The sequence below is a fragment of the Phragmites australis genome, chromosome 14, assembly GCF_958298935.1.
Source record: "Phragmites australis chromosome 14, lpPhrAust1.1, whole genome shotgun sequence".
NCBI classification, from domain to species: Eukaryota; Viridiplantae; Streptophyta; class Magnoliopsida; order Poales; family Poaceae; genus Phragmites; species Phragmites australis.
The window spans coordinates 9,251,053-9,323,141 of record NC_084934.1 but is presented as its reverse complement, the minus strand read 5'-3'; the positions used below and the strand labels follow the sequence as shown (position 1 = coordinate 9,323,141).

The window sequence follows — 72,089 nt, the reverse complement described above, 5'->3', positions numbered from 1 at the left end:
GCCACTCGCCGGAGCGTACTGGCCACCGGAGCCTGATTTTCGGCCAAGTCCGGCGGCCCCCCGCTGTGCCCGCCGCCGTGCTGGGCTGCCAGCTCCTCTGGTCCATCGCGGTCTGGTGGACCAAGGGCCTTCCCTCCGATCCACGACCCGTGGACCCGGTTCACATGTTATTCCAGCAGCAAACAATTCTTTTTATTTATGACATCAGCAGGTGCAATAAATAAGGTTTTTAGTATAAAAATTAATCATTTTATTCTCAGAATTAAACTAAAATTTTGCAGAAACACCCCTGGAACTTCAAATAATCGTAACTTTTTGTTCGTAGCTTCGATTTAGGCGATTTTCGCCCTCAAGCGATCATAGCGTCGCGTAGAATCTGTTTATAGGGTTTTCATCTAGTTTTAGGAATGTTTGGTGTACTGTTCTTATGTTAGATTGTGTGTTCATGTAGACGGTTCAGCCCAGGAGTTCGGCAACTTTCAAGAGGAAGATTTTTGAAGGTCCTGTGCAACACTTTGACGAAGACAAGTGTCTTGACCATATTGCAGAACCTAGTTTTTACATAAAGCGAGTCTTTGACAAATATGCATGCTGTTTTACAAATGGGTAGTATAGCAAATTCTAATGTTAGAAATAGGTACTTTATCCATACCAGATCATCATGTTTATGCTTAACCATGCTTTAGATGAACATGTAGCGTGTAGGATGATGAATCTTGAGTTATGAACTAAAAATTGATATAGGAAGAATATCATGGAAATTAATGTTGTTAAGGGAGTTAACAACAGAGATAATTGGGGTTTTGGGCAAGAAAGGGGCTACTTTTCCCGACATGGTTGGTTGTTTGGTTGTTTGGTAGTATACCCTTATGGGGTTATTGGAGGTCTTGTCCAGACCATTTTAAGGACCGGTTCATGGAGCGAACACCCATGGCGAACAAGGCAACCACGAGACCAATATGGTACGGCTTGGCCTAGTAACTAGATGTTCTCCCAGGGTTGTATGAACCAATCGGATGTGTAGATAAGGAAGGGTTACTTCCCGATTCTACCCGGCACAAGAGGGGGCTTCTGGGGTGGAGGGTTACTCCACTTATGTACGGCAGTGAAACCTCAGTGGGCAAGTGCATAACTGGGAGACTCTCTGGAAAAGCCTCGTAGTGATCTCTTGGCGCACACCCCGGAAGTTTGTAAGGTACCATCAGGTACTGGCAACAGAGAAGATCACGACTCATGGGTAAAGTGCACAAACTCTGGAGAGTGTCAAACTGAATATTCAGCCGTGCTCACGGTTATGAGCAGCCTGGATCCTCGCATGATTAGTCGGGTGGGTATTTTCTTGGTTTGGGAATTGGGTTGAATTCCCGGAGGTTAAAGAAAATCTTTGGTACATCTTTTCTCGGTTAAAATAAAAAAAATTTGTTTTCCATAGTTCAGGGCTAAAAATCGGCTTTTATGCAAATGAAACCCTAGATTAGGAAACCTTGTTTCAAGCCACCATATTAAATTTATTTCTCCCCCACTTGTTGAGTATTGGAAATACTCACGCTTGCTGTTTCAGAAAGTGAAACCTTTGAAGAATTTCCTAAGGATGACTTCCCCGAGGATGATGCCGAGTTCTAGGCTTGTGGAACTCTCGGTCGACTGCCTGTTGGCTTGGAGCTGCGCCATTCCTTTTTCCGCTGTGGTGTTCTTTTCTTTAGACCTGTGTGTGGTCATTTTGTAATAATTTAGCGATGTAATAAGAAACATTGTGTCTGTTACACTAATGAAGTCGCTATATGTATGAATAACTGATCCTAGCATACATATAGTTTACATCTGGTTTTGGTCTTAAAACCGGGTGTGACAAATGAACAAGGTATTGATGGAAGAGTTAGATAAGTTTTTCGTAGTCTTCATTGACAACATACTCATCTACTCTCATAGTGCTAAAGAGCACGAACAACACCTAAGAATAGTCTTGGAAAGATTAAGAGCCTATGAGCTTTATACCAAATTTAACAAGAGTGAATTTTGGCTAAAGAAAGTTGCTTTCCTTGGACACGTCATAACAAAAGGAGTAGCAGTGGAACCTGCTAAAGTTAAAGCAGTCGCGAATTGGAAACCGCCAACTAACATAATACAAATCAGAAGTTTCCTTGGATTGGCAGGATACTACCGGAGGTTCATAGAAGGATTCTCAAAAATAGCAAAACCTACGACTGAACTGACCCAAAAGGAAAAACCCTTTCAATGGAACAAGGCTTGTGAGAAGAGCTTTCAAGAGCTAAAGGATAGATTAATCACAGCCCCAGTGCTAACCTTGCCAAATACTCACAAGGATTTCACGGTATTCTGTGATGCCTCTAGGCAAGGATTAGGATGTGTCCTAATGCAAGACGGTAAGGTAGTTTCCTACGCATCCAGACAGTTGAAAAAGCACGAGAAGAACTACCCAACCTATGATTTGGAACTAGTAGCCGTAGTGCATGCCCTTAAGCTCTGGATGGGCAGGACTTGACCTAACCCCTCTGACTTAGTTCAGTACCCACCCGGAGGTTGGTAGTGGCAACAGGGACCAGGAGAAGACTTGGGTGGTACGTAGCTCAAGGTCCGGCTGGTGATATTGTTAAGGCTATGCCAAAGCCTTGGGATTGCTAAGTCGTCCTTCCCGTGAATCTTCTAAGGCCCCTGATATCTTAGTGCCCTATAGGTGGATATTGTGACTACATTGTGAGATCGTTGTGTCTCGTTATGACAGCTACACCAGTTGCTAAGGTGGGAGCCTGTGCATATCTTGTGGGTAAAGTGTACAACTTCTGCAGAGTGTTCAACATATCTGGATAGCCGTGTCCTCGGTCAAGGACATGCTATGATTTGGTCAAAATGATTAGCTTTTCAGCGTGAGTACCTCCTTGATGTGTGAATGGGCAATGTGCCCGTGTTTTCGAAAAGAAGGGTTTTGGCTTTGTGCCCTAAGCTTTATGGACTGTGTGTCCACCGTCAGAAGACTTGTGGGAACTGGCGGGATGGAAGTATCTCCCCTGCAAAACCTAAAAGACTCTACAAATTTATCCTTGATCTATACTTATGCATCTAAAATATCCCTCTTGAGGTAGGACTTGCTGAGTACCATATGTACTCACACTTGCTAATTATGGACCCAGATGATCCAGATGCCGACTTCGTTGAAAGGGAAGATGAAGAAAGAGAAGATGGTTTCATCTGCATTCAAGCTGCCTATAGGGCATGGGTCGCTTTTGCGTCGTTTCCGTTGTACTGTGAGGGTTTATTATTTATACCTATGGGTCTTTATTGTAATGAACTCTGTGTTGTACCCTATTATCGTACTTAATCGTTGTATGTCTGTAATGTCTATTTTTATTGAAATTCGTACGTACTAACTACTGATCCAGAGACTAGTATAAACTACATGAGGTGACTCGAAGGAGTGGTCCGACAGATGTGGAAGTGGACCCTCGTACAGTATGGTCAATTTGTGTGATGGTTCAACCAGATAGTATCATCAGTTGACATGGCCCTTTTAAGTTGGTTAGGTGTCAGGGTTAAGGAGTAAAGCACCTGTGAATCGCTGATGCAGCTATTGACTACCAACAAAACTGTTCTGCGGTGATGCATACGTATCAGAGTTCCATTTTTATTGCTTTGCTTCTGATTAAGTGGCTTTTCAGCTTGGATTGAAACAGAGATGGCTAACATATTGTCAATGATCAAAGCATTAATGGTAGCAGGCATCTTTTTGTCCCATGTTTTTTTTATTTGTTTAATTTAAGTTTAGAATGGATAATCAGTAGGGTGAGTTACAACAACACACACCAAGGTTACAAATATATAAAAAATGCTCATATCAGAGTTAGCATCTGGGTTTGGTCAAATCTAGTCAAAACTGCAGACTTCTGGGGAAAAAAATGGGCAGAATTTTGTGAGAATATATTGTTTTGCAATGGTTGTCTCTAAGGAGTGTATGAACTATATTTATGACAGCAAGCAAGACATGTGTCAACTACATCTGCATCATTACATGGGCATTTAACAACAGACAGTTTATTTGCTTCCTGGAGCAAATGAGATGCCCCTCAGTGTTTGCCGCCCATGCAGTGAAATCAGATCAAAAAGGGAACTGTTGGCAATTGTACTAAATGATCCGTGTTTTCGGATTGAATTATCGGTTCCTAACCAATAGCAGCGTGTTCTCATTCGGATTGGATTATCGGTTCTGTTTTTTATTTTTATTTCGTTTTCGATAAAAAATATAAAAGTGAAAATGGTTAATAGTTTTTCTTACCGTTCCTATTCTTTTTTTCATCCCTATGCCCCGCCTTGTCTCAAGTATGCTGACTACTGTATAGACAGGCAGCAGGCAGCACAGGGGAGCTCTTGCCAGTTACAGAAACGTGCACAGACAACATCGCAGTGAGACTTGGACACAGGAAAATTCTAACAAATCAGAAGATTGCAAAACACAGGAAAACACTGAAATAGTTTTTCCTTTATGCAACGGAAACATAGGAATTTGAAGAGAGACACACAAAAAATTCCATGAGGGTTGACCACACGTTAGAATTTCTCTGAAATTCCTATAAAATAAGCCATTCACCGTTTTTTTTCACAGGAATGTTAAAGGTCTATTCCTGGATTCTGAAGTGCTCAAAGAAATTTTTTCCATAGCGTTGAATTTGTTCTAAAGAGACTAAGTTGTTTAGAGCTTGGATACACTGAAACCATACCGCAGCATTGCTGTAGCTCTTTAACTCTTCGTTGTTATTTGTTTTACCAGAATAGGATATGTTAACAAATAGAAAACTAGGTTTATCTATGAAAAATGAATTTTGCAGTAGTTGATATACATTTTTTTTTTTACCGAGGGCTCTGCCGTACATTTTCATATAACAAACTGATTAGCTGGGTATTCAGTTAAGCGCTACAGAACTCAGTACAACAATTGGCACGCTAACACTTAGCCTCGCCAAGCTTAAGTCAACATCCTAGTAAGATACATTAGTTCCACCCATATTATTATCAACTCAATCTCCTATCAATATATATTAACATTTGCTGCAGCAAACTTCTAGCTTTTGAAATGGAGGCTCAGGTTTTCTAGAGCAAATTCCTAAAATGTTGCGACATTCCAAAAACAAAACTTGTCTAATTTCAGATGCACCATGAAAAGGACAGTAGCATATGAATCATAAGAATCATGTATACATTTAAAAATCTGTTAACTCCACATAGCACTTGATTCAATTAAGATTGTGTGACTTTCCTTTCTGCACGGCAGATACTAGTATTTGACAATAGTCATTTCAAGTTCATTAAAAAAAACCCCAATATGTATCCTGTTTTTCAAAAATCAAAGCTAATTTGTCAAACTAATCTGATTACCATATACCCCAAATTAACCTTTTCTTTTATGATGTCTCAAATTAATCCGATAATAACTTGTCCATCAACTCCAAGCAGTTAAAGACAAATGCTTCATTGTTGATGTCATTGTAAAGTTTATTTATGCCCAACAAAGTGCCCAGATCGGATCAGGACTAATACCCAGACCAACAACATAGTGAAATGTTACATGGGGTATTGAGCTAGTTTGGAAGGTCATATCAATAGAGATATTTTAGGAGGGTGGGATTAAGAGAAGCAGGCAAGTTGGATTTAGGATAGGTTAGCAGAATTGAGTTCGGTTGGGAGAAGATAGATTTGGTAAGAGATTGTAATAGGATTGGATTATAATGAAGTCTATTTAGGAGTCGTTTAGGTTTTGACTGAAGCTCTATATAAAGAGCAATTACAGCCTTTAAGGGAATTATGTAATAAAAATTAATCCAATCTCTTCTAATATTCTAATCTTCATAATCTAATATCTCATCCTTGGGACCTTGGCAACGGACTCCGCTTGGTTACTGGGCGGATGTTTAACCCGTTATGATACGTAACATAAAGGTTGGACTAAATGGCAAGTAAATATGCCAAGACATGGACCATCACACTCACAGGTCACAACAGAGGGAAGGCAAGCATCACATAGGCTCGTAGGCGTCTTAACTCCGAACTCTGGAGCACCACCACTTCGCTACACAACCCAATACACTTTGTCTTTTACCATCCACAGCACAGAAATTGGCAGGGCAGCATGGTACCCAGCCCCTCCCCATGTTCCCATCCAATTCATACGAACCAACCAACGCAAAAGAAGCAGCAGGCCAACGGACCAATAAAGAAAGGATGGGCATTCAAGAGGGCCCCTGGGCAGCAGTTGGGGTAGCTTTTAAAGGCAGCAGCTGGAGCTGGCCATAGATAGATGTAGACAAAGCAAGAAAGCAGCACGACTGCGGGAGACTACATATCTGTTCCCAGTCGTATCACCATCCACCCCACCAGTAGGTGCACCAGTCCCAAAATGACATCAAAAGCCAACGCAAAGCACGCAGAGATGACCAAGAGGCCAAGCCAACCCCCCACTTTGGAAGCGGCAGCCGTGCATGGCAACAGTACACCGCACCACTTCACATGGCACACAATAGGAAGCTGCGGCAGAGTAACAGTGGCCACACAGTCTATCTCTGCTGTGAGCAATGAAGGTCAGGCAAAGGAATAGTTGCTGGATAGCGAGGAAAAGGCATTGGCTGATAGTCCCCGTACCTGATTGGCTCCACTATACTGCTGTGAGTGGGCCCTCCCCAACTTAGTGCTCGCTGTTCAAGAGAACTCTGTGGTAGAAGGAGGGCTGAAAGCTCAGCCAGAGTTATCATAAATTATTTATTATAGAGTTTTGGAGGTACACGCTCATGATCCGTGGATCCGCCCTCAAAATAAGGATAAAAGAATCATAAGCGTGGTGGTTCCGATGATAATTACCAGGTGGGGAGAGAGAGAGAAAGATCGTGTGGGTGTGGGTGTGGATGTGTGGTGGAGCCTCCATCTCTCTCTACCCCAACCAATGGCAACTGTTGCCGACCAGTCTGGTCCAGACGCGCGTCGTCTGCAGTTGAGCAGGGGGGGGGGGGGTGGCGTGTCAGGCGGTTGGGGGGAACTGGAGCTGGTGGCCGATGGAGAAGGGACGGGGCCGGGACGACGGCACGCGGACGTTGGTGGCAGTAGAGAATCCTGATGATGCTGCAGTAGAGAATCCTGATGATGCTGCAGTAGGGAGTAACGGCGCAGGGGAGCCCTGCATTTGCCGTGCCCACGAGGGGAACGACTGGGGATACAACTCCGGTCGCTTCTCCATTGGTACTTCCTGCAGTTGCCATACGACAAGAGGCATCAGTCTTGAGTCTTGACTCTTGACCACAGTAGTGATTCAAGCCTGACCACATCCAGCTAGACATCTCTTGTTTCTAAAGATTTTCATGATTTTAATCAATGGCCGTAAGTTAAAATTACATGCAAACATGCAACCCTCTGGGATAAAAAGGACTTGCGCAATACCATAAAGAAGAAAGAGAGTAATGTATGACACAGCAGGTAATAGGCAGTGCAGGTTTGAACAGATATAGGTGGAGAGCATTCATGTAATTGATGGCATCTTCAGAACTAAAGCTGCAGAATGCAACAAGAAGGGAATACTAAGATATGTCAAACGCTGTGTCATCATCGACTGTAAAGTTTGACAGCTATAGCTCGGAGAAAGTTGCAAGAGTGACAAGAGTCATTTGATTGAACTATTCGCAGTTCACAAGGTAAACAGTCTGTGCAACTACTTATATATACTATTTACATGTACAAATACATAGCATCTTTATCTCAAAGAAATATGTACATCGTATGACAAAATCTAAATATCACAGGAAAGAGTAAACATATCAGGTCATGGTGCAAAATCAAAGGTCAGGTGTGAAATATATTGGTTAAGCAAAGTTCGACATAACTTTCGCAGCATTGAAATGTGTGCTTGAAACATCGTCTATTCTGAATTCAATGGTAATTATAATCATACTTGTGACAGGATCCAAAATAGGGATGTTAGAAGTACCGTGAGGTTCACAAAGAAGCCCGGACAGGTAGATGCATACAAATGTTGTGGATGCTGTGGTGGAATCGATGTGCTCTGGGGATGTACATGCCATTGTGGACTTATTGGCTACAGCAGCAAATAAAAAAGACCCAGTAAGTTCCATACAAGATTTATATCCTTAATACCTAAGCTCACACTATTAGAATCAAAGCAACTGAGCTTTATGGCTTTGGAATTATATGTGTTATGCATATAAACATACCAAATTGCCTAGCAGACCTCTTCAAGTTGTAGGTTTCTTACTTCTGTGATTTTAATTGACATGACAAAACAGAGAAAGTACATATTCTTTGGTTTGGAATTTTGGTTAAGAATAAAAGAGGTTTACAGTAACCGTATTTTTGCAAGTGACATAACAAGGTTGCCAAATGACCAAATGTGCATACACCAATTCCCATGTAACTATCTTACAAGTTCTGTTATAAGCTGCTCATTTAACTGGTATTAAGAATTGAGCCAGACAGTGCAAAGAATTGTATAACTGCTGCATATGCCTGACATTGTAATATATTTACCTGAGAAACAACAGAATTTGAAGCTTCAGGAGAATCACAACTTAATCCGAACCCAGTCAGGATGCCATCACTTTTCGAGTCATGTATGTTAGGTTGTGAGATCCTCAAATTTAAATCAAGGATGTCCTCATCAACCTCTGCAAGAAAAAATTGATCCCACAATAAGATTTGTAGTGGGCTCTTCCAGTGGACACAGTTAAATATAACAGTAAAATAGTACCATCTTTCTCAATTTCAGGTGGAACATCTCCATCATAAGACGTAGGATCAAAATTAGTAACAGAATCCCTTCCATTGAGGCGAATGGTTGCCCTGTCATATGCTCTACAGAATCGACAAACGGATAGTGAGTGTTTAAGTTTATGACACACGTGACTATACAAAAAACCGAGAAGTGCAGAGTACTACTAACTGAACCTTGCAGCTTCGACTTCACTGTCAAACAACCCAAGGTAGATGTACCTGCACATGACCTCTCAGTAAATTTACAGACTGATACTTGATAATACAACATCTTAGGAGAGGTCATTTATGCTGTCAATTAGCCAAACTGCACATGGATTAAGTTTTCAGTCAGTGCATTACTCGATCACCAAATAAATGTAAAATGCTTTTAGTGGCAGAATAACCAAGAACAGAGAAATGAAGCCTGTTGCCAATCACTTCAGAGTTAGGATACAAAAGAAAGTATAAACATACTCGTTCCAATACTTTACTGTCCCATTCAGAGTCACCATGTTTTTTCTTCCTACAGCAGCTACAAGCATGGAGTGCCTAAGGTTCCATCTCCATAGTAACTGACACATTCAAACAGTTCATCTTGACACATTTTTTGTTCATGTCATGAAAAAGAAACGCCTGAGCTAATATAGAAATCATTTGTAGTTGCTATAACCAGAGCAAATCAAGATTTCAGGATTGCTTACTTCTTTCCAAGAAGCTGACCCATCCGAGCTTCCCAACGGCCGCACTTGTGCAGTGTCACACCACGGTACTTTGAGCTCCCCCTTGCAAACCCAGTGCTTTGACGTCGGAGTATGTGAACAAACTCCTCCTTGGTCCAATTCCTCATCTGATAGCGCACAAACTAGTTCATCAGTAACCATCAATCGCGTGCGCACGCAAAAAGAAGGTAAGCACTCAAAACCCAAGCAACCAAACATCACACATCTAGTCCAGCATACCTGCTTCAAGTCCTCCTCATAGTCCTTCAAATGGAAGTTGATGTCTGCATCGAGGCCCCTGAACTTGATCGCAGCTCGATCATAGGCCCTGCACGATCCAATTCAACAATCTCAGCACATTCACAAGCCAAATTACAACTAGTAGTCAAATATGAATTCATCAGTGCTCAGTTCAAACCTTGCAGCAGCGTGCGCTGTATCGAATCCACCTGAAGGGGGAAAAAGCATCAGCAAAGCACAATCAAGCTAAGCACACCAAAAGTTAACACTAACATCAGTACAGCAACTTGATCTAGGAAACTAGAATTTGAGCTCACCCAGGTAGACTTGCTTCCCGCAGTCCCTGCCCAATTGGACGATACAAACGAGAGGTTACTAAGTGCAAGCACAAATGGAAACAAGCACGGATTAAGAGCTCGCAGATTAATCGTGAGAGAGACGAGACGCTCACCAGATGTGCGACTCCCAGCGGCCGGTCCTCCTGTAGAAGGTCACGCCCCTGTACTGCGAGCTGCGCGACCTCGGCCCCCGCCGGCTCTTCTTTCCGGCGGCTGCGGGAGCTACCGCCGCGTCCGCGGGAGTGGCCACCACAGCCCCCTGCGCCGCCGCCGTCGCCGCACCGATATCCGCCGTGCAGCGCGTCCATGGGCCAACCACCTCCAGCGGCGGCGGCGACCCGTCCAACGCCGCCGGGGAGGCAGCGGCAGCGGCAGCGGCAGCATCCGGGTACGGCGACGGCGAGGGGAAGAGCTGCCGCGTCACGGCGGGCGGCGAGCACCCCTCCTCGTCGGGGCTCCCGCCGAGCAGGTCGAACCGGAAGAAGCCCCCGCCCCCGCCTCCACCGCCGGAGCTCCAGGTGACCGAGGCCGACCCGCCCGGCGACTCCGCATTGAGATCCAGCACCATCCCCAGCTCGAGCCCGACCCGCGAGCTGCCCCAACTCCACAGCCCTCCCTCCTCCGGGTCCTCCTCCTCTAGCAGTAGCAGTAGCGGCGGCGGCGTCCGAGCGTGGCGGCCGGACGGGAGGCGGGTGCGGGGGCGGTGGCCATGGGGAAGGAGTGGGAAAAGGGGACGGCGCGATGGGACGTGAGTGGGGCGAACGGTTTGCGGTGAAGCCAGTTTTGTGCAAAGCCTTTTAAGCAGCTCGAGACCCACGCCCCTGACTCTCCAAGGGAGTTTTTTTAATAATATCATTTTATTACAAAATTATAAAAATAGCTAAATTCAAAAAATTGTAAAAATAACTACCTTTAGGCACGCGAAATACCGACAAGATACCTATCGGTACTCTGAATGCTAACAGCTTAAGTGGCGCTGGGCTTGAGGACCTGTTGGCATGCGAAATACCGACAGGTCGCGGACCTGGCTAAACGGGGTGCCACGTAGGCTTTGCATGGAGCGTAGTTGTCTGTCGGTATTCTGAATGGCGACAAGTGACACATTATGGTCTGTCGACACTTGGAATGCTGAAAGGTCACGCGTTATGGCCTGTCAGTACGTGGAATACCGACAGGTGCCGGGCCTGTTGGCATTCCACGTGCTGACAGGCCTTTATATATTCCACGATCGACGATTTCTGTCCCACGCACGACCGTACACAGCGGATGGCGACGACAGTGACAGCAAGTGTCGACGACGAGCAGGCGACGCGGGGAGGTGGCGAGAAGCGCAAGGCGGTGTGCAGCGGGCAGCGACGTGTGGCGGCGGCGGCGGGTAGCGGTAGCCAACTGGCGGGTGGCTTCAGGCGACGAGCAGAGCGGCGCCAGTTGTTTTTTCTTTTTTTGAAATAGTTAGAATTAGTTAGAAATTTATGAGTAGTTAGAAAGTAGAATTAGTTAGAAATTATAGTTGTATGATATTTAGAATAGAAATAGAATAATTTTTTGATAGCAATACATTTAGGATAGTATAGTGTGAACTGAAAAAGTATGTTAGCTATGATATTTGATGGTTATGTAGAATATAAGTGATGAGGTTGAATAGATTTTGTGGTTATAGCTGTTGTATGTTGATTACAATTATTTAATCTAACATAGTATAGTATGGTCGTTGAATTAGGTATGTCGATTATAGTGGGGTTCAGGGTTTTTACAGCCTTGGATATGTTATGCATTGTGACAGTTGGGTGGATCTAAGTAACTTCCAGTATGTGGACACAAAATTACATACTCCGGGAGAGATTTGGCGGTCACAAGTGTTAGGTTGGTTGTATAATCTACTGCAACTTAGTCTGGCACATCAGCGATTGACGATGAAGGTTCTAATTCCTAGACATTGAGAAATTAGCTGGCAGTAGGAGCTCTTGGAGGTTACATGTTCGAAGCAATGACAACAATTTGTGTCACTGAGGTTGAGACGGGGTTTTTCCCACTACATCCTTGTAGAAGCGAGCGATGTTGGGTCCATAGAAGCTGGACCTAGCACCATAGAAGTTGTTGGTGAAAACGTTATCCATGAGGAGGTGCAAGAGAGTGTGGTTCCGGAGGTACCCCTGTAGACTAGTATACCGGTTGAGCTAAAGACTGTAAGAGAAGAACATAACGATGGGGAAGAAAATGAGGCCGCGATGTGTGTTGATCAGGGAGAGCGGAATGAGGCACTAGTGGACCAGATGAAGGTGTAGATAACGATGAGTTTTGTACATTTGTGGACTCAGATGCAGGTATCCCAAAAGAATAGACGAATTTTTCTTTGGAGAAGTTGATGGTGAACGATGGGCACGAGTCGACATGGGAGTATGATTCCATCGTGGTGACCAAAGGCCAGATGTTTCATTATAAGGTCCATCTGCAGTATGCAGTGAAGAGATGGTGTTTCACGGAGGCGGGGGACTTCAAGGTGGTAATATCTAATCCTCGGACATATGACGTAAATTGTTTAGTTGAAAGTTGCACTTGGCGAGTTCATAGATTCTTGTCGAGGTGTGACGCAGTATGGTTAGTGTCTATTACTAAGCAACATACTTGCAACTTAAGTCGACCTCTACATACGCATAAGAACATGAGCGATGATTATGCTGCAAATGTGATGTACCTAAAGATTGTGAAGAAGACTAGTATTTCTCTGTTTAGAGTTATGCATGCTATCAACACCAGATTTAGGTATGAGATTTCGTATGACATGATATATAGAGCGAAATAGAAGGTGTTAGAGAAAAAGTTTGGCACATATAAGGACTCATACCACAACCTACCTTCACTGCTAGAGGTTATTCAGGGCAGGAACCACACCTGCATTGCTACTCATGATTTTGTCAATCAGGATGGAGATCGAGTCCTTCAGTGGGCGTTCTGGTTGTTCGACTGGATGATCGATGTATTCTGACATTATCGGTCGGTGATATGCATGGACGAGATATTCCTCACATGCAAATACAGGGGGCAGATACTCATAGTTATCGGGGTTGATGGTGATAACCAGGTTGTGCCTTTGGCTTTTGGATTCGCCGAACGTGAGTTTACGAATAGTTGGCTATGGTTCTTGCAATGGGTTAAGAGAGGTGTTGTTGGTAATAGGCCTAACATATTTGCACTCCATGATTGTCACGCATGCTTGTTGAACACTATCAACACATTGTAGAGTGATGCGGATGGGGTATTACCATGGCCAAATTTGCATAGCCGTTAGTGCATGAAGCATCTCGGAGCAAACTTCTATGAACAATTCAGGAGCAAGAGGTTGTTGGATCTATTTAAGAGGTTGTGCAAATAGAATCAAAGAAGGAAGTTGATTAAGGTGATATGCCCTAGAGGCAATCACAGAGATGATTGTATCACACGTCTATATTCATATACTTCTGAATAATGTGATATTCCAAGAATGACTATCGTTTATTTTGATTGGCAAGTATGTGACTTATTCATGAAATTCTTTGTTTGTATCGTGATGTTATTCTTAGTTGATCTCTAGTCACATATCATTGTGGTGATACATAAGACTAGCATATGTATTGATTGATGATTATATTTTATAGATCATAAGTATAGAGATACCAGATCAATAATGTGGATATTTGTGTTAGAGAACGTACTATTGGATAGATCCACCTTTGAGATACTGCTGGGATTGTTATTATAATGTGTCATCAGTTATTATCTCAAATGGTGTACCTGCAGGATCCTTAGACGTGAGGTCATCATTGATTCCTAGAATGTGTAATGACATACTTTTTAGCTACCAAACGCTATTCTGTATCTGGGTAATCATAAAGGTAATTTTTGGGTTTGTCATGAAATATGTCGTGGAGTATGAGTGATCAAGATGGAATTTGCCCCTTCTTGATAATAGGAGAGATATCTCTGGGCCCCTTGAGTTAGTTGGATTAACAAAGTGCATAGCCATGCTAATATGATTAAAGAGTTAATCATAATGAATTCACTATTTGATCGAGTGAATGGTCGAGATATCACAAGGGTGGTACGTATCTCGCCTTGAACTTGACTGGTATCGTGAAACGAATGGATAGGTGCATGTATATATCAAGGTTCAATCGATATAATCTTTTGTGTATACTCGAGAGTCAACATATTCTACTAGAGACCGCTATTGATTTTGGTTTGAAAAGGGTTTCTGAGTCGTAGCTGTTTGTACATGAACCTAACGGGTCACATACTTAATGGGTTGGAACAAAACATACGAATTGGATTTGTATATGGGCTTGATTGGATTGTGATCCATGAGGTGTTAGAGTCCTAAAGGGCTTCCAACGTAGGAGCCCATTAGCGAGCTCTATATAAGGAGAGGCATGGAGTGGGAAGTGGTGAGGTTGAGCCACTCAAAAACCCTAGCCGCAGCTTTCCACATGACCTCCCAAAACCCTAGCTGCGCGCGAGGTGCTAGCACATCGGCTCTCAGCATTTCTGATCGGTATGTGTGGATATTCGTATATGGGTTTGCTATTGTGGCGCTAATCTTCCCAGCAAGTGGATTGTGACATGTTCGAGACTGGTCACCGACCGTGACGCACTAGTCGATAGATCTGCTCATCTGGTCGTGGAGCACAACACGACCACTCGAATCTGGTCAGATAGCATGACACGACCACTTAGAACTGGTCGGGGCCGCGATAGACCTAATGGGGAGCTAGTCAAGGAACTGGTCGAGGAGCATGACCACCTGCTCAGAGTTGGTCGAGCATAACCACCTACGTGGGGTTGGTCGCAGATCTGATCGAGAAGTTGTTCAAGGAGTTTGACGCGCACGACGTTAGATCAGCCTACTCTAACTCTTCTTCCATTGCACTACATGTCGAGTGATAACAATCTATGATCTCCTACTAGCATGGTTTCCTGGATGATTGCGGTACGAATTTTTTGTTTTAGGCTAGCGTATGATGCGCGTTTGCCCAATCTTCCGAACGTAATATGATAAGTCGATTGGTGGAGTTTTGATGTTGATGATCCAAATACTCCGAACGGAATAGATTGAGAACTCTCGCAACCACTACACCACTACTCCGTGGTTATCAACCGTAGCAAGGCGCGGTTGACCTCGCCAATAAGGTTTTTCCTGCAAGTGAATCGAGAACACAAGCAAGAACAGGTAGATGCAATCTGAATATTGCTAATTACCAATGAAGTACTCAAGTTGGGGTAACACAAATCGAACAAGCGGTGAAATTGTATAAAACAAAATAATCTAAGTAAAACCCAAGCCGAAACTACGACGGCTACTGTGTATATATAGGGAGGATGTGAGGAGGTCGACCTAGGGTTGTGGAACCATGGAAAGAGGCGTGCACAAGCTGGACTCTGACCCCGACATGATTACAAGACTCAATTAGATCCAAAATGGTGGCACAACACCTTATTTCTTTGACTCTGACTAAACTATAAGAAATATTTGGTCGAGCTCTTATCCATTGGAAATGGCTCGTCGTAAGCTTTCCAGAATGTCCAAGATTGCCTAAAACGGACTTCGTATGAGATAGTTATGCCTGTTTTACAGACGTGTTGTCCTGCGACTCGACCACGACTTTGACCACGACCACAACTTCGACCACGACCATGACTAGAGCTCAGCCTCAAATCCGAGGAGACTTGGCATTCGAGAGGTGATGTCTGAGTAAGGTTGTGGTGCTTCTCTAACGTTCCTAAGCAATAAAACATCACAAAAATTTAGTAGGAATCCATCCAAGGAAGCATGAACAGTGAGAAACGAGTTCACCTGGCGGTCTAATTATTGTGCACATGCTCTTGTAATTGGACCTTATATGATTTGAGGATTATTAACGGTATTGATCATATCCAAAGGATCCATAGACTCGTCATCCTTCCCCTCTTGAATTGGAGTCGTCCTCGGCTCAAGCTCTTCTTTTTCTCCCAAACAGGGTTTCAGATCTGAAATGTTAAATGTGGGACTAACCCTAAAATCTACAGGTAGGTCCAATTTGTATGCATTGTCATTGATTTTCTCAATTATCTTAAATGGTCCATCAGCTCTAGACATCAACTTTGATTTTCTGAATTCTGGATACCTATCATTCCTCAAATGCAACCAAACTAAATCACCGGATTTAAATTTTATTTCCTTCCTATCTTTACTTCCAGCAATCCTATACTTTTCAGTCATACTCTCTATATTCTTTTTAATGGTTTCATGCAACTTAAGAATAAATTCAGAATGTTTCTTAGCATCTAAATTATGTCTTTCAAAAGTAGGCAAATGTAGTAAATCAATAGGAGCACGCGGATTAAATCCATACACTACCAGGAACTGACTTACCTTGGTGATGGAGTGTACCGACCTATTGTAAGCAAATTCTATATGTGGTAAACACTCTTCCCACATCCTCAAATTCTTCTTTAGATTTGTTCGTAACATAGTCAATAATGTACGGTTGACAACCTTTGTTTGACCATCGGTCTGGGAATGACATGCAGTAGAAAACAGTAGCTTCGTCCCCAATTTATTCCAAATTGATCTCCAAAAGTGACTCAAAAATTTTGTGTCACAATCCGAGATGATAGTATTAGGCACTCCATGTAGTCGAATGATTTCATTGAAAAATAAATTAGCTATGTTTGTAACATCATCGCTCTTATGACAAGGTATAAAATGTGCCATTTTAGAAAATATATTTACAACTACAAATATGATATCCCTTCCACTCTTTTTCCTAGGCAATCCTAAAACAAAATCCATAAAAATATCCTCCCAAGATGCATTAGGAACAGGAAGAGGCATGTAAATATTACATAGATTTAAGCGAGACTTAGCTTTATTGCAAGTGGTGCAATGTGACAGGTAGCGCTTGACGTCACGTCTTATATTTGGCCAAAAGAAATGAGCGGCTAGCACATCTTCAATCTTTTTTGCTCCAAAATGTGCCATCAATCCTCCTCCATGCGCCTCCTACAACAACAAAAGACAAACGAAGTTAGCTGAAATGTATAGCTTGTTAGCACGATAAAGCAATCTGTCATTCATCATATGTTTATTCCATGTTTGCCCTTTTTTTCCAATGTTCAAGAACTTAAAAATCCAAATCAGCAGCATATAATTCTTTAATGGTCTCTAAACCAAAAATCTTATGATCCAGTTGAGATAACATGGTATAACGCCTAGAAAGTGCATCAGCTATCATATTATCCTTTCCTTTCTTATGTTTTATGACATATGGAAATGACTCAATAAATTCTACTCATTTAGCAAGTCATTTATTCAGTTTAGCTTGACTCCTAATATGTTTCAACGATTCATGATCAGATTATATAACAAATTATTTTGGCCAAAGATAATGTTACCAAGTTTCAAGCACGAACTAAAGCATACAATTCCTTATTATAGGCAGCATAATTCAGACTTGACCCATTTAATTTTTCGCTGAAATAAGCAACATGTTTACCTTCTTGAATTAGCACACCTCTAATTCTAATCTCACTAGCATCACATTCTAGTTTAAAGGTCTTACCAAAATCAGGAAGTTAGAGCAATGGAGCATGGGTGAGCTTCTCTTTTAACAACTTGAATGTTTGTTCTTGTGCAGATCCCATTTGAAAACTACTCATTTCTTTGGTAACTCATTTAATGGAGCGGCAATTATGCTAAAATGCCGCACAAATCGCCGATAGAAACCTGCACGATCAGGTAAGCCTCTCACTTGTGTAACAGTCTTAGGAGTTGGTCAGCTCTTTATGGCTTCAATTTTTGCTTCATCTACCTCTATTCCCTATGGAATAACAACATAGCTAAGAAAAGAGTCGATCCATGCAAAATGTGCACTTTTCGAGGTTACCAAACAAACATGCATATCTCAAAACATTAAAAACAACATATAAATGATCAAAGTGTTGTTCTTATGTCTTGCTGTAAATCAAGATATTATCAAAATATACCACCACTAACCTTTCAATGAAAGCATGTAAAACTTCGTTCATCACTCGCATGAAAATACTAGGTGCATTAGTTAACCCAAAAGACATTACTAACCACTCATACAAGCCAAACTTAGTTCTATAAGCGGGTTTCCATTCATCTCCAAGTTCCATCTTAATTTGGTGGTATCCACTTCGCAAGTCAATTTTAGTTAAAATTATAGAACCACTCAACTCATCAAGCATATCATTTAATCTAGGGATAGAGTGACGACATCTTATAATAATATTATTGATGACTCTATAATCAACATACATACGCCAACTACCATCTTTCTTAGGAACCAAAAGAACAGGAGCAACACAAGGACTAAGACTTTCTCGTATGTACCTACGATCAAATAAATCTTGGACTTGTCGCTGAATTTCCTTACTTCCGGATTGGTCCTATATGCAGAACAGTTTGGCAATGTTGCTCCCGAAATCAAATCAATTTGATGCTTAATCCCCCGAATAGGTGGTAATCCCGGGGTACCTCAGCTGGAAATACATCCACAAACTCCTACAAAAGATTAGCAGAAGCCGGAGGCAAAGAGCTAGATATATTCTCGAGTGAAACTAAGGCCTCTTTGCATATCAAAGCATAGCATGGCAACTAATTATCACAAATTTCAGCAAGGTCAGATTTAGCAGCAAGCATAACACACTCTTTCAGTCTAATTCCATCAAATTTAGAAGTTATTGTTGCTTTCTCCTTTTTGGGTAGAAAAACCTTTTCTGCTACTGGCTAATTTTCAGATTCATTCTCAAGCTCTTTTCTCTTATTTTCAGCTATCTCTTGTTCACATTTTACAATTTCAGCAAGGGTTAAGGTAGAAAAGTTATTTTCTTTCTTTTATGCATAAGAGTGTACTTATTACTTCTACCACGATGTGTTACATTAGTATCAAACTCACATGGTCGTCCTAGCAAAAGAGAGAATGCTTGCATGTGAACTACATTGAAATCGGCACAATCATGGTATGAACTAATAAAAAAATGTACCCTAGCTGTTTGCATTATCTTCACCTTACTACTGTTGTTGAACCATTGAATATGATAAGAGTGAGGATGGTTTCTTGTCGGCAAGACAAGCTTCTTGATCATATATAAATTTACCAAGTTGTTGCAGCTTGCTCCATCAATAATGACTCGAACACGATAATCCTTGACTATGAGGAACATCTGAAACAAATTGTGGTGTTATAACTATTCCACTTGCACCATCTGAGTGCTTAACACTCGCTGCACAATGAGGGTCCAATAATCCTCCGTGGCAGTGGCATCGAACACTTCCTCATAATCGATATCCGTCTCACGTCCATCCTTGTCACTTGCATGGTTAGCGGCAAGAGCATATTCATCCTCAACATCACTAGCACTTACATATCCATTGTCTTTTGTTACAATGTACGCTCGCTGAATTAGGCAATCCTTCATGCCTCAAAATTTTATCATCTGCGACAGACTCTTCTTGCTCATGGACTGCGCCATGAGAATCCACAAGCCCATGGTGTGGTGGCTGATTAACCACTCGATCAAAGCGTGTATTGAGCATGGCAATACTATCATTAAGTCGTTGCAATGTAGTGTTTGTCTTTACAAGCTTCTTATCAATGTCGTCAAGCTTGTCGATGATCATCCAACAACATTATGAGTTCTTCCCTCAAAACATACTTTTTTGCATCCGATGTTTTACCTGCCATGATTACTAACAAAAGATATTATCCCTATTAACTACTAGGTGGTGGAAAGTGAAGTGGAGTCACACGCTCTCAAGCGTCTTACCACACTCTTGCAAGTGTTCTTACCAAACACAGCAGTTAGCACAATCGGTGGCTGGTTCGTGATACCTTATCGTGTGTGACTGAGGTAGTTGCAAGGGGAGAAATTGTTTTGATCGGGAGAAGGTGTAGCTTGGACAAGTAATATTTAGTAGCAAAGAATAACAATAATTGAAATCAGATTAGCAAAGCTGAATAAAAGTCTATAGTACTTATCACAGTTGCTGGCCCGAACACATTCCTAGAACTAGCTTAAGCAAGCCGAAAACTATAAGAGACACAAGCACAATGGAATAAAATGTGCAATGCAAACCTGATATATTTTTTCTTTTTAATTCTCGCTCTTTTTTTGCACTCTTTGCTTCTCTTTTTTTGGCACTCTTTGCTTCTTGCTTTCTTTACTTTTTTTTGCGAATTGACACAAACTCAAAACTCTTCTACTGTCTTTTCTAAGACTAGTGAGATACATGGGTCAGAAACCTTTTTTGGAGAGTAGGGGTATAAGGGTAATAAAAAGATTCTCTCTCTCTGAACTTTGGCTACCTCTATTTCGTCTATGGTGATCGGATTTGAGAAGGTGGACGACTCCAACTAGGTGGTAGGATCCAAGAAGGTGGGCAAATCCGACTAGGTGGTCTCGGTGACTAGGTGGTTAGACCCGAGTGGGTGGTCAGAGTATCTGGTCGGGACCCCAAGTGGGTGTTCGAAGTGATTGGTCGAGACCCTAAGTGGGTGGTTAGAGTGACTGGTCGGGACCCCAAGTGGGTGGTCAGATCGACTGGTCGGGACCCCAAGTGGGTGGTCGGAGTGACTGGTCAGGACCCCAAGTGGGTGGTCGGATCGACTGGTGGGACCCCTAGCAGGGACACAAAACTCGGCTATAGCAGACTAGGGCAAGCCGAGTAACTCAACGACTAAATTAGCAAAGACTCGACGCAAGAAACTAGAACACGATGACTCGGCCAACAATAAACATACTGACGATGGACTCAAACTCAACAACGCGAAAACTGAAAACAAAATTGCGAATGGTACAAAGTGGTTTGGACAGCGGAAAACTAAGATCTAAATCTTTTTTTGTGGGGCAATTTTCTGGACTCTAGGTAGTTGAACTCGACGAAACAAAAGGGATAACTGAGATTACATAACGGGCAACTGAGGCTCTGATACCACTTGATGCATGTTTGCCTGATCTTCCGACGGTAATATGATAAGTCGATTGATGGTGTTTCGACGTTGATGATCCAAAGGCTCCGACCAGAACAGATCGAGAACCCTCGCAACCAACCACTACTCCATGGTTATCAACCGTGCCAAGACGCAGTTGACCTCGCCTAGAAGACTTTTCCTGCAAGTGAATCAAGAACACAAGCAAGAACAGATAGATGCAATCTGAATATTGCTAATTACCTATGAAGTGCTCAAGTTGGAGTTCAACAAACTAATAAATGGCGAAACTGTCTAAAACAGAATAATTTAAGGCAAACCCAAGCCTAAACTATGACAGCTATTATGTATATATAGGGGGAATGTGAGTAGGTCGATCTAGGATTGTGCAACCATGGAAAGAGGTGTGCACAACCTGGACTCCGACCCCGACACGATTACAAGACCCAACAGGGTCCGAAACAGTGACGCAACACCTTATTTCTTTGACTCTGACTAAACTATAAGGAATATTTGGTCTAGCTCTTATCCATTGAAAGGGCTTGTAATAAGCTTTCCAGAATGTCTAATATCGCCTAAAATGGACTTCGTATGAGAGAGTTATGCCCATTTTTGTGATGTATTATCCTGAGACTCGACCACAACCACGACTAGAGCTCAACCTTGAGTCCAAGTAGACTTGACCTTCGAGGGGTGATATCTGGGTAAGGTTGTGGTGCTTCTCCCACATTCCTAAGTAATAAAACACCACAAGAATTTAGTAGTAATCCATCCAAGGAAGTATGAACACTACAGAATGAGTTCACCTGGTGATTTAATTGTCACGCACTTGCTCTTGTAATTGGATCTTGTATGATAAGAGGAACATTAATAGTACTGATTGTATCTGAAGGAGCCATGTGCTCATCAGAGTCATAGTCGTTTGTACATGAATCTAACAGGTCACACACTTAATGGGTTGGAACAAAACATACGAATTAGATTGTGATCCATGAGATGTTAGAGTCCTAAAGGGCTTCAAACGTAGGAGCCCATTAATGAGCTCTATATAAGGAGAGGCGTAGGGTTAGGCGTGGTGAGGTTGAGGCACTCGAAAACCCTAGCCGCAGCTTTTCACATGATCTCCCAAAACACTATCCGCGCCCGAGGTGCTAGCACATCGGCGCTCGGGGTTTCTGTCCGATACGTGTGGATACCTTAGAGGCGCTACTGCTATTGTGGCACTGATCTTCTCAATGAGTTGCTCATGATGTGTTCAGGACTGGTCACCGGCCGTGATGCACTGGTCGATAGACCTGCTTGTCTGGTCGCGGAGCACAACGTGAACACTCGAACCTGGTCGGATAGCACGACACGACCACTCAGAACTGGTCGAGGCCACAATAGACCTAATCGAGAGCTGGTCGAGGAGCATGACTACCTACTCAAACTTGATCAAGCGTGACCACCTGTGCGGGGCTAGTTGCGGATCTGATCGAGAAGATGTCCAAGGAGTTTGATGCACATGACTTTGGATCAGCCTACTCCAACTCTTCTTCCGCTGCACTGCGCGTCGAGTGGTAACGATCTTTGTTCTCCTACTTGCGGTAGAAATTTTTTGTTTTAGGCTAGCGTAGCCTACCCGTTCCCTAACAGTTGATGCACTATGGGAAGAGCTGGATAAACTAAGTGGTAAGCACATGGATGAAGTTTTGAAGAAGCCAGTTGTACCGAGAGAGGAGGAGCCCGAGGGCCTTGAGTCTTTACCATTTGAGCCGCAAAGTGTGACCAGGAGAAGGAAGGGTGGAAGGAGGGTTTAAGTGTTTCTCTGACTAGATCAGACACGAACCACTGAAGAAATGGGCACTCATTGCATATACTGATAATTCATGTTATGGAATTATGACACCTAACCTCGCTGAGGTTTACAATGAGTAATGAAGGGGAATAGGTCACTGTCATTAGTAGAAATTATGGAGGGAGTCACTTGTGGAACGCAGCGGTATCTCCGAGAGCGTTATAGTAAGACCGTGCTACATATGGGCAACCCGCAAATGGTGTACATGGAGACGATAATATCTTACATGGAAGAGAAGACTGGGAAGAGCCCATCACACAAAGTTCATATTATTGATAACCATCATCACGTCTTTGAGGTGATGTTGCATGACAAGGGCAGACTGGTTATCAGAAGGCAGGAAATTATAATGGAATGCAGGTTGTGGCTAGCAGACAATAAGTGCAAGTGCAATTGCAAAAAGCTATCACTGATGTATTTGCCTTGCTCTCATATGCTAGCTTGTTGCACGAAGGGCAACACTGAGTTGGAGTATTTCTTGTCACTATACTACCGTAAGGAAGCCATATAAAGTACTTGATTCAGTGAGTTGCTTGGGTGGCAGGCGGTGTAGGACTTCACAAAGCTGCCTGAAAATGGTGCGTATTGGATTCCAAATCCAAATAGCAAGGTCAATACAAAGGGGCGACGCAAGACTCGACGTATCTAGAATAATATGGGCGATGTTGAGGGAGCACGTGCCCGCAAGGAGTGCCTGATATGCGGAGGCCCACATTCGAGGGGCAGTGCGAGCAGTATCTGGTGGACACTTTGGCATCAGGCGAGAAGGTTAGGCATGTCTCGGTACGCCAGCCGAAGAAGATGAAAAATCATTCAAACGAGACTATTATTTGAAGCAAGGCGTGACTGTTTTCATGTTGTATTACTAATTGGACTGTGCTCTATATTTGTAATATTCATCTGTCTATGTGTTGAGGCCTTGTAATATTAGCATATTATTGTATTACATAATATTCAGACAACGTGAGTATGTGTTGCAATATATAGATCTTGTTGTATTATGTACTATTTAGAGTTACTAGACAACCTGAGTATGTGATGTTATGTTTGGACCCTATAATATTTGGACCATATTGTATTACGTTTTATTTGGTGTACCTGATAACCTTTGTATTTGGTGCAATATTTGGATCACGTTGTAATATTTGGACTCTTTGAGTTATGTTATATTCGGACTGCCTTACTCTTTGTTGTAATATTGCCAACTTTTGTACGTACTCAAAATTCATTGCACATAATACGTTGTACTATATGATGTTTTCAAACAACCTGCTACGTTTCTCCTCATATTGTATTTCTTTTATATATTATTCTTTGTGTTTTGTTGAGAGGAAAATAAACCAGCCTGAGGATAATGGTTGAAGATTACTATCCAGGTCCCTCCGGAGCCTTGATCTCCGGACCTTATGCTAAAGGCTCGACCTCCAAAGTCATCAGATCCCTTCACAGTACCTCTTTGTACCTGCGGAGCCTTCCCTTGGCTTAACCAGATCGGCCTCCCGAAGGCTCAGCCTCCCAAAAACCCAGCCTATCGAAGCCTCGGTCCCCCGAAGCCTCGGCCTCCTGAAGCCCCGGCCTTCCGGAGTCCTGCTTCCCAAAGCTTTCACCTCCCGGATCCATGCCTCCCGAGGCCCCCGACTCGGGCTGCTTGGTCCGCCTTCCCGAAGGCTACAAGGTGAGTTAGCAGGCCTTAGGAAAGATCTACCGGATGGGGAGCTTTGCCTGCAAGAAAGTGACCGGTATTAAAAGCCTAGGCTGATGGACGCCGCTCTGACACTCCAGTGTAATGGAGGCTATCCTGACACCCCTGACAGTGCGGTGCCAGGCCATAATTGGTGACCAGCTCGCCGCACTCCAAGGGGTAGGCACCACGATAGTTACCACAATGAATATTTATCTCCCCAATAGGGTAGAAAGTAGTTATCCAGGATAAGGTCCAGTAATTCAGTCAGATCCTAGATATTTGTACATTATGATAACTTGTACGCCAAGCTATGCATGGCCCTATAAATAGGGGGCCATGGTCATCTGGTTAGAGGGGACAGGCAAGACAGCGAAAAAGACATAGAGGTGAAAACACACCAAGTCATGCTGTGATACTCCTTTCAGAGCGATCTATTTTCTTTACCATCAATACATTCGTGGTATTCCTTCCTCTTAAACTTCGTCTCCAAGCTTGAGTTTCCTCCTTAGAAGAAACTCTTGCCATACTTGCTGAGGCAAGACGAACTCTTGCTCCAACATGTTTTATTTCTCTTGAGTTCAATTTTTATTTTGCATATTCTGCGTTGCATTACTATGCGCGTATTGTATTTATTATGTTATGCAATACAATCTTTTTTGCTTTTAGGTATGGAGGTCATCGACATTGTGATCAATGCGACGCATCGAACACACTTGGATGGCACTGAGCTGTACCTGAGCTTGCGCTTACATCATACCAATTCTAGAGGCTTGACCAGTATTGGATCCCGAGGTAGTAACTTTGTGCATTATATGTTTGATGTTGTAAATCACTCGATTTTTTACTCGTGTCCTTTATTTTATGTAGGTTGAGGGCATCGGGTCTCCTTCCTTTGGTGCATCTCCTCAACCTAACTAGAGACCGACCCCCCTGGTTTCCCCTTGACAGGGCACTGCTCATAGCACTAGTCGACCGCTGGTGGCTGGAGATGCATACTTTTCACCTGCCTGTAGGTGGGATGACTGTCACACTGTAGGATGTCTCCATGCTACTGGGATTGTCCATGGCAGGGACTGCTATGTTCGGGCCAGACTTGCACGCCGGGTGGAGGGATGAGCTCCTCGCTAGGATCCATGGAGTCATCCCTAAGGGTCAGCAGCCTAAGCAGGTGGGCTTCGACTCACCCCATGATCCATCAAAGGCCTGGGTCCAGTAGTTTTGGGCGGACTGCCTAACGCCAGAGCCAGAGGACTGGAGAGTGCGATGGCACCTGGAGGCGTACCTGATGTGGCTATTCGGGTGGGTCCTCTTCAGTAGCACGCATGCGGACACCGTCGACAATCAGTTCGTCTTCTTCATGCAGTAGATTGCGGATGCCCCCCTGGAGCAGGTCCCTTATTATAGTTGGGGCTCTACGGTCCTATCATAGATGTACCGGGCGTTGTGCGAGGCCTGCAGTAGGAAGAGTGACTCCAGATTGATCGCAGGTTGTCCTTTGTTGCTGACCCTGTGGTCGTACGAGCAATTCAACATAGGGCACGTACGACGAACTTTCTACTTCCTCGATGAGTTCAGCCTGAATGTTGCAGTGGACAGCTATGTGATGGGTTCGCTTTGGTGCAACCCCGACATAAGAAATTCAAGTTAACACTTCTTTCAGTACTATTCTTTCATGATACTTATATGCCTCACACTTATCTTTTTCATGCAGCCGAGGTGGGCGACAGCGACGACACGCTCTTCGTACCCTCAGTTTGTTGCCGCATTTGACCAGCCGCAGTTCGGGTATCACCATCACTTCCCCCTGCCGTTACGACCGATGGACAACACTCACTTGTAAGTATTTGTTGTTACAGGTTCTTTACTATTTATATTTTCAGTTCTGTAATCGTAACTTCGTCTTGCAAGATGACGAGGAAGGGTCAGGGCATCGCGTACGATGCAACTTGGAGGGGTAAGTTGCAGGAGTAGGTGGAAGAGTGGGCGGACGGGGCTGCATACGTCCACGTCCCATGCTGGCCTTACAACCATAGGACAGAGGACTTGTACTTGCGCTGGTTCCGTGAGGTGAAGCAGGTTAGGTGCATCCCAGTGCCTTCGGAGCCACCGCAACATGAGCCGAAGGTCACCGACACGTGAGGATGTTTCATTGTACTGACTTTAATTCTTATTATTAAATGTGTTCTCTTGGGTATTGCAGGCGAAGACGTGTAGGGACGTCGACATAGAGCTACTAGACTTTGTGGACCTCTAGAAGTCGGTCTCATAGCGGGTTGACCCGAGCGAGCTAATGGCTAGTCTACATCAGTTGCCATAGCGGTCCTTGACGGGTTTCGACGTGCTTCATGCTAGTGAGTACTAGATGTCGTCGAGCCTACCACACAGACGAGGTCACCATCACATGCTTAGGCTACGCTCCCACGCTTCCACACAGGACCAGCCTCGTCATCTTGGCCACCACTGGTGTGGTACATGCCGACTTCTTGTTTCTACTCGGGTGCTTCAATTCCAGGTTTGTCATTATCAATATTATCACTCGGGATTGTATCTTCCAATTCAACTATAATGTGATGCACAAAATTTGATATAGTTGTACCATGCAACAGTTCCAGCCTCCTTCGACGCAGCATTCGGCTCGTTGCACACCGTGACAGATGACGGCTTATCGTTGCCGGCCGATGAGGATGACCCGTCGTAGATAGTAGGGGCACCTCTACCAATGGAGGCAATGCAACCCAACTCTGCCACCTCTACAGACGTTGCATGCCCGAGGCACCCTTCGCCTGACCCCTTGATGTACTCCACCAACCACGTATGTCACAGAGCAGCATGCCGATGGAGGCAGGCGGGCATGCCCAGCAAGCGTGCTTGTGGCCATTGCGATGCCTCTTGACTGTGTCGTTATACAGTACTTGTACATATGTTATTTCTATTGTGTGATTGCCATATCATATAGGATGTTTATGTCAGTACTGTGTGGTTTTATTACCCGTGTTCTCCTTCCTTCCTAAAGCGTAGCATCGTGCAATCTTATCCGCTTTTGAACGTATCTGCGTGCCGTCCTATCATGCAATAAATCGTTGACTTGCAACTTTCAAAATCAAAACCATGTGCATTATGAACCCCACTACAATTACATGTGCAAACAAAATTCAACGTTACATGACACGGTACAAAATCCAACGTTACAAACAACATGGTACATTGAAATAGTACATAAGGCTAAGACAGTACATCAGGATACATTGCTTCTAGTCATACTGACTAAGAAATGAACACATCCATATTACTCCCAGTTGTTCCTCCAACCTGCAATGCGAGGCGGGATATAGCGCCTTGACATTGCTAGATCTCTTTTGACGCAATTGTTCCTACAGTTCCTCTATAATGACATGGAGGTGATAGATGTATTCTTGAATGTGTGGTTCTACCTGCAGGTCAATCCAGTACTGGAACCTACAATCACGTCTAGAAAGAAGTGTCTAAACCTTTGTCTTGACTCAGGCTTTAGACATAAAGTGACTACATGAAAGAGCTTCAATCAAAAATTAAATGACAACACCTCTATCCCGACTTAGGCTTTAGACATGAACCACATGACTCAACTTTAAATATGAAATGACAACTCAGGGGTCCATATGTTGGAACGTGGTAGTAATAAGCAGTAGTAATAAATGCATGCCATTGTAACTTATTGTAGATTGTTTATGAGTAGGGTACGAGTCGGTATATACTGTCTTATATTATGTTGCCATAGACAGGCAATGAATGCTTACGATTACCCATTTTCCCCTCCGGCCCAATCCCTCTCCCTCTCTCACTCTTTCGGCCTTAGCCTAGCCAGCCGGCCCTTTCCTCCCGCTCTCCTTCCACCTGGGCCTCGGTCCGGCCCAGCGCCACGCGCCCACCAGCCCGTCGCGCCGAAGATGCCAGCACAGAACCCGCCTTCGCCGCCGCCGTCGTCTCCGACCTGGAGTCCGCCTCGTCGCGCCGTCGTTCGAGTCTGGATGGACCGCGAGTCGCCGTCTTTCCCTTTTCCGCGTGAGACCTCACCTATTTAACTAGGATCCCTCTCCCCGATCTCATCTCGTCCCAAACCCGCCGAGTCCCGAGCCAATCTTGCCAAGTTCGAGCCCTATCGCCGCCATTGTCACCGCCCTCGGTTGGGCACGCCGCTGAGCTGCCCTAGCAACGTTGAGCTTCACCCGAGCAGCCTAAAAGAATCGCCGCCATCCATTGAAGCTCTTCGCGATGTCGCCTTGGTTCCCGCGCCGACGGAGACCCCTTCCCGACGAGATCCGGGGTCCTCCACCGCTCCTTCCGTCGTCGAGCCCTTCCAGTTCCGCCCTACTCAAGGTAAGCCCTAAAACGGACCCGCCATGTTCCCCTCTTCAAAATTCGCCACTCGCCGTCGTCGTCGGTAGGTCAGAGCGCCGTACGATGTGTTCTTCAGTCATCCGCCGCCGTGAGCCCCTCGGTCACCGTCGTCTCCCTTCTTCCCTAGCCAGCCAGTCATCTAGAGTCGTCCGATCTGAAACCTATGGGCCGGATTAGATCTAAACACACCCTTTCAGCCCCCAATCTCATACCGCCACCTGTCCACTTTAATCTAGTCAGCGTTTGTGCCACACCAGCTGCCACCTCGCCTTGCCAAATCAGCTGATCTGCTTATGTCTCAACTCAGTCACAATGCCACATCGGCAAGTCTGCCCAGTCATCGCCCAATCAGCTGCCATGCATTAAATCTGGATTTTTCAATATAAAAATAAATCTGATAATTCCTGGAAATTGGTAATTTTGCAAGAAAGCCCCTGAACTTCTCTGTTTTTAGCAAAAAAGCACATATCTTTTTACATATTAGTCCCTGGACTTTCTGTTTTATTCAAAATAAGTCCTTTTTCTTTTTCAGATAAAACCATAGAATAGTTTTAGCCCCAACTTTTTCGTCGTAGCTCCATTATAAGCGATTCTTGCGTCGATTCGTTTTTCAATGCTCTTCTAGATAGGTTTTATCTTGTCGTTCTTTTGTCTTATGATCTGTTCTTAGTGTATCTTGTTTGTATGTTTGCCGGTATTTGTGCGATTAATCGACAATGCCCCGAATCAATTTGAGGAACAATAAGACCAAGAGCAAGAATACACTAAGCAGCAGCAAGAAGATGGCAAGTGTCCTTGATCATATTGAACCTATGTTTTTAAATGTTTTGTTTTACAAAATTGCATGCAGTGTCAATATGATGTGTGGTCACCTATGTTAGGGTTTTTCCTAGATATTCCCTTATCATTCCTTGGAACCTAGATGTTTTATGGTTAGGTGTCTTATGGGTACGATTGCTTAGCCATGCTTTTGGGATGTTGGGAAGTGTCATATACATGTTAGTGGATATATGCAATGGTGACGATGAACTTGTTTTAGCAACATGGAACCCTAGGACATTGGCAAAGAGTAGGTTTGATTATGGTGGTTTATGTGGTGGTCTTGTGGATACGTTCCAAGAAATTTGTTGGTTTGATAATGTTGGTGGGCTTGTGGATACGTTCCAAGCAGAGATGTTAGGTTTTGTTGGTTATTTCCATGTTGGATAGTCTTTTCCCAAGTATCACATATAAGGACAGGTTCGTGGAGCGACAACCAAGACCTACTGTACAAACTACAAGGCCGATATGGGTAAGGCTTAGCATATTGATTAGACACCTGGCTGGCATTCGTTGGAGTACCAGGACCTAATCAATGGACAATGCTTCGTAGTGATCTCCTAGCGGCACACCACTGGCGTGTGTTAAGTGTGTCATAAACACGGCAACATGGAAATCACAACTTGTGGGTAAAGTTAGACAACCTCTACCGAGTGTAAAATCTGATATATCAGCCGTGCTCAAAGTTATAAGAGACTTGGATCCTCACATGATTAGACGGTTGTGGTTATGGTTCTGGTACAGGGAGAACTAGATGGTTGTGGTTTTGGTTGTAGTACAGGGAGTACTAGACGGTTATGGTGTGCAAGGTGGGGAGCCTTGTATGCTGGGTATTGGACTGTATGGGTTACATTCACTTAATAATTATTTAATACTTTTTGAGTCCAAATATGTTTTCATTACTCGCATTTACGTAAATATACCATGTGTTAGCCCATTCTTGATATAAGCCTGTATATCATTATTTTCCCACACTTGTTGAGTACTCCATGTGCTCACCCTTGCTATTTCCTACAAAACATATGCTGCTCAGTTGAAGATTTTGGAGATTTCCAAGACGATGACCCGGTGTTCTAGGAGAGTATCTTCCGGTCGGTGCCTATGGAGTGCTTGGTCACCGAAACTTTGATCCCGCTGCCGTCGTTTAGCTTTTAAAATTGTTTAGGTGAAGTCTTTTTGTGAGAAGTGAACGATTGTAAGTTAAAGTATTACTTTTGTTACTTCACCTATGACGTCCTTATGTGTGTTGAACTTCCTGGACACACATAAGCCGCACTTGGTTTTGTCCGTTAAAACCGGGTGTGACAATATATAAGAATATTATCGATGAAAACCACAACAAACTTATCGAGTTCTTCCATGAAGACCGTGTTCATCAAATACATAAAGAGGGTTACCAAGTGTGATAGTCTTCTAAGCATAATCAATGATCTCCTTATTCTTGATAAGCTAATTCATTACCAAAATAATATCTATCCCATTGGCATCAATTACCAGCAGATTTGTCAAAAAGGATATCTCATTGATAATAATCGATGCCTTGGACACATATTGATCGGTAAGAATGTTGGCTCCAGGTGCCTCTATAAGATAGGGTGCACGGTAAGTGCTAGTCTTTAGCTCGTGACGATGAGTATAACTCCTCATTATGAAAGAGTGAGAAGCTTCAAAATCAAAAAGAAAACAACAGGAACAATGGAAGAATTAGAATTCACACGCAACGTACCCATCAATACGTTGACACCCTCGTGAGCTTCTTCAGCGGTAGTGTAGTTGACACGACCACGCTTGGGAACTTACGCAGTCTGGGAGGCTTGTTGAGGGGGTTGTACTGGTAGTGGGGGGCTTTGGAGCAGTCACCACAACTCTTGGCTTCGGGAAATGGCAATCCTGTGCAAAGTGCCCAACATGCTCATAGTTATAGCATGGGCCTCTGGGGCCAACTATCACGCGCCCTTGAGATCCTATGGGTCTAGGGGGTTGTCCTTGTGAAGAGTAGGACGGACATCGCACTACCCATATTGGTCGTAGAGCAGCTAAAGTAGACATGTGAGATAGAGGAGGTTGACTCTCCGTAAGTGGACATTGAGAGCTCTCGCCCATGAAAGGCGACAAGACCCTCTTGCGCTTCTTCTCCTCCTTGTGATTCTTCACCTTGAACTCAACTATGAGGGAGGTGCACACAACCTTGTTAAAGTTGGCGATACGAAGGTCTTGCATCTTGGAGGAGAGGCCATTCACAAAACTATATTGCTTCTTCATGTCATTGTTAACCTCTTCCGGCGCATATTGTGCAAGGTGGTTGAACACCTGCACGTACTCCATAACAAATCTACCTCTTTGCTGGAGGTCCAGGAATTCCCGCCTCTTAATTTCCATTATTCCCTTGGGGATGATAGTCGCAAAAGGCTCCGCGAAACTCAGTCAAAGACAGTTGGACCACCAGCATGCATGGCCAGATAGTTGGACCACCACGCACCAGCAACACCCTGAAGCTAATGGGCGCCAAATTGAACCTTCTCATGGTCCTTCCACCTGAGAAGTCTAAGCTTCTGCTTAATGGTCTGAAGCTAATAATCTGCCTCGAGAGGATCCTCAGCACACGTGAAGGTGAACGGTTGAGTCCGAAGGAAGTCAGCGAAGTCATCGCGGCGTCCGGCGCCATCTCCTCCATGAGGGGCCGTATTGCGCACGAGAGCTTCGAGGAGAGCTGTCTGAGCTTGATGGTTTGCTCCATTTGCATTAAGACATCCATCATGCTCGGTGGTGGAGGCGGTACTGGATTGTTCTCATTACTGGATTGTTCTCATTAGAACTCTCTGGAAGATCTCTAAGATTTTAGCGAGTTCTCATCCAGTTAGAAACAACAAAATGAAAAAGAGGCGAAATGTTAAACTTTGACTTGATAGAAACGACATCGATCGGACCCGAGCAAGTGATGCACACTAGAGCATCATATAATAGGGAGAATGCAAGATCAAAGGCATAGTAGAACGATAGCAAACAGGTAGCCCAGCTCATAGTTCTCAAAGCGTTTTGCACAAGTGTCAGAAGTCAGACCGCGAGAGGGTAGTTAGATCGCTGCCACCGATGGTCAGACCGCTACCTGACGAGTCCACCACCGACCTCTTCCCACTCTACGCAGACGCTTGGTCCACGACGGTCTGGTCGCGAGGTCTCTAGTCGAACCTAGCCTGGTCGGGGCAGGCCTGGCCTGTTCAGGTCTGGTTGCGGGGCGCCAGGTCTTGGTGGGTCTGGTCGGGGCACTGTGAGTTGGCCTCCTGCTGATCGGCACCGCTCGCAGAGCTGCTGCCCGCAATTGCCCCTGGACCCCGAGTAGACCGGTTGCCTCCTTGACCTAACGGGTTGGTGTCGCGACCTGGTCAGTGGGTGTTTGGGGCGGCGATAGGTGACGATGAGGGCTGGCAGCCCTCACATTCAATCTCCCAGAAGGCCTCCTTGACCTCGTCGACTATCGGCTGCAAGACATCTACCTCGGGGAGACGCTGGAAATAACTCGAGCCATGAGACCATGACCAAGGAAAAGGCACGAGCAGGAAATTTTGAAACAAATGCTAAACATACCAGCCTCACCCGAGCCCTCTCTGATAAGGGGTGCTCACACAGGGGGGCACACGGAGGGCCACCCTTCCTAGAGGCCGCCGTCATCAACGACCTGACCTGCAAGTCGATGACCTCATCGGGAAGATCTGATCAAAGGGAATAAGACACCGCACGACCAACACATAGTGATAGCATGACCACTGTGATGTTACCTGCGGTGCTCTCTCGGGTGTCATCATCACTCCCGGTGTCCAGATATGTCGGGTGTGCTCTCCGCCGCAGGGGACACAGCCGGCGCTTGATGAAGTCACGGACGATATCCGACCTCGACAGGCCGGCTCTCGCAAGCGTCTTGACCCAGCTGGCAAGGAACAACAGTTCAGCGGGCGGCTTGGGGGAGCTCCCCCAACTTTTTGCAAGACATGCCAGCGCATCTAGCACACGGAGGTTGTCCAAGGAGTCGTCAGTCGTGAGGTAGAACCACTCGTCCCTCTAGCCCGACCACGATGATTTGAGGTTCATCTCTAGATAGGAGCTGGCGACACCATCACGGAAACAAAAGCCGCAGCTCCCAGTGGCCAACCCAGGTTGCACCCTGTTCGTGTAGAAAAACCGGAAGAGATCAAGGCACAGCTCGATCCCAATGAAGTTTTCACACATGTGAGCAAAGATGCTCAACATGATGATAGAGTTGCGGTTGAGGTGGATGTGGTAGATGTCGTAGAATGAGATGACGGTGGTGAAGAACTCACGAAAGGAGGGGACGAGACTTGCCAAGAAGAACGAGGCGAAGATTATGATCTCTCCCTGGCAAGGAGCAAGGACCTCCCCCCAGGGTGATATCCCGAACATAGGCAATGTGGAAGCAGGCAATTCTCGTACATCTGCTTCAACGTGCTGCTCAATGGTGGTTTTCGCAGGAAAGACGGGATGAGGATGGGCGAGATGGGCTTTCGCACAGGGGCTTTGATTGCAAAGGGGTTTCCAGAGGTTCGGCCTTTCGATTTATAAGATTGACTCGGTCCTATTGCCTCAAATTTTGAGAGCTATTTGGGGAATCAAAATTCTCTCGAAATCCGAAGGCCATCGAGGTTTCTCTCCCCCATGATCTCTCTCTCGACGGTTAACCTCCCCTCGGGATCTCGATGGTTAACCTCCCCTTGAGATGCGGTTTCCTAAGCTAGATACGGTGGTGGACCATGTCACCGACCACTCCCTAGGTAAAGCTCTTGTTCACACAGGGCCCAAGTGGTACGACTGGGCCCGACCACAACATTACGAAAAATAGCTTAGATCATCACATCCGCGAGGGAGCTTGGGGGCTATTGTCGATGTAAAGAATATAGGGGTCCCAACCGGGATGGCAAAAAAGGGTCAGTTTTGGGCAGTATCCACTTTCATTCTTTGGCCTATGACCCCCGCGCGACCAGTCGACGCTAGCGCGACGACAACCAGGGCCTTCGTAGGATTCCCCGTGACCAGTCCTTACTGGTCGCGGGGCAGGTAATCGTCTAGGCTAGTCAAATCTCATTTAGTGCCACAACTCACGCCGTTTTCCTTCCCCATGTAGTTCACTCCGGCTGAGGCGGCATGGTTGCCACAGAGTTACCGTATCCCGTCCCGCAAACATTAATTATTGCAGGATGAGCTCGCAGACGTGATAGGGGGTGCAGCAGGACAGGGCTCGCAGACGAGACAGGGCAGGCGTGGGAAGCCTGCGATAGGACAGGGCAGGCCGAGTGCTTCGGGCGCGACAAATGGGTGTGCGACCGATGGACGGGACGGGAGCCGCAGGGACCCAGGGCAGGCACAACACATGTGTACTTGTAATGATTAATTATATCGTTTCTCTAGGCAAGCATGAGTCTTTTTGTTGGGCCCACCTGTAAGACTTCTACCCTCCTGGAATATAAAGGGGGATATCATCTGTAAAGGGGAGGATGGAGAAGAATACGTAGGATGTAGGGCTATTACCCTACGAGGGGTTTGAACCTGGATAACTCCGGTATTCTTAAGCACCAAACACACACATTCTATAAGCATAGCCGAAATGCCGACCACGCACCCACTGTGCAACATACCCGAAATAATGGTTAGCTTTTGTTGTGGCTCCACTTTCTCCATCGCCACTATCTTCCTTAACCTATGAAAGAGCTTCTAACCTTTGTTAACCTTGGCATTCTTAGACATCTTGGTTTCTTACTTGTTCTCCACTAGGCTTGCTATCTCGTACTTGCTTTGGTCATTAAATTTTTTTTCCTTTATCAACAATCTTTAAAAAGGGCTACAAATACTTGTTGACCTCAAGGAAAAAAATGTTAGAGTACATGGGAGAGAGCATCATAAACCATGATCCAACAAAATCATACCAATTGAAGTGATTCAATTAAAATATATAGTACCAATTGAAATGAAAGCACAACATCACAATTCATAAAACTCACATAATATGATCTAAACTCTACCTACATATATGCATACATATGATAAGATAAAAAATATGCATAAATAGATAATATGTCAAAAGATGAAGTTTAAGCCATATTATGTATGGTGATAACTTAAATGAACAAATAAATAGACAATAATACCAATTGATAAATAAGCATTGCATACCTCTAGAAACATATAGATTTCTTCATGAGACTACAAAAGATATCACTTACAACACATTTACAACACATGTTAGTCTCAAAATCACAACCCATAGGATATACTCCCTTAAATGCGTGAATACAAGTGTTGAATACTTTGTAAGAGATATACACTTATTATTGATAACAATGAGAAATATATCTTGTAGATTGGATTCATGTGTGTATATATATACATATATATATAATATTAATGGAAGAAATATATCATGTAAAGAACATACAACTAATAAATCATGTAAGTTGCTCATAGATTAGAGAGAAACACAAACAACCTACCATAAGAAAAAACATACACTAGATATTGCAATAAATTGAAATATACATATGCAATCCTAAACACGCCAAAGGTATATATCAATTGAAAAGATTTTACATCTAGCATCATTACCTCTTTTACCTTTAGATGGGGATTTGGGTATATCATGATTATTATCTTCATCAATGCGTCCAAACTTGTACACTTAGCTTCTTTGCTTGAATATTCACTCTATTTTGTGAGTCAAGTCTTCAAGTTCACTCGTGGACTTCAGGACTTCTTTGGAACCCAAACCGATTGGGATCTTTCATGTTGATGGTGACTTTCTTAGCACCAAAATAGATTGGTTCCACCCTTGGTCTTTTCTCCCAACTTTGTGTGTAACCACTTTACCATTGTCCTTCTTGAGCTTATAGTGATTGATTTTGTTATTATAGTTGGACTTGTTGTAGAGGTTCAAGGTCTTATTGTACAGATTTATGATCTTCTTCTCCTTTGTCTCCTTCTTTACTTGGTTGCATTGGAATGACTTATGATATTTTTAATGGCACTTAAAGCATGTCACAGTTGACCCAACCGCGACCTCTTCACCTTAATTTCACAGTTATCTTGAGAAGGTTGGATATGTCTTTTGCCCTTTAATCTTGCTAAATCCTTTTTGAGTTTCTTTACTTCTTACTTGAGCTCATCATTTTCTTGTGAAATGACTTTGTTATATGGTTCTACAACAACATTCTCAATACATGTCTTATTGCAAATGAATGAGCTAGATAAATCAATTAAATCATCACAGGAGGTGGAAGCATCTATCTTAAGATTGAAATTAAAGAGAGAGGTATATTACTTTAAAGGGATCTTATGTTGAGATTTAATGCACTTAAGTTTTGCCCTAAGTTTTTCATGCTTTGATTACTTCAAAGGGACCTTATATTCAGATTCAATGCACTTAAGTTTACCTTAAGCTCTTCATGCTCCTTATTTAGTAATTCGAATTTGCTCAATAATTATTTATAATTTCACACAAAGGTAGCATTAATACCATTAAGAGCAATGAGTTGTTTTTTTAAATTGTTTCTTTAAGGCCCTTTGTTGCTCATTGATCAATTGAAAAAGTTCTTCTTAAGAGAATAAATTGTCAATGAACTCATCAACACTAACATCATTTTCTATACCTTTAGCTATAAGATACTTGTGTGATGACTTGCGTGATGATGACCTTGAAGAAAAGCTTCTCTTAGAGGAGTGGATTGTGAAGCTCTTATCACTTAAATTTGAATCTTCATTTTCACTCACCTATCTTTCTATGCTTGCAAATGCTTTGCATCTTCCCCTTGTTTCCCTCTTGTTCTTGATCTCCTTCTACTTCTTGATATGATCAATTGTGTTGACTAAGTCTTTCATGGAGATTCAATGATCAATCTTGACATTAATCTCTTGATGTTCTTCTCCACTTATGAGATGAGCTTGACGACCTTAAGATCAATCTCTTCATCACTTGAGATGTTTTGCTCATCTCTTTCATCGCTCTTTTTATTTTCATCACCATCTTCTCCGCTTGAGCTTTGACTTTTATTCTTGTCTCCTCATCTTTACCTTCATATGTGAGCATGATGCTTGTTTGCTTGTGAGAGTAAGGCTCTTGACATCAGACGAGGAAGAAGCTTCCACCCCCATGTTCATGGTTATCTCATAGGCGGTGATCTATGTGTATTCGTCACAGAAATTAGTGCCGTCAAAGTGTGGAGAGCTATGTGTATTCGTCCCAACCCTAGACGTCACAACTCTAGACAATTAAACTTTATCAAGAGCACAAGGGTTTAATACCAACTGTAGGAATCGGTGACGTCCTAAGAGGGGGTAAATTAGGACACTTAAAAATCTAAATGGCTCCAAATACTTCATAAGATAAATCTATATCAATTTCTATCTAAATATGCTCTAGGTTTATCTAGTGTGTCTACTCCACCGCACAAAAAAGATTGCAATCTATCTATGAATGAAAAATGCAAGTATGTAAATACGGAAACGTAAATAAGGTAGAAAGAACACACTCGGCAAAAGGGATTTTTATCCCGTGGTATCAATGATAAAAACATCACCTCTAATCCATGTTGAAGCTCCACCAGGGATACGTTTTTGGTCGCCAAGACTCTTCCGGTCATGGCTCTTGAGCCACCAAGTCACAAAGGCAAGACTCACACCAAGCCTCTCTTCCAGTCACTTGTCACCGTCTTTAATTCAGAGCTTGAGCCCCCAAGGTAAGGATCTCCGCGTCCCTGTACAAGCTTCTTACCGCCACTCCACATCAAGTCGGAGGGTCAACAAGATTGAGCCACCAATGGCCCAAGGTGTAGGCAAGTCACCAAGACATTAAGGTGCCAGCGTACCACTTGGTACAGTGTAGGATCACTGTTTGATCCCCTCTCTATGCAGCAATCACCTAGCAACAACTCTCTTTAGGCTTATTAGCACTAATCACTCTCTAATTATGTGCTTAATTGCCTTAGATGATCCATTTAAGCACTTTGGTGGCTTAGATGTCTTTACTATTGTATATGAGCTTCCTTTAGACTCCAGCACCTTCAAATGACCTAGTGAAAAAGTATTTATAGCCTTAACCCCTCGGAGTAGCCGTTACCCCAACAGCTAGTCCGTGAGGTTGAGACTATACTTTACTGTATACACTGGATGATCCGGTGTAAACAGTATTGTACTCACCAGACCATCTAGCATGTACATTCTTCAAAAATTAGCTGTTGGATCCCCACTTAAACCTTCTGTAAACACCAGATGTTCCAACGTGTTCACCAACTCTATCGCCGGACCATCCGGCATGTACACTGCTTCTACCAACCGAGCCACTTTCTTCTCTGCACAAAATACTCTGGTGTATATCATCAATGCGTTGGAACATCCAGCATGTTGAACTTTACTCTTCAACACTTGCAACCTTCTCTGCAAGAAATACTCTGGCGTATTCAATTCTATATCGCCGGACCATTCGACGTGCTTCAGCTTTTCTCTCCATTGTCAAAAACTCCGGTGTGTAAAGGCTTCATGTGTCAGATCTTTCAACGTGTATAATTTCCATGAGCTAAAATACTCCGGTGTGTACAATCTCCTCTAAGCCTGATCTTATGGCGTGCACACTTTCACTGGGACTTCTCCAATTTGATCAATCTTTGTTTCAACTTCGGTGGCTTCTTCATGTATTGTATACATGAAACCTACTAAAGAATATATTTGACAAACATGTTAGTCCTATTAACTATATTGTCATTAATAACCAAAATCACATACATACCCTAAATATGGTTCTACAATCTCCTCAAGGGCATTTTCGCTACACTCACGACCTGTGTCTTTTTCCCCTTAGCCTTGTTGACCTCATTCTTGACCAGCTTTTGATAGATGCGGTTTTGATGGAAGATGTGGTCGTCTGTGGCCATCGGCTTGGTAGAAGTCACATCAGGGCTTACCAAAGCGTTCGCTAATGCCCAGCTAATTTCCCTTACTCTGGGATGAGCTGGGACACTTATCGGGATGCATGTTGGGAAGGTTTGCCAAAACTTTGTTAGTTTTGTTTTCTTACCCTTATATCCCATAGAGTTCTGCTTACTCTTGCCCTTCACTGAGTCATCATCTAGTCCAAGTTCAAGGAGCTTGATGCCCTAGTCCCTTTCCTTGATGAATAGGAGAGCCTCCTCGACATTAACTGCCTTCTCGACAATCTTCATGAGTTATTTGACTGTCTCAGGCTCTTTCCTGGCCACATCCTCAATGCACCTTTGGCTCCTAGCCCCTTAAGTAAATGCCTAGATGATGTCATTATCGATTATCTTTAGGAGTGTATTTCGGGTGTTGTTGACGCGTCAAACGAATTCACGCAAGGTTTCCTTCTCTATTTGCATAACATGAAAAAGGTCGTTCTTCTTGCTGGGGCAAACATATGTGCCTTGGAAGTTAGCTCGGATCAAATCATAAAGCTACTCCCACGAGTAGATCATCCCTGGTAGTATATTGGTCAGCCAGATCTTGGTCGACCCCTCAAGGGATGTGGAGAGGTAGTTGGTCGTGACTTTTTCATCCCCACCAGTTTCTTGGATGGCAGTAGTGTAGATTTGAAGGAATTCATCAGGATTGATGATCCCGTTGTACTTCTCAATCGACCCGGATCAGAACTGAGCTAACCGATAAACCGTCTGTAGATCTAGAGAGAAAGTCTGGCACCCATTGATGGCACCCTGGTTGATCCGAGTAGCCACAGGAGCTCTGTCCACTGGAGTCAGAGATGACCCGTGGCTCCTACTCGAATGACGCCAAGATGACTTCCAGTTCAGTCACTGAGGAGAAGTCGATTGTTCGGTCCTCAAGTGTCTTCACTCCTCAATGACTTCACACAGATAGTTGATGGGGTGGTTCCTGATCAACAAGGTCTTGTGGCAGCGAGGAGCTCGATTATCTTCCTGATAAGCTTGCAAATAGCGGCGATTAGCGGCGATATGACGTTATAGCGTCAAAATAGTGGATGGCACCAAAATAATGCAAGAATATCGCAATTCATGCTTTTGCCAATTTATCGCTGATTACAACGATATATTGTTTTGGCGTCAAGACAGATATACCACCCATATATGTCAAGTTGTGTTTGAGTCAAGTTTTGGCCTAATAGAACCGAACCTAATTGGCAGATATACAAAGGTGAAGTGCAGCTAGCCAACCTAAAACCCTAGCCATCAAAAACGCCAATCTGCTTTTGCGAGGATGGAGATGAAGATATTGAGATGTTTGATATTTGTGCGACATAGATTGTAACTTAGATACTTAATTAATGAGTGCTTGTTATCTACCTTGTTTGTGAAACTTTGAATTAATACATTGTTATCTTGGTGAAGTTGAGCTTAAATGACCAACATACCATATTTGTCTACTTTTATCTATAATGTTCTGTTTGCTACTATATGTCTCATACTTTATCAATGTGCTTTGTGTGTTGATTAGTAAATCTGACTATGCAAAATTATGGTAAAATAGGTAAATACACATAATATGTTTTAACCTTTAGCGGCGACATATCACACTATAACGCTAAACGCTAAGTGCCTTGCTTCCTGACTTGTCTTGATCCAAGGATTACACCTCTCCAAATGTGATTCATCACGTGAAGGATCAGCAAGAGACTTTCCTCAGTTACAGCAGTTTGCGGCCACTACTTGATGAGAGTTCTCGGTTTGAGCCTAAGCTTCCTTGGATATATCGTGCATCAAGTTGAGCCAGCCCTTGCATTCAAGGGTAGCCAGATCTGTAGTGGGGGTTGTCAGAGGGTTTCCTGTAGAAGTAGGAGCATCTGAGATGTTGCAGATCTGAAATGTTGGGTTCCTTGCTGATGATTGAGATACGTGAGATCCGGGACCCCATTGGGATTTTGGATTGGAGTGGTTGTTATCAGTAGGGGCTTATTATTGTTCCTTGCAACCGGATCACAAATTTGTAGGGCCATCGTCATGATTGGATGTACCTGCTCCCTCGTCTCCGATGGTGAAGACTTCTTGAGGGTAATCTCCGATAGAGGAGTCCAGATCCATCATGGACTTGTCGTCGGAGGATGCCTCCAGATAGATTCTTCAATAATCTTTGTTGTCAAAAGCTACGGGGAAAGATCTCGACTTGCGGCGAACGTCGCTTGCATGATCGTCTTGGTCTCCGAGTGAGTCCAGCTCGATGCCGTAACCTTTGGTACATTGATCCATAAAATGACTTACCTCATCGTTAGAATCATCGCCAGTAAGGTCGTTGCCTAGATCTACTCGATCGACCATCGAGTCCTTGTCAACCGAGAGAGTAAAGTTATCGTAGAACTCCTACTCCAAAAAGCCAGCTCCTGATGTAGACTTAGGTGGAATCGAGGATATATTGCATGATGAGGTTCAGCGTCTTTGGTCATAATCCAACAGACGATGCTAGCTATAGGCGATTTGTGAACTACTAATCTTATGAATACGTGAATGAAGTAGAGGATACTCCCCGTAGTTGAACTGTACGCGTTCTGACCTCCCAAAGGATAATAACCATATGTCTTGTATTGATCTTTGAGATAGATTACAAAAGAGGGGTTTTGGCTAGCCTAGATGGGATCTAAATCTAATCGAGGGCTCTTTGTGCAGTCTTGACGAGATGTTGATGTATATTGTTAGTACAGAAAGTTCAAGGCTCGTGGTGCGCTTAAGGGTTCTGTAGGCTTGTGTCTCTCTTGAGTTGCTTGTCTTCCACAGGGTTCCCTGATTTTGTATATATACGGGGTTGTCGTGTAGCCTCCGGACTCCTTTTCGAGTAGGATTATATTATCCTTAGAGACAAAAATTTCATGTTTATGAGATATCCTGTAACTGCGGATAATTTCCATAGGTTTAACGACTCCTTTCCTAGGCACGAACGTATACTCCAAGAATACAGAAAACACTAAAGTATCTATATACGTATAAGATATTCGTATATAATAGTTTTATACTACATATCACCATGGGCCATTTTGCAATATATTTTAGCTATTCTAGACCTTTGTCAAGATTTCAAATTTTTTAAAAGACCTAAACACATACCGGCTCATATTAATACTCCATCTGATCATAAATACATGTTATTTTAGATAAGACATGATCTACAATGCATAACTTTATGAACTATTTACTGTTGAAATATATTTGCAAAATCCATGAATTTTTTATATTATGAGATTGTTTCTAGACAAATCTATAGATATAATTTTAGGGTTTCTAAACTAAATATTTTGAACATTAGTTTTAGTCAAAGTTTTAAAATTTTGATGAAACATTTTTTTCAAAACAGCATGTATTTATGACCGGAGCGAGTAAGATTTGAAATTTGTTAAGGGAAGTCCTGATTTATGCTAATTAGTTTATCAAATCGTCTGATTAATTTAATGATTGGACTGCATGAACCACGTGAGGCGGGTAATTTGAGTGCATTTCCCCACCCGCTGGGCAAACAAACAGTGACAGTTCAAAAAGTTTGAACGTGTAACACGATCACAGCACATGACTTACATGTATTTCGGTGCTAGTGCACATTAGACTGATTCCGCTGATAACCCGCTGGTCAAACAAACAGTGACAGTTCAAAAAGTCTGAACGTGTAACACGTGCACAGCACATGACTTACATGTATTTTGGTGCTAGTACACATTAGACTGATTCTGCTGATACAATTTTTTTTTAAATGAACGAGAATAAGAGCTGCCAATTATATTAATAAAATAAAAAGACTAATAAGCTGTCATACTTGTTTTTAATGATCAAAATTAAATACGACTTATATGTGTCTAGGATGTTCAACACATATAAGGATATCACAGTGAAGTCGCAAAGACAATACTTTTATTAAATAAAAGTTAACTTTTATAGCAATTGACATATAGTGTTTTCTATGAAGATATCCGCAGTGAAACAGAAACACTGGTACCCAACAACATCACAGGCAACCGACCGAGAGACACACATAGAACATCACAACCTTGTCTTGATAGTCTTCAACATCTTCACTCACTGAGAAACACCACATATATTGCATTGTATAGGAAAAAATAGCAAGTATGAGCACAAGACGCGCTCAACAAGTATACGCGAGAATAATGATATGCAGGCTTATAACAATGACAGACTAACACAAAGGTTTATTTGCATAAATACGAGTAGAGAAAACAAATAAACTTGAAAAGTTAAATGAATATAACCCAATTATTCCAACTATTATACTTCACCTAAACTTTGAGCAACTGTTAAATGAATGTAACCCAACTAACCCAACTGTTATACTTCATCCAAAGCAAACCATCTAGCAAACCATAACCATCAACATAACCATAACCACGATCAAACCAAACCCATTAATCATGTGAGGATCCAAATCTCCCATAACCGCGATCACCACTATTATAACAGTTTTTACACTCTATAGAGGTTGTCCAGCTTTCCTCACGAGTTAGTAAATTCTATATTGTCGTGTTCGCGAAACACTTAACACACGTCATTTGTGTGCCACCAAAAAATCACTACATGGCATTTTCCACTAACCAAAGCTTAATCCAGTATTTATCTGCCCACTAAATTTCACCGCTAGGGTTTACGTGAGTCTAACTCATACTCAAAAGCCCCTTTTGTGCTGACACAACACACACTATATAGACTCTAACTAGTATGTCATGCCTTACCCATATCAGTCTCATGGTTGGTACATTGTTTCTTGGGTTGTCGCTCCACAAATCGGTCCTTGCATAGGTTACTTGAGCAAACACTAAACCAACATCATAACCATGATCATCATCCCAAAGAAAACCCACTTTGATCAAGGGTAAGGTGCCATACTTCTATACCATTAATCAATATCACTGCATATGTCCATTAGTTAAGTATAAGGTATTTCCCAATATTCCCGATAGCACGGCTAAGCAATTCTACCCAAGAACGATACATAATCATAAACCACTTAGGTTTCAAGAGATGATAAGAGAAAAATTAGGGAAAACCCTAATATAGATGACTACCCATCATTTACAGATATTGCATGCAATTTGTAATACAAAACGTTTAAAAATATAGGTTCAAGATGATCAAGAAATATATTTGCTTTTTACCCAATGTTACTCAGCGTTGATGAAATCTTGATCTTGAAATCCCTCAAACAGATCCGAAGTGTTGTCAATTAATCACGAAATCTATCAACAAAGAAAAGCAACATCGAATAAACATCAAATAAACTCCAAATTGCAACAATAAGAGAAACAGAATGATGGATTGAGATTTCTGATTGAACTAGACAAGGAGAATAGAATTAACTGGACTTCTTTCAAAGAAAGATGAAGAGATAGGAACTAGGGCTTCACATGAAATGATAAAAAGACTAACTGAAGCATTAACATGTATGTCCTACAAATTAATATATTATTTTAATATCATAAATCTATGTTTGTGATACAATGATATATAGATCTAGCTATGACATATATGCTATTGTAACAACCATAAATTTACCAATTAAAATAATATCTTCATGTTGTAGGGATCTAGATGTTAATAAGGAAGTATAACTGTAGATATGTGAGATCTCATATCTAAAACTAGCATAGTTGGGTATATCATGAATTTAGAAAAAATTAAGCATAAGAATCACTCAAATCGAAACTAAAATGAAGTTGTGCTAAAAACAAGTTTTAGATTTAATCTGAAAAAGAAAAATACCTATTTTGAATAAAACAGAAAAGGTAGGGGCCTTTTTTAAAAATAGAGGGATCTTTTGTAAATATGAAAATGTTTAGGGACTAAACTGTAAAAAGTTAGGGCTTTTTAGTAAATACAGAGAAGTGCAGGAGCTAAAGTGCAAAATTACCTAATTCCTGGAATTATCAGATTTATTTTTGTATTGAAAAACCTTGAATTACTGCATATGCGGTAATTGGGCTAACACGTCAACAAAGAGGTGACGTGGCGGCTGAGGTGGCTTGCTGACTAGGCAAACCTGCTGACGGGGATTGTGGAGGCGACATGTGGTGGCTTGTGATTGGCTACTGAAGATGTAGGTTGTGTTCTAATCTAGGCACTTGGTTTTGCATCGGACGATCGGGAACAAATGGCACAGGCTAGGCGACCAGAGAGAGGCAGAGGGAGCTCGGGTACGACGGCGGTCTCGCTGGAGGATGGTCGGAACCTCGTCACTGAGCTTGGAGCACAACGGCGAGTGGCAGAATAGATGAAGAACCTCACAGGGATCTCGATTAAGGCCTTACCGAGGGCGATGAGGCACCGAAAGGGGGTTGTCGATGGTGGAGGCGGTGAAGCAGCTTGGAACCACATCGGAAGGGCAGCTCCGGCGATAGGGAAGCAAAGGAGACGGTAGCTCAAGCTTCAGCAAAGGCAAGCAGTTCTGCTATACGGCTCGAGCGAAGCTCCATGGCACTGAAACAGCGCGACGGCGAGATCGACTGAAGGCGGCGACTATGACGACGACAGTGATTGGATCTCGGAGACTTGAGCTATCTCGACGGGTTGGATCGATGGGGAAATGACTGAGAGGTGGCGGTGATTATATAGGCGACCAAGGAGGGTATCGGGGCGCAGCAAGACTCTTGGGCGGCGACAGACTTCCACTCAGACCTGGCGGTAGGTTCGAGTCCGAGACAAAGACGACGACGCGGGTGGAGGCAGGAACTGGGCGGGCATCTTCAGCTACGGCAGGTGGAGCGGGCTAGCGTCGAGGCAGGCTAGCAACGCGGGAGCATGCTGATTGGGCGGCGCGTTCAGCTAGGTCGGGGCGCGAGGCACAGCCCAGGCGAGAGGGAAGCGACAGGAGGCAGAGGCAGGCCGAACCGGCTGGGTGTTGGGAAGAAAGAATGGGCGGCCTGAGAGAGAGGTTTAGGTTTTTCTTTAGAATAGGGAATTTTAGAAATTTAACCTATAATCTTATCTTGAAAATTTTTAGAAATTTGTGAAATCTGAAAATCAGGGTGTGACACGGGCTGACATGCTAGGTTAATTAAGGAAAAACCGAGTAAAAATCATAAAAACAAAGCAGGCTAAGGACCTAGCTAAACTAGTCCTAAGCATCGTAGAGACAATACGACAGAATATAACCAAAATGACCAAAGATCCAACAGAAGAAAAACTGCAACAACATTGGTCTCGAACCACATGTAATCTTGAATGTTGAAGACCAAAATGATCCGAGAGAGCACCACCAGTGATGGGGGAGGTGATCCATCAAAACAGGTCAGGCACTTCAAGGCAAGGCGAGCACTTCAACAGACTGTCAACCTATCATAAACACTCTTTCTGCGTCTTACCAGCATCGCCATTGGCGATAAAGGTTGCCAATAGGATTCACACATTTAATAAAATCGTTAGATTTTAAACTTTGAAGTTGTACAGCTTCCACACTACTACAGAAAAGGCCATCAGTACCGGCTAAAAAAAGTATTAGTGGCGGTTTTTAAACCGGCTCTGATTACTTAGTACTGATAGTTCGTGACTTTTAGTACTGGTGTATGAACCAGCACTGATAATAAGTATCAGTATCGATTCCTTGTGGATTTATGAACCAACACTTATAATAAGTATCAGTGTCAGTCCTTAACAATGAAACAACACTGATACTCACTATCAATACCGGTTTATGGGACATGCTAGTACTAGTACGGAGACTATCAATTCTGGCTTTTTGTCATGAGCCAACACTAATGGTCCCTACCCTCTATACAGAATATAGTTATTGCTAACAACAATACAAATAATGTCACAAACAGCACATATAACAACATACACATACATTCAAGTTTCATATGGACATATAATTATCTCAACACATAATCTCACATACATACACAAATGATTCACATCTCATCTCATTCATATATACATACAAAAAATCAAGTACATAGTCCTCAACAGCGTGGTGATCGTCATTTGGTTTATTTCCATTGGGTTGGGGAATTCTACTTCAGTGATGCCCTTTTGACCGCATATATGTATTCTCATTCTACATACATAAGAAGTTAAGACATTCAGTCTAATGGTACAAAAATATATACTGTAAATTATACATATAAGACACTTACAGAGTACACAAACTTAGAGTTGAACATTGATGGCATCTTGCTAGTACAGTTAATACATTTCATCAAAATGAATCCAGACTTCGCCATCCCCATTGAGGAAATCACTGTGATTGAATCAGAGCGCGAACATTTCTCTAATGGTCTTCGACTGTTTCATGTATCACGTATGGAATCAACGTGTTTGGATTGATAGCTCCGATAAGGACTCGAGTGGTTCGTCAAGCTTAAATTGCCATCTAGGTTTTGCTTTTTCAGCCTTGGACTCATTATCAAGTGTTTCTTTTGTGATTCTAGCATCATGAAGAAAGTTTCTTTCTAATTCTTCCTATTGTTCTAGCCCTCTTTGTTTTTTTTTTACCTTCACTTCCCTTATAATTTCCTCATCAGCTTTATCATAGGGTAGAGGAGATGTCAGCTTCTGAGATGCTGCTACCACTTATTACCCGGTGCTCACTGCTATGACAAAGCCGGTTTCTGAGATGGCATCGACTTATGAGATTGTGCAGGTGTTGTCAGATTCTGAAGAAGGATAGGCAATGGTGGGGAAGAGGTTGGAGATCTTCTTAGTGGCTGTGGAGGCGACAGCGAAGGAGGTGGAGATCTTCTGGGTGGATCCAACAACTACGAACTATACCCAAACTCGTATATGTCTTCCAAACACTGTCTCGTTTGCACCACGTGACGTAATGGCCTACATGTGAGAGCCTCCTTTCCCGGCCTCTCCAGAGTAATCTAGCTCACTTTTATGGTACACATGCATTACACTGTCCATGTGTACCCTGACGTATCCCTGTGGTATCGAGCGGCTGTTGAAAACAGTCCCTTCCACTCATTGCTCAGCCAGCCCCTAGCCACCATGGTGGGAACACAAAAGGTGGGCACAACAAGCTTACACGGTGTGCTTTCTGTGATGTCGTCCACAGGGTGATGGGTTAAGGCTTCTCCTGGAAGCCCTGTGGACGTGCAGCTGCTCCGATGACCACTAGAGCTCATCATCAAAGCATTATTTGCGATGACTGACTACTCCTACCTGGCTTGCTATATAGCTATTGTTACTTTGACGTATGTCATCCATCTCTCCTGTACAAGTTCTTTTAAAAGGGTCATCACTTTTGACATATTTTCTTTTCTTCGTTTCTTGTAAGTGTCAGTGTTTTGTTCAAATCTGACCTTCCAAGGCCTTAAAACTCTTGCCTCATGTGCAACCAATGTGCTCCTTGTTTCTCAGTGATAAGGTTAGCTCATCGTTCTCCTTATCTGCCTAGAAAGATCCCTAGGAAGACTGGATGTGGGCATCTCTAATCTTCTGCATGACTTCCTATTCTAGTTCGCTTTTGAAGCATAAGCTTCTATCAGTCGCAAGAGTCACTCATCTCCCATTCTCCCACTCGTCAAGTTTCCTCACGTACCCGCGCGAGCTGGTTCTATGGGGGCATAAGTTCTTCTTGAAGTTGGCCTTGTTTGCTTCACTTTTCTTTCTTCTTCCTCCAAATCCTTGTACTTCACAAAATCATTCCAAAAATCTTTCACCGTTAGATAATCATCTCAGTCTAGCATTCGACCCTGCAAGTGATAATCACTATACAATTTACCATTAAAATTCTTAAAAATTCTACCCATTATGACCATGGCCTAATGCTTCACTATGGCTATGTTACATCCTTCAGGGTACTTGAACTTTTGTGACAACTTGCCCTGCATAAATTCCTTGATGTTATCGGGAACAGCTCACTTGTCACCTCGTTTGTGTCTTCAAGTTCTATAAGTGATTGTGACATGGTCCCTTACGAGACACTCGTATGCTGTCTTAAACGGCCCGAGTACATCTAAAGGTTTTATGGGCTCCCAGCTAAATCAACCTTCGTGATGGCAAAATATCCCTCAGACATCTTGTTTTGTCATCACGGAGGAATGACAAAACATCGCTCCATGATGACCCACCGGTGCATCATCTGTGGTCAGACCCTCCGATGCATCATTAATGGTCGGACCCTCCAGAACATCATTGTCAGGTTGATTCAAGCTGAGATATGCACTCGGGCTACCGTTTCACTCTGAAGCAGCATCCGAGGCTGGATCCTGATAAGAGGAGGGCCCTTGTATTGGGGGCACATATGTGAGTAGCAACTTGATTTTGTACGTGCCACTCTACATAAAAATTCCTTTAGTGCACATTATTAATTCTAAATGTGCATGAATCATGTTAATTAGTCCAAAGTCTAATATTGTTAAAAACAAATGCTCATTGTTTACCATTCTGACAAAAGGTAAAAAATTTAGCAGACAACAGGAGGATCTTCAACTGTTTTTCATATTAAAGCTCCAAATCTCCTCTATGAATCCATAGCCTGAGAATAGGGTCCCCCTTTTAAGGAGAACGATTTTTCGAGTCTATCTGTTACCATCGTATTTGTAGGTATCAACACAGATACCACTATTTTGATTAGTGCTCTTATTATCTTGTGCTCTCATATAAAATGTATAGCAATTAATGTCGTATGCTTTATATGTATGAATCGTAGTTGGCGGCCCATTAAACAGCATTTCCAATAGTGCATCATCTGTATCTTTATCCGTCATGTGTCTATGTAACAAACTGTCAAAATTATCTATGCACTCTCTTGCGATCCAATCCTCTGGCTTTGTTAGATTTGTGGACCGTAGCATTTGCATATGCATATTGACATACAAGCCCAGTACAACTAATTGTTACAGAACTGTGAAATGTATTTAGGTGAATGAAATATAATCATTGGTACGGACTATATTATGACCTATCATCTTTTTTCTTTTAAACCCTCTCTCATAGCGAAATATAGGCTTATCAATTGCTTTCAGATCCATGTAGTCGACGGCAAACTCAATGACCTCCTCCATTCCCCAGACTTGGGTCATGAAACTTTCCGATCGATCTCGGTTACGAACATATTTCTTTAGAACTGACATGAACCTTTCAAAAGGATACATCTAATGTGAGGATACATCTAATGCAGAAACACAGGGCCAATGTATTTTATCTGATGCATGATGTGAACAAGGAGATGTGGTATTATGTCAAAAACAATAGAGGAAAAATACTCTTAATATGGTATATAGTATGGACCACGTCTTCCTGCAGCTTTGTTAGTTTTCTCGGATCGATGATCTTCTGTGAAATTACGTTAAAAAATGAACACAACTTTATGATTAGATATCAGACCTTATCGGACAGAATACCTCTAATTGTAACAGCAACCAACTCTATTATCATCATGTGAAAATCATGGGACTTCATGCCAACTAACTTTAAAGTTTTCATATTCACTAATCTCTTTACGTTGGAAGAGTAATTGATCGAAACTTCGATTCCATCGCAAGCAACTGTACATGCTTATCTTCTCTTCCTTGCTCAGGATGTAGCAAGCCATGGAAAGTTTGTTTGCCCTATTACCTAGAATTTTAGGATGCAAAATTTTCCTTAGCTTCATATTTTTCAGGTCCAACCGTGTATTGAGTATTTCTTTTGTTTTGTCAGGTATATCTAATAAGGTATCAATCAAGTTGTCAAGCACATTCTTCTCCACATGCATGACATCGATTGCGTATCGAACCATCAAGTGCTCTTAATAAGGTAGTTCCAAAAAATTAATCTCCTTTTGAAACATATGGGCGAGTTTTCCAACTGAAAATTTTGTACTGCCTTTATATTTCTAAGGACAACTCTAAGTTTCTTTATCATCTTATATACTTGTTCCCTAGTGTGAATCTTTGAAGCTCGACGAATCTCCACTATCCTATCAAAAACTCTTTTATTCCTACAGTATGAGTGATCCGAACGTAGAAACCTACGGTGATCCATGTAGACCATTTTTTTACAGTTCTTCAGCCATAGACAGCTATTTCATCCAACACCATACATATCCATTGTAACCTTTTTAAAGTATGTCCCGATAGGTTAGCAAGAGCAGGCAAATTTTAGATCGTTACAAATAGCATTACGCGTAGGATGAATTGCTCACGTTTGTATTCATCCCACACCCATACGTGATCTTTCCATAGTACAAGGAGATCTTCAAGCAATGGTGAAGATACACATCAATATCGTTGTCATGTTGATTCGGCCCACTGATCAACAAAAGCATCATGAGGAACTTCCACTTCATACATAGGCAAGATGGAAGGTTGTAAATGCAGAGTCATAGGCTAAGTTCTATGACTATTGCTCATGTTGCTGAAATGATTCATCTCATCCGTACTCAGCCTGAACCTTATATTCCACACTTCATATTTGAATTTCTTATATTTTATACCAAAGTTCCTCCATTGTATTCCATCAGCAGGATGTCTAAGTATTCTGTCTTTCTTGCGCCCTTTAGCGTGCCATCGCATTAACTCGGCATTCGTTTTGTTGGCAAATAATCGCTTCAAATGGAGCATTATAGGGAAATATCAAACCATCTTAGCGGTGAGTCTTTTATCCTTACTCTTCTCCCTTACATCATCGCTATCGATATCGTCAACATTGCGCTTGTACCATGATGCACCGCAAATGCAGCATGCTTCTAAGTCTGCATTCCCAATGCGATACAGCATGTAGTCGTTTCAACATACATGTATTTTCTCTACTTCCAACGAGCGGACGGTAGAGGAGGGAAATGCGGTGAGGAAGAGGATAGAGCTGACGAATGGGTCCCACACAACAGAGAGGCAGAGAGGAGAGATCAAAGAGGGAAGGGGGAGAACAGGCGTGACAAACCTACCCCCTAGGATGAATCTCATCCTCGAGATTCGGAATGATCTCCAAACAGTTGGGGAAATTCCGCCTTCAGATCATCTTCTCTTTCCCATGTGGCTTCGGCTTCAGAATGGTGACTCCACTGTACCTTACACATGCGAATCACTTTTCTTCTGGTAGTCCGCTCGACTGTTTCGAGAATCCTTATTGGGTGCTCTAGGTATGTGAGATCTTCTCAAATATCCAATTCCTCCATAGGCAACTGTTCTTAAGGAACTCGTAGGCATTTTTTCAACTGAGAGATATGAAAGACATCATGTATATCAGAGAGTTGAGATGGTAACTCCAATTGATATGCCACTTTTCCTCTTCTGTCCAACTCCTTGAACCGTCCAATATATCTGGGTGCCAGCTTTCCCTTTGAACCTTCGAAGTCCTCTGATAGGTGAGAGTTTGAGATACACGAGATCTCCAATTTCAAAAGTCAATTCTCTTCGTCTGTTATCGGCGTAGCACTTTTGCCTTGACTGTGCAGTTCTTAGATTATCTCGGATCATTCGGACTTGCTTTTCTGCATTCTGCAGTACTTCCGGTCCAAATACTTGACTTTCTCCGGTTTCATTCCAATATAATGGAGTTATGCACTTTTTACCATACAGGGCTTCAAATGGAGACATCTTGAGACTGGCTTGATAACTGTTGTTATAAGAGAATTCTGCATATGGAAGACTCTTATCCCAACTGCATTTACATTTCATAGCACATGCCCTTATATCTTCTAAGATCTTATTTGTCCTTTTTGTCTGGCCATTGGTTTGAGAATGGTATGCTCAGCTGAAGTTTAACTTTGTATCCATGGACTCATGAAGTTTCTGCCAGAATCGCGAAGTGAACTGAGTGCCTCGATCTGACACAATCTTCTTGGGTACGCCATGAAGACAAACAATCTGTGACATATACAGTTATGCAAGCTGTGCACTTGTATACATGGTCTTGACTGGGATAAAGTGAGCAACCTTTATCAGATGATCTACTACTACCCATATTGAATCATAGCCAGACTGGGTGCGAGGTAACCCAGTGATGAAATCCATACCAATCTCTTCCCATTTCCATTCGGGAACCCTCAAGGGTTGAAGTAATCCAGTAGGTCTCTGATGTTCCGCTTTTACTCTCTGACAGGTGTCATAAAGAGCTACATATTCTGCGGCATCACGCTTCATGCCATACCACCAATACCGTGCTTTCAAATCTTGGTACATCTTGGTGGATGGAGTAGGCTGATTCGTGGGCCTCTTTCAGAATTATATCCTTAAACTCTTTTTGGTACGGTACACAAATGCGCTTTCCAAACCATATAATACCTTGATCATCCTCGGAAAATCCAGGGGCCTTGCCTTCCTTTATATTGTGCTTAATCTCTTTGATTTTCTCATCTTCTAGTTGTGCTTTATGGATATCTTCATTTAAGGTAGGCTCGATTTCCATGACCATAGGTCCTTTATTCATGACAAATCCCAAGTTGAATTGATGGAATTCTTTGTATAGAGCTGGTTGAGATTCTTGTACCATGATAGTGTTGCAATACACCTTCCGACTCAAAGCATCTGCGTCTATGTTGGCTTTACTAGGATGGTAGTGGATTCCTACATCTTGATCAATTCTAGCCATCTGCCTTGCCTTAGATTTAGGTCTACTAGGTGAAGATGTATTGTAGGCTCTTGTGATCCGTATAGATTTCACACCGATTACCGACAAGATAATGCCTCCAAATCTTCAAAGCATGAACGATCGCGACTAGCTCTAAATCATGAGTTGGATAGTTCTCATGATTCCTCAATTGCCTTGATGTGTAAGCCACGACTTTTCCTTCTTGCATAAGAAGGCATCCAAGACCTTGTCGAGAAGCATCACAATAGATATCAAAGTTCTTATGAACATCCGGTAGAATGAGCATTGGGGTTATAGTCAATATGTTCTTCAACTCTTCAAAATTGGCTTGACAAGCTTCGGACCATTAAAACTTTTTGTCCTTCTGTAACAACTCCGTGAGTGGCTTGGCTGTCTTGAAAAAACCTTCTATGAATCAACGATAATACCCAGCTAATGCAAGAAAACTCCGAATCTCTGAGATAGATTGAGGTGGCTTCCAATTCAAAACATCTCTAACTTTGCTTGGATCTACAGCTACTCCGCTTGCTGAGATGACATAGCCAAGGAAAGAGACTTGCTTCAACCAGAACTCACATTTACTAAACTTAGCATATAACTGGTTATATCTAAGCTTCTGCAATACGAGCCTTAAGTGTTCTTCGTGTTCGTGTTCATCCTTTGAAAAGATAAAGATATCATCGATGAAAGCTACTACAAACTTATCCAAATACTCCATAAACACCTTGTTCATGAGGTACATAAAGTATGCTAGGGCATTGGTTAACCCAAAAGACATAACCGTTAACTCATAAAGACCATATCGGGAACTGAAAGCTATCTTGGGTATATCCGACTCTCGAATCTTCAGTTGGTGATAACCTGAATGAAGATGGATCTTAGAGAAGACACATGCTCCTTTTAACTGATCAAACAAATCTTCAATCCCGGGTAGCGGGTACTTGTTCTTGATGGTTACCTCATTAAGAGCTCTATAATACATGCACATTCTTTGGCTACCATCTTTCTTCTTGACGACGAGAACTGGGGCTCCCCATGGTGACGAACTCGAACACACAAAACCCTTGTCCTCTAATTCTTGAATTTGTTTCTTAAGTTCCACTAGTTCATTTGCAGACATCCTATATGGCCGTTTAGATATCGGGGCTGTTCCCGGTACAAGCTCAATTATAAACTCAATATCTCAGTCTGGTCGCATACCTGGCAAGTCATCAGGGAAGACGTCCGGGTACTCACACACCATATTGATTGCTTCCATAGGAACACCCTTCAAACTATTGAGTGCACATTCTCCGATTGATAGAATAGTTGCTACGAACTCAATACTAGTACCTTCTTCATTGGTCAGTTGAACTGCTCTTCGAGCACAGTCTATCATACCATTAAACTTTGGTAACCAATCCATTTTGAGAATGACATCTATACCGTTGGATTCCAAAACTATAAGGTTGGCTGGAAAGTCTACCCCTTATTTTCAGACATATCTTAGGGCATATATACTTTGCCCTCATTTCTCCACCTGGAGAGCTAATAAGCATTGGTCGATTCATGGATGTAATGGGCAAATTGTACTTCGTAATATATTATGTAGTGATGAAAGAATGCGAGTTCCAGAATCAAATAATACTAAGGTTAGGTTTGAGTTGATAAGAAACATACCAAGCACAACATCCTGAGCGTCCTGGGCTTATTCAGCGGTGACGTGATTGACTTTTCTGCGCACTTAGTTCTGTTGTGCATGATTGCCTTGGACTGGAGCTTGATTTCCATTACGTCCCTAGTTCTGAGTTTGACCTTGCTTCACACCATTGTTGTTGTACTATTCTTGGGTGATAACTGGACGCTTCTTTGGACATTTATTGGCGAAATGCCCTTCTTCACCATAGTTGAAACATGCCTTTCTGGTGATGGAAGCTTGGTTGCTATTCTTCTGCTGAGGTGCTGGTGGTGGCGTCTGACGAGTGGCCTGGAAGCTCGAACGCAGGGTTTGCATCTGAGGTCTACTCTGGTTCTGCTGACGGAAGATTGGTCCTTGCTGAGGTAGGTTGTAGCAGGGACGAGAGTGACTGCTTGAACCCTGACCTTGGGAAGACATCTTCCTCTTGTGCTCCATCTGGCGGCGTTTGTTTTCCACCACTAATGCTTTGTTCACCATAGCTTGGAAGCTGGCAAAGTCCTGAGGAAGCAATGCATACTGAATCCCATCATTCAGTCCCTCCAAGAAGTGCTCATGCTTCTTTTCATCCATATCCACATCTACTGGTGCATACCTTGACAACTGAGTGAATTTGGCCACATATTCACTCACAGACATTGATCCTTGCTTTAACTCATGGAATTTCCTCTTCTTGATCTTCATAGCTCCAGCAGGTATATGATGAGTACAAAAACTATTTCTAAACTCTGTCCAAGTAATGGCTTAAGGATCTTCATGTGCATTAGTATAAGCATCCCACCAATTTGCTGCTAGTCCAGAGAGTTGATGTGAGGCGAACAAGACCTTTTATCTGTCATTGCATTGAGCTATCCGAAGTTTTTTCTGTAGCTTTTAACCAATCATCTGCATCCGGTTCCATGGCCTAAGAAAACACAAGTGGCTTGGTTCTCATAAATTCCCCCAACCTGTTCTGCGGTGGAGGAGGGGTTTGTATCTGTGCTGGGGCCTGCTGTATATTTTCCATAGTTTGAGTCATGCCCTGCGGAATCTGTGTTTGTCTCATCAACAATCGCTCCATGTTGACCTGTGGCGGTGGGTTCGACAACTGCGGGTTGGTATTGTTGTTGTTGTTGCTGTTGTTGGCATTGGCGTTGCCAGCGTTCCTCCTAACGTAGGTGTGCACCATCTGATGGAGATCGGAAAGAGAGGTTGGAAAAAAGAGTGACAAAGCTGAATAATGATACAAGATAGGATTGGAAGGAAAAGGTTCAACTGATATAAACTCAAAGTATGATAAAGGGGATACGGTTGTGGACAAGGTGCCAAAGGCGACCCACAGCTCGCATCAAGCACACATAACTACGCAAACTTAACATTCAAATAGTTCATCACTTAGTACAGCAAGCAAAACGATTCTAAACGATTTATTAAAACTATCTCATGGTGATATCCTAAGCACGAGATCCAGCGGCTGGTCCATCAACTGACTGGTCGGCATCCCATGAAGACTCTGAGCTAGAAGGGTTATTGCGGCGTAGCCTCTTGTGAGAGAGCGAGTGGACGAACTAGTCCTCAGAGTCTGAAGAGCTGGACATCCCATTAAGACTCTTCTGCAGCTCCCTGATCAGTGTCTCTGCATCCCGAAGACACTTGTGTGTGTCCTAAAGCTCATCCAAAGCCTCATCCATGTCCTCATGCAGTATCGTAGCCAGTAGCACCTGCTCAAGAACCACACCACTCTCCTCGTGCGTAGTTGACGTCACCTTGATGTCCCTGTTCACACGCTCCCGACGGGGAAAGTAGTCATAGGAAGTCCCTCTCAAGGTGCTCTTATTGCTCTCACAGACACGAGCCAGTGCCTACCTTGCTGCGTCTCGGATCGCTGCTTCGAAGCTTGCCCGGACTGCTATTGTCTTGTGAATTCCCACAATCTCATAGTTGTCGTTGCCTCTTGGAGAACCGTAGATGCACACCTCAACAGTCCACTACTCACGTCCTGGACGAGGCTAACAAAGACCATGGTACACGGGCGCCTTGGTGTACCCCAGACACTGCAGCATCTCCACCAGCATCATTGGCGCCTTCCCTACATCCAATCCCTTAGAGTAGTACAGCTTCTTGTCTTCATGCTAGGGAACAGTGACGACACGGCTGGATCCAGCTGAAACGTTAGGTGCAAAAGTGGCAAGAGTGCGGGGAGTAATGTAGCCGTTGGTGGCCTTGTGAGCAGTCTGCCTGGTGCATGCCATCTACATGTTGAAAATAGGAGAGTATTAGTAAAATATTTAAATAAAACGACAGAAAGAAGCAAAAGGGTAAACAAATTTTTTTGCAAATATAGTTTTTATAAATTAAACTCTTAACGCGTGACCATTTCTATCTAGGCTTGCGTCCTACGATCGATATGGCTCTAATACCACTTCTGTCACACCCGATTTTAAAGCCAAACCGAATGTAAACTACATGTATACCAGGATCAAGTTACATGTAGTAATGTCATAAGTGAGTAGCAGACACAATATACATTATTACAACGTACTTTATTACATCAATAACCCAAGTGTTTAAAAGAAGATTATAAAGCAGCGAAAAATAAACTTAGCATGACGCCCAACTCCACAGGTAGTCGACCGAAAAGCCGCCTGCCTAGAACTCAGCTCCATCTTCGGGTAAGTCTTCGTAGTATTCACCTTCTAAGCAGCAACAAGATTATGGAGGAGAGAGCAAGAGTGAGTATATAAAATACTCAACAAGTGTGGGAAAATTATGATATAAGGGCCAAAACTCAAGGTAGGCTAAACTCAAAGGTTTATTGGCATAAATGCTATTTTATTAGTAAAACAATTATAAAAGCAAACTACTACGATGTGAATGATTTCTTAAAACAAGAACCAAGGTTCCAACCACCTTGCTCCACAACCAAGGCTCCAACCACCTCTAAACAAAGCTAACTGGAATCACAGTTCTCACCACTGTGATCCACCCCATCCAACCAAAAACCAACCCGAGAAACACCCAACTAATCATGTGAGGAGTCCATGTCGCTCATGGCCGTGAGCACGGCTGATATATCAGTTTTCACTCTGTAGAGGTCGTACACTTCACCCACAAGACGTGTCCTACTTTTTGCCCGTGTCGATCAAACACTTACACACTTCCGAGGCATGCGGCTAGAATTTCAATGCAAAGCCTTTCCAACGCCTCTCTCAGCACGTGTTGACCCGCTGAGTTTTCACCACCGTACATAAGTAGAGTACACCCTCCACCCCAGAAGCCCCCTCTTGCGCCTTACGGTTCCAGGAAGTACACCCTTCCATCCCCGTACCACCAAATGATCTTCACAATGCTGAGAGAAATGCGAATTACTAAGCTAGACCCGTCCCATACCGGGCTTGTGGTTGTACTGTTTCCATGTGGTCGCTCCACGAACCGGTCCTTAATATGGTCTGGGCAAGACCACCATCAACAACACAAGGCGATAACCAATATCCGACAAAGCCCACAATCTGCCTGGAACACATCCACAGGCCAACCATCAAGCCAAACTTGCCCAAACCCTAACTTCCATGAGTCTAAGCATCTTTTCCAAGGTTATCGTCATGATTCACATTCTTAAGAAAAACATCATTTGCCTTATGCTACCCATGAGTAAGCACAACTAAGCACATTCTACCCAACATAAAAACCAATCTACGGTTACAACGAGGATTGAGGAAAAACTAGTAAACCCTAACAATGGGATATCATGTTTGACAAGCATGAAATTTGTAAAACAAAACTTTATAAAAGTAGGCGCAAAATGTTCAAGGACACTTGCCTTCTCTGATGAGTTGCTCGAAATCCCCGAAGTCTTGATCCTGGATGTTCTCGAACGCTTCCGGAACAAACTCCTATACAAACGAGCAAACAACCACTACTAAGAACAGACACTAAGCAAAGCAAACGTATAAAACAAACACTAGAACAAGCTATGGTACAATTTCAGAAAGATTCAGGCGTAAGAACCGCCCAAATCGGAGCAAGGAAGCAAAAACTATGGCTAGACGAATTTCTAAGCGACTAAAAATGACAAAAACTATTTTCTAGAATTAAATCTAATTTTTTAAAGGCCTAAACCATTTGTTTAAAATTTTGTAGAATTATTTTATAGCATAAAATTGATTAAAACAATTTTATGAAATTGATTAGCATTTTTCTCGAAATGAAAGTAATTTTTATATGCATAAAAACAAATTAAAAGCATTTATTTTATCAAAGAATTTATTTTTAAACATTATCATAATTAATATATATTTTCTAAACTATTTTCCAAAACAAAAACATTTATTCTATCCTTAAAACTATTTTTCAGAAATAAAACAGAATTGAAAACCTATTAAAAACATATTAAAACAATTATATAAAGCATTTTCTATTTTCTGGAATTTTTCTAATAAAGAAAAACTATTTTCGGAATATTTGAATTATCGTGAATTATTTTTCTAAAGGAAAATCGAGTTTATTGCGCAATCGCTGACGTCGTCGCTGATCGGGCTACTAACTCGGCTTAGAAGTGCTGATTGGACTAGCCACGTCGGACACAAGCACACACGTGGCTGCTCACTAGGCTATGCTGACTCGGCGCGAAACTAATTAAATCCTACGCGCAAGATTTCAATCGGACGGCATAGATAATCCAACGCGAAGGGGTATCTACCATCTAATCTACGCCACACATCTAGGATCGGACGGTGGGAGAGCGGGGCTACCTCGGCTCCGGCTAGATGGTGACGGCGACAAGCTCGGGATGGCGGAGGACGGTCGAAGACGGGCGAAGACGATGCTACATTGGTCGGTAGTCGACGGCGAACGGCGGACTACGACCAGACGAGGGCAGCGAACTAGTTTGAGGGGTCGCGGGATGTCGGGGAAGACAAGAGCGGCTCGGCGACGACGAGCTTCAACGGCGGATGATTGGCAGCCTCGGGAGCTCGGCCACGATGGCAGAACTTGACAGCGATCGATCGAGAGCGACGATGTGCGGATAGAGAACACCGGCAGAGGCTCGGACGGCGTCAGGGAGGCGCTGGGTGACTCAGCGATGGCAGTGTGGTGCAGAATAGGTCCGGCGACGGGGCTAGAGCTCACGGATTGAGGAAACTCGATGAGGTTTGCGGACTTGGGCACGGTGGAGTGTGAAGAAGCTATGCCAAGGGGTGAATCGAGGTTTTATAGGAGGGTGAATTCAGGATGGACAACGGGGATTGAAGGCAGCGGCAGAAAATTGGGCTCGGTTTCCTCGTTCTCGTCCACTTTCCTTTCGCGAAATTAAACCGACGTGACGGCCCTCTTCATTGCGACGCCGGTTTCCAAATGATCGTGGCCTCCTTCCATTACTCGCGCGCGGATTTGATGGATTTCCAACGGGCGGACGGCAGAGGAGGGAAATGCGGTGGGGAAGAGGATAGATCTGACGGATGGGTCCTACACAACAGAGAGAAGCAGAGAGGAGAGATCAAAGAGGGAAGGGGGAAGAACACGTGTGACAACCCACCTTCTAAATGTTGTCGCGTCCGCTTGCGACTAGCCGGTGGATGTGCCATCTGTACAGTACAATATTCAAATTCAATATGTTGATCTATTTAGAGATGATTTTAATTATTTTTTTCTAATTCACTACTAGAAAATTAGAGCTATGTTTTAATCTGTTTAGAGGTAATTTTAACCTTTTTTTTCTTAAATCACTACTAGAAAATTGAAGATCTAGGTCACCATAGCATAATCATATACTTCAAAATCTGGAGCAATCTAACAAATAAATATAACCACTGTGCCCTACAATGAAAAATTTGTAATTGCCCTACAATGAAAAATTTGTAATTTTTAGTCAATTAGAGCTCAATTGGAGCTCTAGTTCCTTCCAAAATTTATCACCATGAAGCAATCGCATGCTTTCAAACCTAGAGCAATCTAGTAAGTAAATCTAAGTAAAAATGAAATGTAGATCATCATACTAATCTTGGAGCACCTAGGGCACATAAATTCCTCCAAATTTTGAAGTCTCCAAGCGCAAGTTTGAGCACAAATGGTGGGAGCCAAGCAGAACAGAGCTCCTCTCTACTCTGTTCGAGCTAGACGGAGAAGAAGATGCATCTTTTATACTGTACATTTATCAGTATCGGCTAGTAACACGAACCAGTGCTGATAAAAAGTATCAGTGTCAGGTCATGATTATCAACCGGTACTGAAGTATTAGTGCCAGTTTGTGCCAAGAGCCAGCACTTGTCGATTCAACCTGGCTCAATCATTGATCGAGCGTGGGATGTTACGAACTGGTACTGATACTTCATTAGTGCCGGTTCTAGTCTAACTGGTACTGATGATCCATTCTGTTGTAGTGCCAGTCTCTACACTCAGTGGTGTAGCTTCAAGCACAAGATTAAGGGACCAAACTTAGATAAATGTACTTACTTTCGAATTTTTGTTGGTATAAAGTAGTGAAACTCATCGTTGTCTGGAGAAATTTGGAGAGGTAGGAGGGGCCATGGCCACCCTCGGCCTCCAATAAGCTCCGCCACTATCTACACGAAGGACACCGTGTACTGATAGCTCCGTACATATCTCCTCTGTGTAAAGACCGAATCGTTGACAAACTTTAAGTACGAAACAAACATCAAAACGAAAGTAAAGGTGGAATCGTTGACCAACTTGAATTATGAAACAAACATCAAAATGAAAGTAAAGACCAAAGCGTACATACATATACACACATGTTGACCTAATAGGGACAATCCACGTGTACCGTTGTCTTATCCTCCAACCATCACATCGATCGATTGCAAATAAGAAAAGGGTATGTAAATCAACACGCAAACAAGCTGATTTCCTATAATGGGGGAGGTGGCTGTGTTGGAGCCAATAGCTGTTGGAGGACGCCAAGGGCCAGAAGAATCTGATGTGTGTATATGTGGGGGCATCACATACCTAAGCTTTTGTTAATCACCTGTTGACCTGGACCTCACTAGACTACAGGACCTATTGTTGGTGCCAGCGTCCAAATTGGATATATACACACCCATATATATATACAATCCATATATATATATATATATATATATATATATATATATATATATATATATATATATCCAAAGTGGAAGAGAGGGAATCGGTGAGAGGAATCAATTATTGTTCTTGCTGTCTATCAAAGTGTAGGAGCATGCACATATATTATAGTAGCCGCCTATCCCGGAATGGACTAGGATGGAACAGAAAGAACGCAAAGCAACCAGCGGGATGAGTGAGAACTAGAAAGCACCACTAGAAATATGGCATGCCGATTGGCATGCTATATAACTCTCATTGACTACACGTTGTTGCTAAACTAAAAAGAGTGGTGATGTTGCTATTGCTACAGTGTCATAGGATGTCAGCTATGAACTAACTCTCCAGCTACCACATAGCATTGCATAATAAGAAAAACAACAAACCAGCGATTCTCCTAAAGAAAATTAGAAGGATATACTTCCATCAACAATAGCTATCATATTCACAGCTGATATCAAAAGGACAGAAGACCTTACATGAGTTGCTGCACATTTTAGATCCTGCTTCGTCAATAAACCATTTACTTTGCCATAACTGTTCCAGCCTTTGGCAGAGATCAGCAAATGCCTTGAAATCCTGAAATTCCAGATAATAATTGAAAAATAAAACAGAGTAAACCCATGAAAAACAAGGAGGATATCAGGATGGCAAGCAGTCAAACCTCAAAGGTAATGCACAAATCCTTCAGATCAGGATTGTCATCCAAATCATCAATTCTATCCAACAGCTTGTTTATGTGATTCATGTTTGCAAAAGCAACCATAGATAATGCAAAGTCCTTCACAGGTATTGTCTAGGATGATTTGGCATCATAGTGACTGAACTCCAATCTGCTAATTCAACAAAAGCAATGAGTTAGAAAGTTGTATCAACACGGGCCAAACATAATAAGAGGGGAAAAGGAACTCGACGTATCCATTAATTTAGGCTTGTGGAGCAAAGAAAAATTTTCATGTTTTCACTCAACCTTTTAACAAGGCGTATTAAGCATATTTCCTATATGCTTATTAAAAGTTAGAATACAATGGCAATACATCACTACTCGTTAGTTATACTAAAACAAAAGGAGACTGATGCGCATGCATAGTGAAAAATGTTGAACATTGACATTGACAAAACTTTATTTCTCCAGACAACACACTACAAAGTATGAGACAAGGAAATTCAGCACAAGTTGTGTGTGTTGATAATTTGGAAGGATTCCAAATGAAAAAAAAAGGGGGGGGGGGGGGAAGGATTTGGAATATAGTGGAGTCAATTTCTCATTTTGCTACTTTTTCGGTATTTGCCCTCGTACATATTATTTACTCCGATTTCTCTACATTTTGCTTCTTTTGCAAGTTTTACATACCAAATAACCTATATACATATTAATCGCCAAACTTACATATGTAGCATATACTTTCTAGAAACAAAAATGTAGCCTTGAAACAGTTTGTGTGGCACGAACAATATTCATAAAAAGATGGATGTTTGATGCCACTGCCGTATATCAACAAGTAAATACGCACGAAATGGGGTCGCTCGATGCACAACACTGACTTATTTAGCTTCTCATTAAGTATGTCAACTGTTAAATCAACACAAGTGTTATCTATCATCATAATTATATTAATGAAAGAAAGGGTGAGAAGAAATAAATCACCTCATCATGCAATTGCTTCAAAAATTTAGAGAACTTATCATAGTGTAGATGTTCATTCCCATCCTTGCCAAAGAAGTACTCAACCAGTCCACCATTTTCCATTGGCTGACCAACCATACGTCCAAAACTTAATCCATCCCTGTGGGCAGCTCCTTGCATATTATAGGACCGCATCAATGTCATGACTTTCCTAAACTCTTCTTTGTCAATTTCCCTATGAAGACATAGTAGCAAATGAGAATAAATAAATAACAGATAAAGAGCTTGCTGAATTTTGTTCATACCCATACTAACAACTGAGATGATTGGACATGCTCATAAAGCAGGTCTTTTCTGGATTACAAATATTAACTGCACACGATTTACTTTAGTTCGATGGAATAAATCTAAGCCAAACTGATTAATGTACAGTTTGGAAAATGTATCTATGCCTCACCGGAAGTTATGATAAGTGATAAATCAAAGTATAAAAAAACATGAGAAAAGCAGAAATCGTGAACCCTTTGTGTAAATCATACATGGCATTTCAGAACTGTACTGAAAAATTACAACACCAATGGAAAGCAGTATAGATTAAGATGACATGTATTTTTTTGGAGAGCACAGGAGCATTGCTCAGCTCAATATTTACAAAAGGTAAGTAGTTGCAGCAAAAAACCAAATTTTGGCTACAATACTAAACACCAACATTCTTTTTTCCCCTGTCTTTCATTTATTTTGTACTTGGAATCATCAAACTAACACATTAGCATCCCAAACTACCAATCAAAGTGAACAAAGAAACAAGTGGAGGATAAAGGAACCCATATACCACGATCATGAGCTGTATATATGGTATGCTCACCTGCTGACAATGCAAGAAAAAGGAATAATTTGGTGCACTGCACATTCAACCAGCGCCTTGTAGGCTATGAATCTGTCTGGCCGCAGATGACGCTACCCCCTCCTAGCGGTGGCGCTCCATTTATGCATTACGTCGGACATGTCATGGGAGCATGGCAAGGAGTCACCTATGGCGTATGAGAAAAAGAACAACTTAGAATCTTCAGAAATCCTCCAAAATCAATTCCCAGCCTTTACTAACTAAATATTCTAATATTTCAACGCATCAAGCATGCTGTATTCTCTACGTTAAGAAAAGTAGAGAAATCTCTGTTCGTACTGCAATTTTAACATTTGCAATAGACGTATGAACATACATTACCATGTTGTGTTGCATCGAAAGAAACCGAGGCTCGTGGCATCTCAAGAAACAGAGCACAAATCAATCAAGAAGCATACAAACACTTGGTTTGTGCGCATTTCGTCAAGGGGAGATCCGCGATCGCCGGTCAGGATGGAGCAGTTCTAGCAGCTCGACGAGGCGATGGAAAACATCAACGCGCTCTTGGCGTTCGATCCTGAGCTCCGTGTTGACCTAATCGCGAGCACACCCGCTTGTCGGCAATGGCCATCGAGGCCCTAATCTCGAGAGAATACGAGACTGGTTAATTACCTCGGGCTCTAGTATATCGTCGAAGGTTGATAGCATGCGAATGGAGAAGCCGCTGCCATAGTACTGTGGCCAGGACTTCGTGGGGAGCCGTGTTTAGAGGCAGGCGTTGACGGCGGTGGTTGAGGAGATGGGGTGGGAGCCGCCGCGGCCGTTGAGATGGGGCGGGAACCTCCACGTCGGCGGCGGAGGTTGAGGCAATGGCAATGGCGATGGCGAGAGGCGGCGCAGCGGCAGAAGGGGCGCCGCAGTTGGCTCGGGTGAGACAGCGACACTGCGACAGGGCGAGCTGGAGGAGAGCGGCGGCGGCGGTGGACGCAAGGTGGAATGGAGAGAAGAAAACTCACGAAGTCAAGGAACCCAGAGATCTGACCCGTTCAATCATGATCCGATGGTCCAAATGTTTTTGCCAACGTGGCTCAACGAGGCCTCGAGTTGGTCCAATTTTTTTCGTCGGGAATATTTAACTTTTTGTCACTCTACCAAAAGATCCTTCTAAGTCTATAACAGTAGGTTCAATGGTAAATTTGTCAGTTTATAGATAATATGGTGGTAAGAAATCAAATACCCCTTTTACAAAAAATCGAGGAGCTTTAGAATATAAGTATTGCAGAGAGAAGTTCTTTGAGTAGTAAAAAGTAGTCTACGTGTAGCACAGGATCAATTGTTTGTAGCACAGGAATGCCGACTACCGAATTGAAATAGTGTGTTCAACATACTGGAAAAGGGAAAATTTTGTTCCCCAAGCCCACTGCCAGCAGCCGAGGAGAGGCCTCCAGTTGCAGGCTTACAGTTTGAAACTTGCTTTTAGACCTTCAAGTTGCAGGGTTCCTTTGTGACAAATGTTGGTTGATTTTTGTGAAGCTGTAATAGAGATAGATTGGGATGCCATGTAATTAATTACACCAAGATCAATGTTATCACTAACTAAGCGTTCCGAATGCAAAGTTAAAACTACACAAGAGCTGATGTTAAAGTAAGCAGGGAGTATAATGTGCATATAATTCGAATATATGCAAAGCAATGCTTCAATAACCGCTTCAACTTGTACCTTTAGAATCGTGGTAGTTTTAAACCGTTGTAGGTTCAGGGCACCAAGGTCTAGTTCGTTTCTAAAACAAATAATTCATTGAGATCAGATGATGTATTTTGCCAATATCAACTATCTTTGATCTAGTGGTGACCTTATGTTCTTTTTTACTGCATTTACCGATATTATTAGTTGATTTCTTAAGTTTGTTAAGTTTTTTTAATCGCTACTTCATCATAGCCATCGGTTATATTGAATTATTGATACTCAAAGTTTTCGGATGTATTACTATTTGTTAAATAGTTGTTTGAAAATATACATGCAGTTAAACCTGCTAATCGTTTGGGCTGAAATGATTATAATGGTTTGGGTTTTGTTTTCAGCTCATGTTGTTTGGGTGTGAATGGGCTGACATCGTGAATGGATTGGTTCAGTTTGTATTTTTGGAGGAATCGGTTTGGGGTGGGCTTGATTGTTTCAGTTTGAAATGGTTTCAATCCATGGACTAAGTTACGGTTCATCGGTTCCTAGTAGAGTTACCTACCCAACCACCCACCCCCATGCCAAATTGTTCGTCACTTCCCCAATGATGACAAGCCAACGAGTCACCTACTCACCTCCCCATGCCAAACCTCAACTCTATCATCCCACCGCTATCGTCATACATCCGGTTCACCAACTCCACACATCCGTTGTCATGCATCCGCTACTTCCCAAGCCAAACCCTCAACATTGCACTCTCCAGTTCCATCTCCTCCATGGATTTGTCGCCGACAAAAGCAGAGCATGCCAAGAAATAGGATCGAGCACAGATCGACCATAGATTGCCAATACACTCCTCTCCAAGAAGGTCTGGCGCATCGACAGCCCCACCCATGGAAGCAGAGCAGGGGCAAGGAGCTCACTACAGAGGCTCACTCTAGAGGCGAGGAGCTCGATCTCTTTATAGTGAGTGCCGGATTTTCTCCTCTCTCTCTCTCTCTCTCTCTCTCTCTCTCTCTTACTATGATGCTGGTTTGGTAATGTCAATCAAATCTCTTTTACTCAAACTCATTTATCTAGTGACTTAGGCTGGGTTGTTTACCTAACATATTCACATATTGGAAGGTAGACCTGGATTCACTCTAAATGGTTGTTGGCAAAACCCTACCTTCCTTTCCTCTCTCACGCCACCTCCTCACAAGGTGAGTCTCAAGATCCTCCTCCCTCTCTCACTCTATTCTTTGTGCTCAGATCCGTGCTCCCTCTATTCTTCAGGCACGCAACCCCAAGATCTGGGGCGGGCCAGTCGCTGCGGCCCCAAGATCTAGAGCTTCTTGATTGGAATCAGATTGGTGCATTGGAGTAGCTTATAAGTCTCATAACTGTTTTTTTGAGTAGGTTGCCTTATATCGGATGGTGATGGTAAATATGGATGCCGAAGACCTTACAATGTCTGGTTCTAGTTCTGAGGAAGAAGAATATGATGATATGATGATGCATGTCTTTCCAGCACTATATGTAGCTACTACTAGAACCGAAACTCCTTGTCATACATCAAAATTTAGTGGCGCAGGATATACTTAGGAACTTCATGCGGGCCATCAGAATCGGCGCTTTACCAATTTACGAATGGAGCCACACATTTTCCAAGAATTGTTTGATTATCTTTGTTCAAAAAATCTTTTGCGGAGTACAAGATGTGTTATTATTGAAGAGCAGCTTGCAATATTCATGTACATGCTTTCATGAAACACGAGTTTCTCAGCACGTGTGATAGGTTTCAGCATAGCTAAGAAACCATACACATGCATATTGGTGCATCCTTTGATGCAATCACCTCATTAATATTTGACTTTGTCAAGCCTCGTCAACTAAGACTCGGTAGAAAATTTCATCCAATTCGCATTTCGCACCATACTTTTAGGTAGATGCCAAATAGTTGCACAACTAGGAAATTCTGCCCTCTTCTTTCATTTCTCAATTTAGTAATAGCTTTCTTTTCTCTTGCAGAACTGTGTAGGCGCAATAGATGGAACTCATGTTCCCATCAATGCACGAGAGTAATGCAACACCATACAAAAATAGAAAAGAATATTTATCTCAAATGTGATGCTCCTGTGACTTTGATTTGAACTTCCGGTGGAGAAAAATTCCAGGGGTGAGAGGTGTTAGATCAAATAGATGATGTGCAAGATGATATAAAGATCCTAGCTTCTGATGTCTTCAAGGATGCCACAAACCGTGAGCTTTTTATCGGATATATCCCAAGGCTACGTGGTTTGTGGCTAAAGAAAGAGGTTGACAAGCTTGGAACTCAATTACCTAAAAAATATTCTTGTACAATTGTATTTTGCTCAATTTGTTCAATTATGTTCAGTTCCTGTATATTCTTTTCAATTCTTTGCACATTTGATTGGTAGGACTTTGTGCCAACAGGCAGAACTGGAAAGATCTTTCCTGACTTTTTTTCATGCACCCTTGTTGCATGAGCTGCACAACCTAAAACCCTTCCCTGAAGATCACTTCATCTTCCTGACCAAATATTTTTCTTCCTGAATTACTTATGTCATCTTTTTTCTGTGATGTTCATTTGTACAAGAATATCAAAGCTTCATTTCGTCATATCATCCAGTAAGCTAGTGGCACGCTGTGATATTTATTTATCTTGGTTTCAATGTTTGCAAATTGTGACCAAATCAGTAAGCTTTGATCCATTATTGTCTTCCTAATCTGGACTTGTTCCTGTTCTAGAGTTGTTAATATAAATTGCCGTGTAACTGAAAAATTAATGAGTTGTGAGCTGGTCTGAAGTTGGTACTTGCATTAATATGCTGTTGCTGGTTAATGGAAGCTTCGATCAGAGCATGTACTGATCAGAAGCTGGTTCCTGTGAAAATATGTTGGCTCATGTGAAATTATATTGTTGCTGGTTGATATTTTCATGTCATGTGATTGGTCATTTTTCACAGTTCATTAATTGTAATGCTAATTAATACAAATTTTTAAATTTTCGATTGTAATAGATTGATCAGAACATACGTTCTTGTTAGTGAGAGCATGCTGCCATACAAAAAAATTGTTTGGATGACCGGACTGGCAACATATTACCCAAACACTAACTTTGGGTGGAGAAAAATTCCAGGGTTTCTTGTGTACAAGAAAATACAGTTGTAATTCAATTATAAGGGTAAAGAATTACAATAAATCTTCTTCGTCGGCCCATCTCCAAAGCCCAGAGCCCGAGTTAAAGAAAGCCTGCCCGCCCGCCCCCACCCCACCGGGTCGACGGTCGACCGGCCTTCTGTGTCTGCGCCGTCGCGGTGCTCAGGTCTCATCTTCCAGTCCTTCTCGGGGATTCCGACCACCTGTGAGGTTGCCACGGCGGCGCGCGCGTGGCCACGGGGAATTAGGGATCCAGAGCTCGAGATCCTTGACTGCCCCGTGATAATAATCACGCGCTAGCCGAGGAAGTGGAGATGCCGCGCTCAGAGCCGAAGGCGAAGCGCGCCTGTGGATGTGGCCCGGCCGCCGCCGCCGACGTGGACCGGTTGAGCGCGCTGCCGGACGGGCTCCTCCACGCCGTCTTGTCCTTCCTCCCGGCCCCGCAGTTCGTGCGGACGTGCCTGCTGTCGCGGCGGTGGAGGGGCCTCTGGCGCTCGGCGCCCCGCGTCATCATCGACGATCGGGACTTTGGGATTTCCGCTAGCACCAGCCCTGGCGACCTGGAGGAGAGGTGGGGAAGGTTTGAGGACTTCGCCACCAACCTGCTGCTGTTCCATGATAGCACGTCGTCCTTGGTTGAATTCCGCTTTAGTTCTCAGTTCTCACCTGTATAACCGGCGTCATGTGGATCGATGGATTCGCCGTGGCATTAAGTACTGCCCTGGCGCGCTCCAGATTCGGATACTGAACTTCTCTGATCATGGCCGCTTCAAGTTGCCTCCCGTGGCGGCCTCAAGTTTTCGTCGTCTTAAAACTCTGCGACTTTGCCGTGTCGATTTGGATAGCCATTTCACCGGCTTCTCTGTTCTGCATGCCCTGTCTTGGAAGATTTGAAGCTCAGTAGCTGCGACTTTTGCGACCTCAAGGCATCACATCACCCACACTAAATAAGTTGGTATTGGAATTTTGTCACATCACCCTCACTAAATAAGTTGGTATTGGAAATTTGTCACATCACCCACACTAAATAAGTTGGTATTGGAATTTTGTCACATCACCCACACTAAATAAGTTGGTATTGGAATTTTGTGCGAATAGCACAAGTTATCCGTTGGTGATCACAGCTCCTAACCGTCTCGCATATGGATGCTACCAAGCTGGTATTTCGTTATGCAAGATGGATTTCCTTGTCGAAGCATCGATTCATGTAAGAGAAATCAGAAACTTATCCCCTATGTTTCACCGATACCTCACAGAGATCGCGGTACATGATACGGTACGAAACCGGTATCGGAAAGTATAAGAGAATTACGATTTAGAAACAAATTTATTTAATGGGTGCGGCTAACACCTGCACGTGCGTCCAAACGTATATTCGTCTGCACACCTCTTATTAGGAAACAAATCTTATTTAGGAGCCTTTCTAATCAGGCCATTTACCCAAAAGTAGCATCCTCGACGCGCTTATGCTTAGTTCTTGGGCCCACCACGTCTTTCAACCCCACACGTCTCCCTAACCCCGTATGCCTCCTCCTGGAGAAAGACGCAAAGGCGACTCTGGTTTCCAGATCGTCATTGCTGCACACAGGAAGAAGCAATTCACTAGAAAAAAAATAGGTATGCATTTGTCCCATCTTTTTGCCCATTTGATTTACTTTTTTCGCAGAAAAAAGAGACCTTAATATTGATAAATTGCAGATCTGAACATAAATTTGCTAAAAAAATGCTTATCTAATAAGGAGAAAAATTACCTATATAAGAACATATGTACCAATTTGGATATAGCGAGATGATGCTAGTTTTGATCCC

The 72,089-nt window shown here is 42.8% G+C and overlaps 2 protein-coding genes and 2 long non-coding RNA genes across 7 annotated transcripts; 1 reads left to right on the top strand and 3 right to left on the bottom strand.

Moving 5' to 3' along the window:
• Nucleotides 1–5,389: 5,389 nt before the first annotated feature.
• On the bottom strand, nt 5,390–10,829 carry LOC133891029 (APETALA2-like protein 3). Of its 3 annotated transcripts, none has more exons than XR_009904138.1 (11): nt 10,171–10,829; nt 10,037–10,062; nt 9,898–9,928; nt 9,720–9,807; nt 9,462–9,607; nt 8,953–8,997; nt 8,756–8,859; nt 8,536–8,672; nt 7,979–8,086; nt 6,646–7,243; nt 5,390–6,569 (listed from the first exon to the last, which is right to left on the bottom strand). XR_009904138.1 is itself a non-coding variant. In XM_062331717.1 (10 exons), the coding sequence occupies exons 1-10, from the start codon at nt 10,623–10,625 to the stop codon at nt 7,019–7,021; spliced, it is 1,365 nt and encodes a 454-aa protein (XP_062187701.1). In that variant the 5' UTR covers nt 10,626–10,829; the 3' UTR covers nt 5,390–7,018. The 3 variants fall into 3 exon arrangements, 1 of the variants encoding a protein (XP_062187701.1); XR_009904137.1 differs by having other exon boundaries at nt 5,390–6,566; XM_062331717.1 differs by having other exon boundaries at nt 5,390–7,243.
• LOC133891030 (uncharacterized) lies at nt 7,238–17,817 on the top strand. Its single transcript, XR_009904139.1, has 3 exons — nt 7,238–7,685; nt 7,794–8,112; nt 17,707–17,817. It is a non-coding gene; the product is annotated as an uncharacterized LOC133891030 (long non-coding RNA).
• Nucleotides 17,818–63,424: 45,607 nt separating this feature from the next.
• LOC133891594 (uncharacterized) lies at nt 63,425–66,400 on the bottom strand. 2 transcript variants are annotated; one of them, XR_009904246.1, is made up of 6 exons: nt 66,110–66,400; nt 65,819–66,031; nt 65,459–65,624; nt 64,615–64,828; nt 63,631–63,799; nt 63,425–63,545 (listed from the first exon to the last, which is right to left on the bottom strand). It is a non-coding gene; the product is annotated as an uncharacterized LOC133891594 (long non-coding RNA). The 2 variants fall into 2 exon arrangements; XR_009904245.1 differs by having other exon boundaries at nt 65,819–66,400.
• A 3,808-nt stretch (nt 66,401–70,208) lies between these two features.
• Nucleotides 70,209–71,192, bottom strand: LOC133891321 (uncharacterized). The gene is made up of 2 exons (XM_062332039.1): nt 70,947–71,192; nt 70,209–70,840 (listed from the first exon to the last, which is right to left on the bottom strand). The coding sequence occupies exons 1-2, from the start codon at nt 71,040–71,042 to the stop codon at nt 70,604–70,606; spliced, it is 333 nt and encodes a 110-aa protein (XP_062188023.1). The 5' UTR covers nt 71,043–71,192; the 3' UTR covers nt 70,209–70,603.
• Nucleotides 71,193–72,089: the final 897 nt, after the last annotated feature.

Excerpts from the sequence above, each read along its gene's own strand:
- LOC133891029 (XM_062331717.1), bottom strand. The coding sequence starts at position 10,625 with ATGGTGCTGGATCTCAATGCGGAGTCGCCGGGCGGGTCGGCCTCGGTC. Across the intron at positions 8,998-9,461 it reads GGTCAGCTTCTTGGAAAGAA|GTACATCTACCTTGGGTTGT; the intron begins GTAAGCAATCCT and ends GGTCATGTGCAG. Across the intron at positions 8,860-8,952 it reads AGTGAAGTCGAAGCTGCAAG|AGCATATGACAGGGCAACCA; the intron begins GTTCAGTTAGTA and ends TCGATTCTGTAG.
- LOC133891321 (XM_062332039.1), bottom strand. The coding sequence starts at position 71,042 with ATGATCAGAGAAGTTCAGTATCCGAATCTGGAGCGCGCCAGGGCAGTA. Across the intron at positions 70,841-70,946 it reads ACATGACGCCGGTTATACAG|GTCGCCAGGGCTGGTGCTAG; the intron begins GTGAGAACTGAG and ends CCTCTCCTCCAG.